The 72,089-nt window shown below is 41.4% G+C and overlaps 1 protein-coding gene across 15 annotated transcripts; it reads right to left on the minus strand.

Annotated features, from left to right (window-relative positions):
- Positions 1 to 2,376: 2,376 nt before the first annotated feature.
- LOC146492107 (muscleblind-like protein 2a) lies at positions 2,377 to 53,862 on the minus strand. Of its 15 annotated transcripts, none has more exons than XM_085150515.1 (10): positions 53,608 to 53,861; positions 50,188 to 50,382; positions 42,799 to 43,712; positions 17,587 to 17,751; positions 16,592 to 16,795; positions 13,959 to 14,219; positions 10,920 to 10,973; positions 10,337 to 10,487; positions 8,609 to 8,644; positions 2,377 to 2,576 (listed from the first exon to the last, which is right to left on the minus strand). In XM_085150515.1, exons 3-10 carry the CDS (start codon positions 42,970 to 42,972, stop codon positions 2,452 to 2,454), a joined length of 1,170 nt encoding a protein of 389 aa, XP_085006641.1. In that variant the 5' UTR covers positions 42,973 to 43,712; positions 50,188 to 50,382; positions 53,608 to 53,861; the 3' UTR covers positions 2,377 to 2,451. The 15 variants fall into 15 exon arrangements, with proteins under 15 accessions (XP_085006641.1, XP_085006642.1, XP_085006652.1 ...); XM_085150516.1 differs by lacking the exon at positions 53,608 to 53,861 and adding an exon at positions 45,090 to 45,239 and having other exon boundaries at positions 50,188 to 53,595; XM_085150526.1 differs by lacking the exon at positions 53,608 to 53,861 and adding an exon at positions 7,508 to 7,560 and having other exon boundaries at positions 50,188 to 50,860.
- Between the last annotated feature and the right edge of the window lie 18,227 nt (positions 53,863 to 72,089).

A 72,089-nucleotide genomic window follows, 5' to 3' on the forward strand; every position in this document is an offset into this window, starting at 1 on the left:
TTAGTAATTGCAACATCTGGTTGCCACTGCAACAAGTTATGTTATGAAATACTATTATACTAGAGTGAAAAGTACATCTTTTTTGAAATTTTCTTTGCTTTTTTTGGTAAAATGTCATCTATACAATAAACATTTTTTTTTCCCAACAACACAAGCAACTCTATAACTATGCTCATTACTGCAACACCGTGATCGTTTCTATGGATGAGAAGGCAAGAAAGGTCCAGTAGCTTTCCATCGAGGGGAGGGGTGAGGGCGGGTCGACGTTTAAACCCCTCCCACTCAAGACGTGCGCAACTTCTCATTCGCCGGCCCCCTACGGGTTAGACCTTGAAATGACCAACCGTGCAGAACGTAGCACAGCTCAATAAATTACATTCATTTCAAAATAGAATAGTTTACAACATTGTGTTTTCTTTTTCTGACTAAAATTTTGACCAAGAGTAACATAAGATAAATTACAACAAAATAGAACTTTTTTTTTTTTAAACCACCTTCCACAAATATTACACACAGATCAGAACGTGTGTGAGAACATTCAAAGTGAATGAAACTCAAAAAAAAAGCATGATTGTGGATTGTCGATGTTAATCAAGCACCATGAAATTACATCCGAATTTTGAAGAATGTCAAATAAAATTTAGTATAATGAGTTAAAACACACTGCTAGTCGTCAAAATACAAAAAAAGAAAAAGAAAAAATGTTGGTGTAAAATGACCAAAGAACATTTTATGCTCTAAAAAACAAAAACAAATGATTGTTCCAGGAGGTGGAGGGATTTTTTTTTTAGAGAGGGGGGGAGGTTCAAACATACTTTGATAGTAGACACAACACAAACTCTTAAATAACTTTGAATACATTTCTAGAACCATGAATATAAACTCTCAAATTAAGAGACACTTTACATACATTACACAGTTTACAATACATGTTTGTCTCACTCACGTTCCTCATGTAAACTACTCAGAACCATGGTAAGAAACAATGGTACACTGTGAAAGTCACCAAACATTCTACAAAGCTATTTTTGATTTGTCGTTTCTTACGTTTCTTTTTCAGTAAAGTCACTTGTGATGTTAATGAGCGCTTAGCTGGAAATCTCCTTCCAGGGACGCCAAAAAGTGTGATGTCTTTTCCCCAAAGAGTCCTTGTAGCTCTCGACAGCCCAGTGTGTTGTGTCTGTGACTTTTTAGTGATACACTCTGGATGCAAGTGTTGTTGATGAGTAATTTTTTTAGGCACTTCTACAGTTTTCTAAAATGGAACAGGATTATCGGTGATAGTAGGGTTGGACAGAACAACCGACGGTCACAGATAGCCCTCCAGTTGAAGTTCAAGTCATCTGTTTGCTTGACGAGTGTCGTCGAATGCACCGTTTTTTTTGTGTGTTTTTTTTTTTTTTTAATTGTTTAGTCTTAGCACTTAAATCCTTCACCCTCCTCCAGGTAAAAAGCTCTCCTACCAGGCTTGGTGTCACCATCACGTGCCAGATCCCACTTTAAGTCCCAGTCTGCCGGCAGACCATCAGTCTCTAACACACACGCACACATGCACACGCACGCACACACACACGCACAAGGCTTGGCATGTCTGGAACAAACCCTCACGCTTCGCTGAGCCCTTGGCACACACCCCAGCCTTCAGGCTTTTTCGGTAATGGCCACGACTATCTTCCGACTTCTCCTGTCACGACTGCATGCACAATCTATCAAAGATCTGAACCCAGCAACGCAACTAAAAAAGATGGCGAGTGGGTCCTATTTGCAGTGTGGGCAATGGCAAAAGAGAAAAAAAAAGTGACCTCTTCCAAGCCTCAACTTTGGCAAGATGTTTCCAGAGATGAAAAGTTGGCAGAGGGAAGGGAGGGACGAGCTTCATCATGGCATCTTAACAGCATCGGGTGGCAGATGAGGGTCGCGGAGGAGCCCTCGCAGGGACAATCACACGAAGAGCTCATGAGCCTGGCTGCCCCGAGGACATTCAACTTTTGCAGAGAGAAAAGCAACGACCGCAAGACGAAAAACCCTCGTGAAAGCATCGCGTGCGTAGGTGTGTTGTGCATGGGGTTTCTGTGACTCTTCCTTGTCTTCAACATTAAACACTATACTTTCATATAGTGCAAATCAAACATCTGTGTTTTTCTTGACTAACCAAAGGGATGAATATTGTGCAGGTTGGTTTTTAGAATAAATATGCAAGCAGAGGAGATCCACGGTATTCTGAGAGAACAGTTGTTAAAATGACCTCTATAGTGTGTCTGCTATGTATGTACTATACATAAGAATATTTTTTGATGTTTTATTGTTAATAGTTTTTTTTTTCTAGCAATACATACAGTATATATCTTTTTATTTTTTCCTGTGTGTGTGTGTGTGTGTGTGTGTGTGTGTATGTGTGTGTGTGTTACACCGGTACTGCAGTTCTTATGGTTAAATTGAAGTGTTACACTCTTAGCATGCAGGTTGCTGGACCTCTATGGGAGAGGTTAGGTAGTATTTACAGAGGGGATGTTTTGGGTTTCCTAGTGCAGCTTCTTGACACTCCGTTCCCTTCCTGACGCTTACTTCAGGATAATCTGCAAGACAGAGACAGAGAAAGCAACGACAAAGAAAAAAAGAGAGAGAGCATTTTAGTTTACCTATAAGACAGAAATACAACTTTATCTGCACACACTATTGTGTTTAAAAGTTTTGGAAATTCTTTATAAATCAAAAGACTAGCACTACAGCTAAAAAAAATGTGGCCATGTTTTTGGAAGAAAATCAACTTTGTTTATTTATTGTTTTTAGAAATATTGTAAAACACAATCTTCCTCCTCTCACCCCCAACCTGTCAGACAGCTGACCTGCTCTGAGCCTGTTTCTGCCCAAGGTTTCTTCCTGTTAAAATTGAGTTTTTCTTTCCCACTGTCGCCAAGTGTTTGCTTAAAGGGGTTGTTTGATTGTTAGGGTTTTCTCCCTATTACTGTATAAATACACAGAGCCCCATATCCAGCTACAAGCAACCCTGTATTCAAGTGGAGCATGTTGCTATCTAATGCAAAATGTGCCGAGTAAAGAAGCAATAAATCTGAGCACCACCCTCTGTGGCTTTCTAGCATTCCTAACAACAAACCTAATAAGACACTTAAATCCCCGTCACCTAGTCAAACATTTTAAAGAAGCTAACAAAGAAAAAGTGTTCGGAGTTTCGAGCTAGCCACAAGCCAGCAGCCTCGGTATGAGCAAAGGATCAAAACAGATAAGTGGAAAAATATGAAGATGAGTGAAAAACAGAAAAGTGTCGACGTCCTGTTACTGAGCAGCTTTTAACACACTGAAAAATGTAGTACCTGACCTTTATTTTCTTCGATAATTCTGCTGCACCTGCTTTTGTTTTTGTATAAGTATCGTATATCAGATAAATGTGCGCGTAAAACTCATTTTCAGCGTTTTCTCCCGTTTTCTCCACTTCATTTTCGTTAGTTTCACATAGAGAAGACTATTTCATTGTAAAGTCTAACAACTAATTTATTATGAAAATAATATTCTGCATTGAAGTGAAGTTGATTTTTGTTTGAATGTGTTGTCATTGACGTTGTTGGAATCATTAAAAAATAGCAATTGGTGCATCTCTAATCATTTTAATTTGGTTCTAATAAATGACAGCTGTTTGAGCTGAAGATTTCATACAGCACCTGCTGCCTGCGGGCTGTCTGTTGTGTGCTGTTACCACAACAGATAGAAAAGGTCCTCAACTGGCATCTTCGTTAAATGGTACCTGCTACATCCAGATTATTCAGCTTTCTCTTGCATTAGAATATTAAATTTGTTATTGGCATATCTTTATTGAGCTTCAGAAAAAAAGCCCATTTTTTAAAGGAGATTTTGAGACTATAGACAAAACCTGCAAAGTCTGAGCTGTGCTTGCATGATACAGTAGTATTTTAATATGATAAACGTGGATGATGTAACATTAAAATTCAGACCTAATAGAAAAATGATTCCATTACCCATTAAATGCATTTTATATTGTGACATTTCTGATCAATTTAATGTCAGATCAAATATAAATCTAGATCTGGATCAAATCTGCCTTTTGTCTGATTAAACAAAGTCCTTGTTAGTCTGACAGTTTCTAAAGCCTCCTTTACAATAATGCAATAACTATAACAATATATAGTTTTTTAATTTTAAAAAATAGCCAGGTGTGGAGGTGTTGAAGTAGGAACAACTCAAACTTATCTCAGGGTGTTATTTGCACTGTTTCAAATCATTAGCTGAGCTGGTTAGTGTTAAATTAGTACAGCTGCTTTACAGCTCCTCATATGTGCTCAAGAGGAGGCTGTGACGAACTATGAAACTTTTCCTTTTAGATTCAGTCCATGTGGCATATTGTGCATAATCATTTCTCTGAAGCAGACTGGCACCAAAGCAACAGGTAGGAGGTGTTTACCACAACAACAATGTGTGAGAAAGGTCAGATGAGCACAGATAAGTATTTGCCAGTGAATAATACATATCTGTCTTACTGATGAGCTGTGGCAACATCACCAGCTTGGTGTTTCATGCAGATAAGAACCAAGCTTCTAACTATTTGCAAATAGCATTTGACCCTCGTCTGGTAACCTCGGTTTGTATTCTCTCTTTAAGAGATTAAGCCTAAACCGCCACACAACAAAGAGAAAGCGAGACAGTGTGAGACTGTCTATACGGGGGGGCTGACAGGTAGGAGAGATGCTGGCTGCCATCATGTGGGCGCCACTGGCAGCAAGCCAACGCAGAACAAAGCCACATGACGCTTGTTAATAGACAATGGATGGCCAGCAAAGGACAGAAGCCGCTGGTCACACCACACATCACAGGAGGTCACCACAGTGGGAGAGAGCGTGTGATGTGCACAGGTCGAGAGAGAAGGCAGTGCAGTGTGGAAATTAGGGGAAAAAATTTGAGCTGCCAGATGGGTGGGATTTAACAGATAGGACGCTACAAACTAATGCCAAGAACTGTTTGCAGGTCCTGTTTGCCTTTGATTTGGTGCAGTGATACCAGCAGCGTGTTTCAGCCCAGAACGAGTCAGAGAGACAGCAGACGAAGATGACGTGCTGCAAAATCACAGCAGACATTTAAACTGCTGTACCTCCTTTTTTACGCCTTTATATCAGCTAATTATAAGAACTGCACGGTATCACAGTGACCTAGTTTGCAAATTTCATAAGATGAAATATTAATTAAGTGATAAGAATTAAAGCAGGTTCCCTCTACAGCAAGGTGAAGGATCCAACTCTTATGCTCCAGCTGAAGAGCTCCTCGACATAACAATGTGTAATTCTACTTGAGCTTAATCTTCCCATCAGTCCAGCAGCCAAAGTGATCCCCTCCAGGCTGCAAGTCTGAGTCGACTGCAGCACAGCGACAGCAGAGGGTGCTGCAACTTCACAATCTCCAGTAATATGTAGCACTTCACAACTGGAGACCCCAGCAGCATTAGGACATGCTTAATATGTGCAAGGACATGCAACGACGTGCGTCGCATGAATAGTTCAGAAGGTCATGAATCGACCAGACTCCTGAGGTCTTAACGAGTGTCAGCATCCTGGCGTCACAGGGTGTGTAATACCCTTTAGACACAGATTTCCTCGGCTGAACACGACGCCCAATTAATTATCGAGTTTGGCTCAAACTGTCTCGGCCCAGGATTTATGTTAAAGAACCAATATAATAATAGAAGCTAAAAAGCTGACGCCAGGCCGCTAGCATCGGGACAAATGCACCACTGTTCAGGACAGAGTGACGTCGGCAGCCTCGTGCCCTCAGAAAATGCCTGGGTGTGTATTCGGAAAAGCCATATGATTTTTATGACTGCACTGAATGCAGCACAGCTGGTGATTACAAGGGCTAACTGTGTCCGAGGCCCTGCTCATACCTGGCATTAGCTGGAGGGATCTTTATATGGGCTGGAGAGGAGGTGAGAGAAAGAGTCGGGTAGGGGGTGGAGTGTAAGTGGGGGGGGGGACAGACGGAGACAGAGAGCAAAGGCTGACGTCAGTGTTTCTCCGGCTCCTTGTCCCACATGCATCTTTAAAGAGCAGCTCTGCTTCCTGCTGCTACTGCTGCTGCATGCCAATTACAGGAAGAGTCGGTGACTCACAGGAAGTGCACACGCTGCTGGCCTATGAGGGGCAATAAAGCGCACAAGTGGTGGGACCAGACCCGTGGTTAATGATGGAAGGGGGATCTTGGAGAAAGGATTTATGTTCCTTTTTTTAATTTGAAATGTGAGCAGTCATTTCTTACGGTGAGAGCTCTGATCTTGATGTTAGATATCACTTTTATAGGCATCATGAAAATGTTTAATTTCAAGGAAATGTAAGGTTTTTTTCCACATTGAGGCAGTAAGCAAAAGTACAAAAAAAGAAAAATATGGAGGAGCAGAGTCTGAAAAAAGAGGTGGGGAAGGATTATACTGGTCCTTGGTATAGTAGTAGGCACTGCTATTATAATAATTGAGATAATTTTTTCGCATTTATTTGCGTCTTTCGTCGTGTTGTCATGTTGAATGTTTTCCTAAATTCAATTAAGACACACATGCCGTGTGGTGGAAATATTTTTCATGCGCTCGCCCGTGTGTCCTCAGCGTACCTCGATACAGAACTACCAGTAAATGATTGCCAGCTGCATGAGGCCGGTGTGCCAGCATTGTGCTGAAATTTCCAGGTTTAAAATGGGGCACACATGCGTCACTCTGGCATTCAAAAACCTGGCCTTGCTTCCCTGGCTCTTGCTTGACACGTGGCAACAGGAGAGCCGCCGATCAGGGGCCATTTTTAGACAGCTTCTGTGATCTTCTGTTTTTTTTCCTGCGTCTCTCACCCTGACAAGTGTAGCCTAGAACTGTTTCCTCACATGATTTATTCTCCCTTTTATCCTGCAACCAGGAAAAGGTAAAAAGGTGAAGCCGAGAGGAGTGGAAAACAGGAATAGATCCAACATAGCTGCTGTTACGAACCGGCTGTTAGGTGCTGCGGAAATCGTCTGTGTGTATTTGCTTGAACGTGTGTGTTTGCAGAGCACACAAGCAGTACAGATGAGGCCCCTACTGCAGACGGAGAAGCTTATTTGATGACAACAACAAGAAAAGTGGAAAATAAACTAATTTTAAAAAACAAACAAAAAACAAACAAACAAAAAACAAACAGAACATGCAAAAAAACAAAAACAAAAATCAGGAAGTAGTGCAACACAACACAACTACTACTTGCAAATGTGGGAGCTCTGAAGAAGTGCTTGTCGGGTTTGCCTAATGGGGGCTGTGATTTATAAGAGGTAGACTGCTCAGGTAGCTCTTTTTGCTTTAAATTGTCTAGAAAACACCCACTCACAGGCTTTCATGCCAGTGTGAGCGTGCTCTGTGCAGGTGCACCGATGGACAGATGGGGATGGGCTAGGTGTGGGTTAAGGTTATCGCAGCCCAGTACTTATTCAGAGCTCCGGGGACTGATGAAAGAAAGCTTTAAAAGGAGCAAACCTGATTGGCTGGTGCTGTTGCTGCGTAGGGGACACTTGTGGCAGGAGTTGTTGCTGCAGAGACAGTAGCAGGCGTAGCACTGTACATCATTGGGACTTTGTTTTGAGGGTAGGAAAGGGGAGAGGGGAGGAAGAGGAGGAATGGGGGGAAGAGGGAAGGAGGTGGTAGCAATGGACAGGTAGGTGGAGCATTATGGTAGTTGTGGTAACAGTTGTGGTGTGTGCGTGCATGGGTGCGTGCGTGCATGTTGACGGGGTTGTTGTTTATTTTTTGTTGTTGGTGTTGATGGTGGCGGATGTTACAGAGAGCCAGCAAGCCATCGTTAGGGTTACACCGGCAGATGGCATGCAACCATTCACAATGCAAAGCAAAGGAGGTCAGGAAGAAAGAAAGAAAGGAAAAGAGAGCATGGGAGAAAAAAAAAACAAGAGGAGAGAAGCTGATTACAATCACAAGTAAGGAAATTTATGTGGAAAATCAGTTTGCTGTTTTTCCCAGAGAAATTAAAGGGCACAAGATACCAATTATGATGAATCGATGGCATGGGGATGGGAACTTTTCAATTCGTGTGGGCTGACGAGTCAAACAGCAGAGATGAGAGATCTTAAAAACCCAAGTGGCTGTTAGGGCTCATTTCTAGTCATTAGTTTACCTTGTTGCTAATGTTGGACCCGCTGATGTTATCAGCTGAATTTTTGGTAATTCCCATCCCCTGTTGTGCAGCGACAAATGCTCCGGTTTGTGTGTAATTTCTCTGGGAAACTGATTTAAATTTCCTGATCAACACAGCACAGCAAACAGACAAAACTATCCTACAGCTTAAGAACAGATCAGTCTGCGGCGTCCACGCTAACACTTTAAACATTAGCCAGAGAGTCAGTCAGCGGCGAGACGAGCGCTGAAAAGTCACAGCTCTTCCAGGTGAAACAAAACGGACAGCTTGATAATAACTCACAAGTGTTCGAATCATGTCCTTTTGTCTCACCTGCAAGGGGGGCTGCAGATAGTGCCCACTCATACCCCCACCCCTCCATCCCCCAAAACTCCCACCTAAATCAGACAGTGTGTGTGAGAGAGAGCAAATAGAAGGTCGGAACCTACCAAGACTGCTAGCGGGAGTCATGCACAAGACTGACCCTGTTGTGTTCATGCAGAGAAAGATAGAGAGAGAAAGGGGGGAAACAGAGAGGGAGAGAGAGAGAGAGGGAGAGAGAGAGAAGGAAATAAATGGGTTAATCGAGAGGAAGGAGAACAACAAGGTTAGACAAGACACACAGAAAAAAAAACCCCAAAAGGCTTGAGGACTTCACTCAGCTCAGTTGCTATTGTTACAGGAGCAATGTCGGCTGATTATGAAAGCAAGCAGAGATGTATTAAGTTGTTGAGTTATTTATTAGTTAGAATACTGTTTATATGAAGCTGCAGCAAAGTTTAACATAAAGCAAACTTAGGTACGGAAAAATCTGGACAAGTTTAGCAAAGTGCAATGCAGCGCTAATGTAAATCTGTCTGTCCAGTTTCTCCATTTTTCAGGGAGTTTTTCCTGAGGTCAGAGGATATTCATTTTTGGTCACATATTGTATTAATTTGTCATTTCAGGCTGGACAATATTTAAAAAAGACTCGAGCCCTCTCGTATTGTATGTTAGGCTTTTTACAACAACATGCTGTTCTGCATGTTTCTTGTTTTGGAATTTCTTTGGCATCTGAATAGCTGCACATGATTAAATGATCATAATAAAAATAAACAGACAAAGAAATCGCACTTTTTGGTAAAAAAAAAAAAAAATTAGAGGCAAGAATAAAACTGAAGAGGTGTGCCAGACAGCAGCATCATGCAGTATCACTACAATGATGTGCACAGGCTTCTATCCAGATCAGATGGAGATACGTGGGGTTTTTACTGTACTCAGGTAAGCCTCCATCACATACATATTACAGGCAAACAACTCCTGAGACTTTTTTTTTTTTTATCTTAACTTTGACAAAACCCCACCTATCTGAAATGTAAAAGGTTAGTAAAAAAATGCAACTGTGAGCCAGGCTACGCCCCACACACAGATACACACAGAGGAAGGGATGGATAAAGCACCATTAGGAATCCCATACCAAGGGAAACAAAAAGAGCAGGCAGGTAGTGAGAAGAGCGAGGGATAGGAGTCTTATCCTCATGAGTCATGAGTGTGGCTACAGGCTACCATATTAGCTGCAGTTAACTCATTTAGCAAGCGACTCAAGGGCCCTTCAGGTACTGCTATATTCTGTGCGAGAAGCAGACAGAGTGTTTATTTGCGGGTAAAAAAACACTGAATAAATTTGGTAAAACTGGAATAAAATTATCGCCAAAATAACAATAATCACCATATTTTTAAAATTTTAGTATTGCACTTGTGCTGAAACAGTTGGGCTTGTTTTGCTCCTTTGTATGCTTGGGGATTAGACTGGCAGGTGTATCATATTGAGGTGGTAATATATGATAGCTTTCATTGCTCTGATCAAAGCGCGCACTGCCCTTCCACCTGGCAGCAATTATGTGTTTATATTTGCAGGCACTAGATCAAAGTTTTAGGGATGGCACAGTGAATAGTGAAAACACACCCTCACAGCGAAGGCCTTTATGAGCATCACTCAAATAAATCCATGCCAAAAGATGAAAATTAGGCTAAACAGATGTAAACGGTCATTTGAGGATCCCCTCTTTTATGCGTGTGAAGCTACAAAACAACAACACGTTTGGAGGATAGCTGTGCATCTGTGTGTGCGTGCGTGCTCCGCATACCTATGAGTGCTTTGCTTCTATCTGCATCTGCGTGCTGCGTGTGTGTCTTACCTGTGGGAAAGAAAGCGGGCTGCTGGAGCTGTGCGTTGGCCAGCGCCTGCTGGTAGTGCAAAACACTGGGGTTGAACAGGGAGCTCGCTCCGTTGCTCTTCTCAAGTGCTGGTCTCTTTGGTAGGGGCTGGAGGACGCCGTGGGGGAACGCCTAGCCACCGACAACACACACACACACACAACAGGAGCACAGCAGATTTGAACTGTATACTCACACAAGTCGACACTAACATTCCTAAATCTGGTATTTGTCTATGCACAGCACAAGAAGGCAAACATGGAAACTTGCTGTAACTATCACAAGGACAATGAGAAACTACACCGTAGCAGGGCAATCGTCAACAACACATTAAAGAAAGTGCGATAGCTGGAGTTATTTTAACATTACATTGTAGTTGTTCAGTTAACAAATGTACAGTACAATCTAGAGTTGCCACTGGTGATCATAAATGATACGTATTTATATCATTAAAGTCTTTTACAGGGTTTCACAAAAAACAAAAGAGCCAAATTAAATTTTGTGAGTGGCTACAGTACAATTAAAGAAGCTACATGCAAAGCAAAAGGTGAAAGGTCAAAGTACCAGGTCTACAGTTGCCTCGAGGGGTCGCTTCATTGCTTTGGCAGTCGACTGAGTCTTTAATTAGCAGGCAGCGAGCACATGATGGCAGTGGGCCAATGGGATTCAAGCGTATTAACATACAGGTAACAGCAAGCAGAGGTGCGTCATGGGGGACAGCATTGCATTGTGGATAGGTGAGAAGGAAAAAAACAAAAACAAAAATAATCTGAATGCAAGTATACCACATACAAAACAATAGGCATGCACATAAACAAAAATTTGTTTTGTTTCGTTTACTTTAAAGAAACATTGCTACTTTTTGAATTAGTACAAAAGCCAAAAAAAAAGCATCTACAATTAAACTTTGGTTAAAAAAATAAGCAAGATTCTACAATGTACTCCAAAGCTACCGGGAAAGCATTTAGTAACTACTTCTGAACAGCAAGAACAGAAAAGTAGTACGCTAAACACGACTGGCTCAGACTAGGAATATTGATCTGACACTTGATGTGAGATCTGCGCTGAAGTTCTCGGCAGTGTTCAAAGTAAGACACTACAGACCTACGCACATAACCATTAAGGCGCTCCTGGAGAAAGCTAACCTATTTGATGGCGTGAGGTGGTTCGAGGCTGACAAACGTTAAAATGTACACAGCAGACTCGGATGTGAGTGAGGTAAAAAAAGACAGCCCTCACAACCAGCAGCAAGAACTGGATACCTTTGTGAAGGCAAATTTAAAAAAACAAAACAAAAAACTACAAATTAGTACAGTTACTAGCAAAGGCTAACAAAAATAGTTTAACAATCACATCCTTCTCTGTAGCGTCAATTCAACTACAGACACATCCTCAAACTAAATCTGCGTTGTGAGGGTGTGTGGCGTTGTAAGGTGTGATCAATGAACTCGGGAAGGTGAGGCAACGTTACAGTTTAATAACATAATGTGGAGCTCTGTTTATTAAAATTCCTCTAATCTAACAAAGTATAAATAAGTCATTTTATATAAATTGTTTTTGTGCTAACTTATTAAAAAACATCCTGATATTTGATGTCACTGCTGAGAGGGGAAAAAAAAGAAAAAAGATGACACGGGTGTGATGAACACAGCACTTAAGGGTCCATGCACAAGCCTATGCTTCATGTATGTGGGTTTTTTAATAGTATGTATGTATTTCCAATTAAACAGCAACAATGCATTGCTGAAGCACCACAGAGTTAAACATTGCGGTTAGTTAAAATGAAAGATGCTCTATTAAAGTGACATGAAAAGCAAAGATGACTGCATTCGCCTTTGTAATGAGGAAGAAGATCACAGCATGGCAAGCAACACGTAATGTGGCACAGTAAAACAACATAATCTCAGTGAGAGGACCTTTTTACTGTAACTGCATCAGTTAATGTGTAACCTTATCTACTGTGCGCTTTATCCTATTTGCTTTAGATTTTAAAAAGTGAATTATGGATAATGGTATTACCTATTCACAGCAGTGCAGCAAAACAGGTTTTATGGCTCTCTTCAATAAAAGGACTAAAAGAAAATTGGATTAAAGGTGCTGACTAAACAACTCGTTGTCCTAAGGTTAGCCCTCCTCACCTCTAGTGCAGAATCTGACTGCACAAGGTAATTTGGGAATTGGGTCATAAAGTTGATAAACTGGGGAGGAAGACGGGAGGAGTATGAGCAAAGGATTGTGAAGAGGATGCACCGGCAATATAAACTCGTGGTACCTTTAAGAAAACAGCGCAGTCAGGTCAACATCAGGTTACAGCGCCTTCGGGTCTCAAGGCCTTTTTTCTTATTTATGGATGCTTCAATTTGTTGTTGCTTGAATGCAGCTGCTAATATGTGCACACGCTAGCCTGCCTTATCATCCACGCTGTGGATCACTCATGAAGGAAGAAGAAGGAGAGCAAGCAGCAATGGAGCCAGCCAATGAGAGGTGTGTGCGACGCACAAAGCATGCCCATGCCATGGAGAAAAAAAAGTCAGTGAGCACACTGGCGCAGTGCAAGGTGTGCGAGTGCAGTTAGCCACAGGATCATTCAAAAGAAGCCGCTCAGAGGCCGGGGAAAGGCGGGGCACAGCCAAGACATAATGCCAAACTCTTCTCACTGCCTCTCTGGCTGACTTGAATTCTGTCTGCTCCTCACATTGTTGGGGAAGTTTTATTTATTTATATTTGGTCAAAATAAAGGCAGAGGTAGGATGCTGCATCCTCATCCATCCCAAATTCAATTTGTACTGATCTGCAGAGAACCGCACTTATCATTGAGAGCAGTGGGGTTGGATGAGGGGGTGAGCCAGGATATTGTCTTTGTACGAAACAAGGGCATTGGAAAATAAAAGAGGACTGCAGAGAGATAATAACAGATTGTTCTTGCGGAGTTACACTGATTTGTTTAGGTCTCACTAAACCCTTTTTATTCTATACAAAGGCCACTCTTTGGGATGACTATTGTTGGTGAATTGTGCACTGGAGTCCACTAGAAAAAACCCGGCAGAGGTGGGTAGGTTTTGTGCAGTAATAAAGCAGTGCTCCACATTTTATGTTACTGTAGGTGACACGGTCAGCAACATGTGCTTAGGTTTCGTGTACGTCAAGATGATTTGGATTAATGTTTTGCCTTCAGAGGGCCTATGTGTTATGTAGTCTAACTAGTACAAACTTTACTCAGAAGGGTCTCTTGATCTGAAGGCAGGTAGCACCAGGCACAGCAGTTTTATTACAACCTCCCCTCTGCTATAATAAATTTGATTTCACTGTGATATACTGTATATATTATGTTGCGCTTCTTATGTCTATCCATAAAACTTCCAATCATCATTTATTTGATGCACAAATAATAGAAAAAAAGTATAAAAGTTTTCCACAGCCTCAACTCTTAGAAAATTCCAGGTATGCTGTAAATAAGAGCTATAAAACAGCCCATCTAAATGTTACAAGCTCTTCCACTATAAACACTAAACAAGCAGAAACCTTGTGAAACTAGTATGTTTGTGTCTTTCCTGCTCTACTGCTGTGAAGCCACGAGACACAGAAGGTGGGCTGTGCTCTCACCATGGCTGCAGCTGTGGCAGCAGCTTGCGCAGCCACAGCTGTCTGGTTGGCCTGGTGTTGGGCGGCCTTAATCTTGGCCTGCAGGTGGGCGGGAGGGTGGAAGTACTTGCACTTCTCGCGAGAGCAGCGACTCTTGATGTAGTCCATGCACACGGTGACCGTGTTGTCGCTGGTGTCGATCATGGGGCTGTCGCTCGGGTGGGCGAAACGGCAGTCTGTCTCGCCGCGAGCGCAGTTGCCCCGCTGGAACTCGCGGCAAACCTGGAAGCGGGACAGTCGCACACACACAAGGACACACACGCACACAGACAGACACACATGGACACGTGCACACAGAGGAAACATACACACGTAGAAGACAAAACAGTGAATGCTTTGGCTTTCAGTACATGTCAGGAAACAAAACAAGGCTGCTCTCATTGCATTAGCTAGCAGCGGCTCCTTTTATTTCTTGTCATCTTAAAGCAAGATGACTCAAGCAGACATCAAAATCTTGATAAGATTATTAGATTTGAAATTTTGACATCTGACTGTTTTAACTATGACAAGCCTGAAACATCAGGGATTTTCCAGTCGAGAAAAGCTTCTGACACACCCAAAAGATGTCAAAGCCAAATCACCATCATTTTTTAAATCAGTATATTAATGTTGGGCATCATTTACCCAAATATTACCTACATTTCTGTTGATCAGATGATCAAAAACAACAGAATGCATGCATTTCTGTTCAATAAGATATTGCTCTTTTGCTCTTTTTACATTGCTCTCACTGATAATGCTTACAAGCATAATCATCCTCCAAGTTTATTACTGCATAATAGAGCAAAAATACTTTTTTTCACACAACGCCTATATGATAACAACAATAACAATTACCAACACATAATGAATTATAGCTGCAGTGGTTCATGTGAGTGTAAGGAGTGTGAGAAGCAGACAGTGGGTTAATAAATAATATATCACATATATGGGAGAATATAAAAAAAACACTGTGAGATACTGTATAAACATTTGCCATATAGATTTATTCATCTCTCAGCGTCTCCCAAAATAAAACATATATGTGATAGCTGGGTGGCTGTAGCTCAGGTGGCAGAGCGGATCAGCCACTAACCGGAAGGTCGGTGGTTCAATCCCAGGTTGCTCCAGTCTGCATGCCAAATATCCTTGGGCAAGATACTAACCCCATGTTGCTCTCCGATGCATCCATCGGAGTGTGTATGAATGTTAGATGCTTAGAAGTGATTGGGTGAATGAATAAGCTGTATAAAGTGCTTTGAGTGCTCGGACAGAGTAGAAAAGCGCTATATAAGAACCAGTCCATTTGTGTTATTTGTTGTTGTTTTTTTAAATAAGGCTATTAATTAGTTTTGGACACAGTGTGAAAAGGGCTCAAGAAAACGTAACAAAACCTAAGTGTATGTGTTCAACTGTTCAGAGGCTTGGGCGTAATCACAGGAGGGATCTGCTTTTGACTTGCACCCTGGGACTGAAACACACACACATATGCAGGCACACACAGACATATACACACACACGTGTGCATGATGGCTTTGTGGGGGAGTATGTAAGTGTCTCAGAGGGATACTGTTTCATTAGAGGCTGCTTCATTCAGTTGCTAAGTGATAGCACTCTGCAGAAAAACACATACAGGCACACACCTACACATCACCTCTAGGTCTTAGGGAGATTATTGTTTATCTTTATAAATATAGCGGGGTAAAAAAAACAAAAAAAAAAACCAAACTCCACTGCCGCACAATCACAGAGCTATTCTCATTCAGCGTTGTTTGCCAGGGGGGCAGATGGAGATGGCTGAAGTTGCTGAAAGCGTCCCAGCCGAACTGCGTCTGTCTAGCAAGTAGCAGTTTATCTTGAAAAAATTCCAATTACAAAATCTTCAATAACACCATCTTATTTATTACTTCTATAAGGCATAACAAAATCATACCCCTTAAGTTGTGTTCAAGGACATAGCTGATATAAAGATCTATGAGGAGAGGAGCCTAATACTGATGTTTCCATGAAAAATGATCCCCCCCTGAAAGACAAAGCCTGGATACGTGCTGGTTATAAAACAGCTACCGCAGTTACAAATCTCACAGGCTCTTTTTTTTTCTTTTATAAAAGAAACGTGAATTTGAGATTTAATTGTTTTGCTCCCACTTAACTTTTTCAGAGCCTGAATTGTTTATTTGGGCTCATTCCAAGGCAACTTCAAAGTGTATTTATTCACGTCATTTATAACTCGCTTATAAAACAGAATGCTAAAAACTTGCTTACCCTTTCAGGTCATTATCTAAGGTAAATTATACTACAAGTAGCCGCAATTTAAAAAGCTAATTCAAAGTGGAGAGTTTATATATGGCTGTATTTTCATCACTGCAAACTCTTGTGGTAATTAAAGGAAGTAGTTTGCATTTTTTTTTACCAGTATAAAGAAAATCTTTGGAGAGAGCAGACATGTTTTTGGAACTACTGCATCACAGAGGGTCCTGTAAAAGCTCCTGAACTATAAAGGATACTCATTTATAATCACAGTAAGATGCTACACTAATTACACTTCACAGCCTCAAAGAGTACATTCACTATGATTAAGTGCCATGCAGGAGAATTCTGATTGGGTGGGTCACCTCCAGCTTGTCAGTACGCAGAAGTTTCTGGTTGGAGGAAGAGCCAGCGGTCACGGAGACGGGCGGGCTGCCGGGGACGATAACCGGAGTGCTGGGCAGGATGTCTGTTGGCACCAAACCCATGCTGTGGGACATGGGAGTCAGGTAGGGTGTGTAGCTTAAACCTGCGCTGGACCCCAGCCCCTGGCTGACTGGAAACGTCTGCTGCAGATGGAGAGAAACGACAAGTTTATGACTGCTCTTTCAGTAGCTATTTTTCACATCCTTAATTAAAATGGTAGAGATAGATAAAAAAAAAATGCTGAACTGAAAGATGATGGATGTAGGCAGGGACAGTGGGAAGTGGAGGGTGAAAGGCAGTAAGAGGGTATGGAGATGAGAAAGAAAGAGAGAAGTAAGGGGGAAAGAGACACCAAAGGCAAATGAACAGAGGGTGCAGCTGGGGAGAGAATGTGGCAGGTAGAGAGAGAGAGAGAGTGAGAGTGAGAGAGAGAGAGAGTGGGAAAGGGATCGGCTTGAGAAAAAAAAGAGAGAGAGGAGTGTGAGAGTAGAAACAAGAGGAGGTTCAGTTTTTTGTTTTTTTTTAACCGTTATGTATCCCAGGAAGATTTTGCTGAGCATGCACTTTTTTGGTTACACCTAGCACTAAACTGATGCAGTTAAACAAAGTCACACCTGGCAGCTACCCAGTGCAACCACAGTATAGGGCTGGCTGCTGAGCAACTGCCTGAGGACAGCTGGGGACTTTTTGTACGATGCACAAGGACATTACAAAAGTGAAGAAAAAATTTCTGATCTTCCAAGCCTGAGACATAATCTAAAAACAGTCAAATCTGAGAGTTTAGATAACAATAAAGTACCTTACCAAAGACTGGATAAAGTCAGTGAATCGCATTGCTTGACGCCAAACTTTTTAATGCTAATCACGACAATGGAATTCACTGCTATTTTCTCAGAGAGACAATCAATTCCCACAGTAGCGAGTTCACACTAACCACAGGTTGCATGGTGGTGCCGGGGATCATAAACTGCATTTGTTGAGCCAACATGGCGGCAGCTGTCTTCTGCTGGATCAGGTTATTTCGCCCGTTGATCTCCAGCTGGGTCTTCAGGTGAGCAGGTGGGTGGAGGTATTTGCAGTTCTCTCGTGTGCAGCGACCCTGAGCACAAGTAAACAAATGTGATGGGGGAGAGGAAGGCGAGAGGGCGAGGGAGACAAAACAAGTCGTTAATGGTCCGAAAACTTCAACTCTCTCATCAACAGCATGAACAGAAAAGCAGCCAGTTTTTTGTTGATAAAGCTGAGTGTGACTAGGCTGTGGGCCTGCCTGAGGATGTGGTAGATACGTGGGCACTGACTCCAAAACATCAGGTGCTTGAAGGCAGCATACATATTCATACAGAGTGTGAAACAGAAATTCATGGGGATGGTTTGTGCTTTTGAGTAGAAACAACGCTATGGAAGATGTTTACCATTTGATCTACTAGGTTTTTTTTAACTGGAAGGTTAAAAGGTCGTGCTTGCAACATGGACACACTGTCTACCAAGTATTCGTTGCAGATTGGGGGAGGGGGGGGGGGGGGGGTAGGCTTGCAGAGGCCATGGTGGATAAAGGCAATTACACTGTCAACCCAGAGGCTAACGGCAAACACAATAAGCCAATATGGATCCAGGCTGCTGTGCTTACTGCAACGAGAGTGGGTGGAAGAGAGAGGGGAGAGGAGAGGTCAGGGGGGAGCGACAAAGTGAATGGTAGCATGAAAAAGGACTCTGGAGCTATGTGGAAGATGGTACATAAAGGCGAGGAGAGAAGAAGAAAAGATGTGGGCAGAACAGACTGTTCGGAATTAGCAGAGAGGACAAAGGTCAAGGAGACAATAGGAGAGATGACACATCTGGCATGACACAGCAAGTCTTGGTGAATATGATCGAGAGAAGAGGTAACTGAGCTAAGCTTAGCGCAGTCTCGCACAGGCGGCTCTGCTGCTTTGTCCGAATGCCCCTTTAACTCCATGACACAGATGAGCGTCACCACAGTGGCCTGATTAGCATTATCATACTCATCACTCCTCTGATTTCCTCTTATATGAAAGTATGACAGGTCTGCCTAGCTTCCACGCAGTGATCGGTTATGACTGAGTTTAATTACACAAGCGCTGCTCTCAAACACTACATCCATGCCCAGACAGACAAAATGACAACAAACCACCAGGCAAAGCTACACACAGGATGTGTCTCATGTACTGTGGTGGTCTGGCGTGTGCAATGATGTGTACTATATCTGACAGGGTAGGGGGACTCCAGCTGAGTAGTGCAGTGAATTGTGAAAATGCCAATGACAAAAAAAGAAAACAGCCAGCTTCAAGTTAAGTGGGGAATGTATTAATATTATATCTCCTGATATTATTATCATTATATTGATAGTTGTGATTATTAGTACATGATCTATATATATTATATATGCGTGACTGAAACCCATGTGCAAATTGTCGCTGCTAAGCAACTTAGGAGGCCTATTATCTGTCTTATGTATACTGTTACAGTAGTAGAGTTGATGTCTGTGTATGTACAAGCAATTGATATAAAGTAGTAACTCAGTTTCAGACTTAAGTTTAATAAAGTTTTTTCTACTCTTGGATCTGTTTGATATCAAACTGAGTGGAGAACCTTTATAATGGTCATCTCAGGGAGACTATAACTGTGAGCATCGAAGGGTTTCACCCACCTGCTGCTTCAAATTTTACAAGGGGATGCCAGTCAGAAGAAAAGCGAGGGGGAAAGGAGCTAAAATACTTTGTTTCAGACCTGTTTTTTGTGTTGGAATATCTGAGGCTTAAATCACCAAATGTATCTGTATCGGTTTTAAAAATCCTATATGCATGGCAAAATATACATGAATGATTATTAACTATGATTCATGCAAAGCTGCTTAAGTTAAAGAAGTAAAAATATGGACCTTTTTAGCATCATGTGCTAATAATAATACATTACATACACAAAATAACACACTATTCTAAAACACATAACTGGAAAAGAGCCCATGGGGTGTAATGCAAATGCACAGATGCATGGTATGGATTCTTTCTAGCACTTCTGCTTTAAAGCTCAAACTGTCAGAGACTTGTTCGAGTTTATACAACTACAATGAGATGATCTTGTACGTTAGGTGGACAGGCAAACAGATGAACGTTTAATCAAACATGCCTCAAAGTATAAGCCTGGCTCTCAGAGCAAATAAATAAATAAATAGTCTCTTCAAGTCTCATCAAAGCAAAAACCAATATAACTATCCTGCTATTCTGTTCTTCGTGGCAGATATTAAAAGGCACTCCCAAACACACTGTTAGTGTTGTTCCAATTACAAGTGATTGGAAGCGCAAGAGAGCAAAGCCACAAAGGATATGAAGTCTGTAAACACTATAGGCTCCTTTGCAATCACTTTTTCACATGAGTAATAAGATACATACAAACAAAGTTGATCCCAGGTTCAAGACTTTCAGAGACCTGGGTACAGAACTATGAGTCAAAAGAGACTGACCTCTAAAACCTGGTGTCAGAGCTGCAGTGAGCCGGCTCTGGTGTCAGAGCTGGCTCACTGCAGCCACTACCTCCCTCCTCCTTCATGGCTCACACGCACAAAATCACACCTGCCCACACATACGCATACTAAATCTCTCAATCGCAACAAGCATCACCCACACACACACACATACACACACTGGCTTAGGGATGCAGGCTAATGGATATACACACTGTTGTACTCAGCTCCATTCAGGCCTGTCCAGATCAGAGGAATAATGTTAGTGCTGGACCAAAAACCTCAGAGGTGTCCAAACTAATTGAAGCCTTATGCACCGCCACCACAGTCAAAAGTGACAAAAGGTGTGTGTGTGTGTGTCGGTGCTCTATGTGTGTTTTGTGTCTCTGTGTCCACAAGAGAGGATGCGTAGGCAGGTGTAACTGTGCATGTGTGTGTCTGTGCGTGCAGGAGAAAATGTGTGGGCGGGTATAACTCTGTGTGTGTGAGAAAGGGAGCTGGTGCTGAAGCTGAGCTCTGGACAGCATCCCAAACCGAGTCTGCGGGGAAGCGCAGCATCAATATCGCGCCCCGCAGAGATCACAGACACAGACGGACACAAATAAAGAGACACGCAAAAACACACACACACCACAGACCCTCACCGCACACTATGTCGCTCAGTTCACTCCAGACTGCACTCTGGAGCCATTACCTCACTTTCTGCTCCATATTCGGTTCATCTACAGCCAGTGAATGACATATGCTTTCTGCAAATGCTCGTCATTAGTCCTGACTCAAAGCGATGAGGTAAATGGTGGCGAAGCTCCTTGTTTTGTGATTCTTACTAAATGCAGGCCTTGGAATTGTAGAACTTTCTCCTTTTATCTCGTCAAACTTTATTTAAGAGCATTTTCTTACTGATCTATTCACGATCTCTCACAGCATTGTGCTTGGTCTTTGCATAAATTTGTTTTTATTTATCCCAGTTTTCATCTAGTCTGTAGGTGGAAGAAGAAGCAATAAAAATAAGTAGTTTCAGGGCTGCCATGGCAATAGAAGACCCAGTACTATTAAACACAGTGAAAAGATTCAGTGCTCGAATTTATTATATAAACATCCATTATTTGCAGGAGATTGCGGGATACAGTTCGTGTAAGCTATATCGATCTCCGCCTATATTTACAGTGGTGTTTAAAGCAGAATAATCAATGTTCAGTCATTTCCCCAGCAAGAAATGTTTGTTTGTTAGCAGGATTACTCAAAAATTTATTGACAGATCTGCATGATATTTGTTTTTACCAGCGGTGGAGATCTTAAAAGCACCTTGCATAATTGATCCAGATCTGGATCTATACATTTTTGGAATTATTATTTACTATTTCCAGACAGGACCAAAAATAATTGATAAAAGACATTTGGTGCCACAGTTTTTAAAACAAATCATCCTGATATTCGCAGGAAAATATCACAAACTAATTTTTTTCAGATATTTTTCTGGACCCAGAGTTGCAGTTTATGCATATCAGACCTTTTTTCCTTCTTTTTGTTGTTAGTTACAGTGTCAAATCTCAAAAGACATTAAAAGTTAGTAGTGACACAAAAGTCATACAACTTATGTAGATCAGTGAGAGTGGGACTGAAGTAGTTAAAAACTCAAAGGTTAGCAGATGTTTCGGCATAAGTGTGTAAGGTAAGGGTGTGTTGGGAACTAAGGCCCGTAGGCAGTTAGCTGACTTTAATAGAAGTCAAAGTTTACTTAATAAATCCCGGTTGCTAATGTGAAATGTTATCCATGAAGACCAGTTTGAGTAATGGGGTCTCAAGACACCACATCAGACACTTATAATACTGTGCAGTGAGGATCCTTGGACTGTGAAGTTCGAGGCTGCAAGATACTAAAATACCAATTTGGCTGATATTGATAACAATATTTTTACAGTCTTTTAATTTTGTTTTTGTTCTTATTTATTCACCTTTTTTGTTTTACGGTAATAAATTAATCTTAAAATAATTTACTGACCTGTTTAAAAGTCTTCAAGCTCTACAGCACACAATGTTTCTACCACAGCTTGAATAAAACTGATTTGACAGCCAACAGGACCGATACTGGGTGATACCTACATGAAGCCAATATATTGATCCCAACTGCACATTGGCTTTTATTCCTATGAAACTTGTCTTGATTATTGTGTATGAGTACGCATGAAAGGCTGCAATCTTTTAGATTGATTACCAAAGCTGGTGTGAACACAGCCTTACCTTCAATGTGTCAATGTGTCAAAGTGTCAGAGTTTGTTTTTCTCTTATTGAGTGTCTTTTAAGAGCTTAACCTTCTCTTTGGATAATCATAAGCGGAATATGAATGGGCTATAAATACGTTTAACTGAGCCTCAAAACGGCTTGTAACATATTAGGTTTCAGACAGAAGAAGAAATGAGGTCATTTAAAAGAATTTTAGCTGTGTTCAGACTAGATGTATAAGGTCAGTGAATCTAAGACTATTACAGGCTAAATCTAGACATGAAGACATAATAGTTAATGCTGAAAAGTTCAAAGCAAAGAGAAGGTTAATAAAAACGTACACCCCAAGACATAGAATATTCATTATACTCATCCAGGTGGTAATTTCAGGATATTGGACACAGCAGCAAATAGGGATGAAGATCTAACATATGCTTAATCGCAGACATGATAATAATAATTCTTGCTTAAATAAAATATGGCAAAGCAAATTGCAGTTACGATCTAGTAATGGCTACACATATCAATTTGGGAGTGCGATAATGATGATCATGAATGAAGGGTCCAGGCTGCAGTTTGAAATGCCACACTTGATGATTCAAAGCACATAAGATGAGGTAAGCTTTGTGGAAAGGCGCCGCTGCATCGCACATAAAAACGAAGCGTGTTTATGGCTTATGGTTTAAGCAGTGAGCTGGTTCACCAACGCATCGATGACGGTGCTAAAAAGCGGTGGCTGATGACAGTGCTGTGCCATCATCTGGTTTTAAGCCTTCATCCTTTGAGAGGGTGGCAGACACATGCAAATACACAAACTCCCACACAGAAAGACACACACGCACACACACACGCACAGGCCAAGTGCACTACGCCTTCTGTCTAAGCCACCCACTCAGAGCGGAGCAGAAATCCATTCATCGTGGGCATTGCCTCTGAGCAGCTGTCTATGAAAAGGATCTTTGAAAGCACCACGGCACCTCTGTGATTCGTACGCCGGCCGCTGGTGTGTAGCCATAGCTACACTGCAAAATTATACCTTTCTCGAGGATCGCTCACATGGCAATTTCTTATTGCAGGCTGCAGGGTTGCCCTTGTATGGATGAATGCTGTGATCCATGCTTTGGGATACACTAATAACTGCTTTGATTCAGATTGGATAATTATTTGCATCGCAGTGAGAAACAAATGACAATGAAGGCGAGATCAAAGATAAATTAGTGGTTGCTTTCACCTGACATAAAGCCTCAGTTCGAGAGCTGATAAAACAACATATTACTCGCAGTGATGTCCCTCAAATCCCCACAGCCATTGCCAACAAAACAAAACAGCACTTACTGTTTGCCAAGTTTTCATATACGATTATTGCCCATACAAATGGGCTCCACGTTAGGGCTGTTCCGAGGGGGAAGGGGATAAAGAGACCTAATTTCATAAACAGATTAGGATTACACTCACTTCACCCACTGCGGCTCCTTCAGTTGTTCATGGAAATCAAACAACAATGTTAAAAGCTTTTTTTTCTTTGTATTATATTAACTGCTATTATGTCACATTCACCATATTCTCATTTTACTTAATGAGGATACGTCTGAAGATCTCAGACATTGTCTGCCGTTTGTCTCGAGTGACTAAACAATGTGTGCCTTACTTTAAACATATATCTACAGACTGATATATAATAAAAAAGTGTGTTATTTGCAGACCTAAACTGTTGTCTTGTTGTCATTCATGGCACTGAAAAAGAAGGGTAACTAATTTTTCCTCAGCAATCCGCTGATCACGCTCCCAATCTGTCACGGCCACACAGTTGACAAACCTTTAGCAAAAGGCAAAGTGGGAGAGAAAAACACACGGCAAACATTTACTGCAGCAAACACACTGGTATGAGAACACAAAACACACACATATACACACACACAACCTTTTTACACAGTGACAAAGTGCTGAGGAGGGTACAACAGTGCTTCTACACAAACATGACAGAGCTATCACACTGCAACACTCACAGATACACAGAGGCAGGGCTAAGCCTACAGAAAACATCCTCTGACCGTGTGATGCACATTTTAAACTGCCAGTGCTGAACTACTTTGTTGTGATTTTTGTCCTTTTGTATATTTTTTTTTCCACGGTCAACTTTGGATGTCTGGATGCAGTTCCACAGTGAAAAGACAAATGTTTAGGTACACCACAGCAAAGTCTAATTATCTTCTGAGTCAGCTGTGGCTGCTAAGCACCTGATTCAGAGCCACACTTAAATTAATTTGCTACTATTGTCACTTAAAGCAATAAAACAAATCGAACAAAAGGTAAATTAAAACTATTTTTTTTACTATTTTTTTTTACACAGGATAATTACTACTACAATTACAAAGCCATAATTACACTACAGCCACTTCTGGAGGTGGCACACATTAGTGAAGTGTAAAATAAATTCACAGGGAACACTGGCTCAAACGGCCCATGTATAACCCTGGCATCTTCATCAGTGGCAGAAACCCCTTCCACAACGCCACCCCGCCTCCTTCATCAGCCCCGGCTGAATGGTCAGAGTGATGACTGTTGTGTGTCTGTGGGTGGCACAGACACAGAGGGCCAGTCTTCCACCCCCTCCACAGAATAGCGCTTCACTTGTGGGCCCCTCCGTTCACCACTGTAACATTTGCATTTTGCCCTCAATGGGCGCTCTATGCTCAGCACTGCTGGAGACAGAGAGGAGCTGCCTATAGGCCGACAGAAGAGCTGAAAATGCCACTGCAAAGATGTCTGGCAACCCGCCTTTATGCTACACTCCTGTGGTTCCAATCAGCCTTAATGGGTAAACTAGGGCCCTGGTGCTTATCCTAGATTGATACGCTCGAAATGAAGCATTGCTTTTCTTTCGCACATCAACACCTCAAACCGAGAAAAAAAACAAAACAATATTGATCAATTAGGTAGTACTGAATCTTAAGGGTCCTGAGATGTGAGTGTGCATGCATTTCTCCATTAATCCTCCCCAGTTTTCGCCAGCAGCACAGAGAAGCTGGGTATATATCTAAGCCCTCGTGATGTCTTTCTGATGTGAGAGTAGCTCTCAGTGACATGATCAATGACAGTGTGATTGGCAATATTGGCAGACTGCAATCCTGAAGAAACAATGAGGGAGGAAAATCATGGGAAAAAGAGCTTAAACACATGCATGGTCAGCACAAACCAGGCACTGGCTACATGATGGCTGAAGACTTTACAAGTGAAAAGTCACAGAGATGGGACTCTAACTGATAATGTTTAAAGTCCAACATACCTAGCTGACTTTGGCGAACCACAAAAACGACACTAAAATGCTCACAAAGGCAGCTTCTGCAGACATTGCTTTAAAAAAAGCCTCTGCCTTTTTTCCGACAGGACGTCCATCAGAGGAGTTGTAACAATGTCTTCTTCCCCACATTTATCCGATTGTCCTTCTCAGCGTGAAAGCAGGAGGGCTGCTGTGAGAAACTGATTCAAATTATTCTGACGTGAAGCCTGTGATATGTGTAATCCTTTTACAGCATAGCCAAAGAACCTGTTGTAACCCAACTGACCAGCAAGAAGGGGGTGGAAAGGCACTCGCTCTGTCTTGTCTCTCAGCATTCCCACATATCTCCTTCTTTTCTCTCTCCTTCAGTGCCTTGTCTCAGCAGTGTGCCATTTATATCCAGCCTTTTAATGCTAAGCCATTTACATTGTTGAGAAATGACTTGTGGTCTTCCTTTCATTGGGTGTTTGGTTTACAGGTATTTGCACTTGTAGCTATAAATATCCAAATGAGAACATTTCATGGCTTGCAACACTTACAGTACTGAAAGCTTAGCTTAGTTTGAACCCTCAACACTCAACACATTTTGCTTTTTCTAGGGCATCCATGAAGAAAAAAAACAGTTGCACTTGTTCATAATGTCCTTCTTTCTCTCCTCTCTTAGTTTACTCCAATAGTGTCTTGTTCCAAGGACCCTAACAGCTGGTTATGGGTCAGCCTGTAACAGTTAGAGGAAAGTACTTTGGTGAAAGCCCCCAGCTATGAGACACCAACAGGACAGGCACTCTGGTGCTCAGAAGACTGGAAAAAAAAGCAGACCCAGTGATCCCAGCAGCCGGTAAAGTAGTGAGGCGCTAGATGCACATGGACAGGGCTTCCCTTTATCCTTGAACCCACAGAATGCTCCCTCTTAAGGATCTTGTTTTGTTTTTAGGCTCTAATGGATCTGTTTGGGCTAATGGGTCTGTTTGAAGCGGTGAGGCCCCGGGACAGCAGGAAACACTGAAAATCCATTATGAAATGATAGCCAGAGGCTTTTTGTTTACATTTAGCCTGGTAATGGAGAACAGGAATCAATGGTGAAAAGCGGGGGGGGAAACTAGTCATTTAAACTTAAAAACTGTGGCAACTCCAAACTTCCTTTCACGCCTGATTGTACTCTGCTCAGCTCTATTTAGCATAACATATACAGAAAAGAAACCACTGTAGAGCACAGAGACTTGGTATTTTAGAAGTCTGCTTTCTTCACCTTCGCCCAAGACACACATAAGACATTTGTTGCCTCAGCAGTAATTAAGTGCCTTTGTTTCATGAGCAATAATCCCTCAGATGAACAAGTGGTAGTGTTGCTGACACGCTTGAGATTACCCAAGAAGAGGGAGGGGAAGGACAGAGAGTGGGAGAGTGGGATTAAGGTGATATAAAGTGTGTTGTTTCTTCCTTTCTTGTTTGTCCTGGGATGCCTGGATATCATGAATCTTTCTCCCAAAGGCCGTAAATCTAAACACTCCCACCTCCATCTGAGGAGTGTAATAAAGCCTGTCCTTGCTGATCAAGTGTCTTCAGCAACTGGATGTGTTCATTTTTCTTGTTTGGACAAAACAAGAACAAAGAACACATCGAAATTTCCTCACACTGTGTCCTTATAAGTCTGTGTGGTAACATCTCTGAACAGTTGCAGCACGTTGTGCATCAGCTAAAAATCACATGCCCATGATCTCATGACACAGAAATGCCCTGGGAGTCTTCAGTTAGTTAAATCCATAAAACTCTATAAAAAGAAAGTGCCTTTAAAATGCATTATTTCTAATGACCAGCAGGTAACGAGGAAGATATGGCACAATTTGCTTTACCATGTGACTGAAAAGCTGCAAGCACACAAGTATGCAGTGTCCCAATGATCATTACGTCTGGTTTCCAAACAATGAGATGACAGCGGCCAAAATGCTCAGCCTTCAAAGAAATTCACTAATCAATGGAAGAAGGGTTATAGACAGTCTGACTCACACCGCAGATCAGGCAGTTCAAGAAAATGTTGAAGTTGTTTGTCTAAATTCCTACTTAGAATTACAAAAAAAACGCTACACTAAAGATGTTTCGGTAGTCAATATGTGCCTGACTTCATGAGAGAGAAATGAAAAACAAAATATTCTTAATCAATACACAGGGTCTTCATTAATTTTCTGCGCTACTGTGCCTAAATAGTCTGCAGGGTATAAACAATTTTCTATCAGGAGCTGTGATATATATACTTGTTGCAGGTTGTGAAAACAGCCTATAGTGTAACCATCTAGGGTATGGATCGAGGATCATAACAAAGGAGCTTTCGTGCAGTCGTGGAGCAGCAAAAAAAAAAAGAAGCCTATCAGCATTCAGCTGATGGCTATGTTGGATACGAGTGTGAGTATTGTAACCGTCTTTTGAGGAGGCAACGTTCAAAGTGCGGCTGCAGTGGCACCGTTGCGAGGCACCTGCAAAGCCCCGGTTACCGCTGCTAATCCAGCTGGAGGCTGAAGCCTTGCTTCAGTTAATCTGATCATCTGTGACCTGCTGAGACATGAAACCCACCCTGCAGAGCTCATTTACTCTGTACGCACAAAAACGTAAACAAGTATCAATGCAACACATAGAGGGAGATTGGCGAGGAAGCTGACATAAACACTTGGGCACAATCATACAGCGTGTTTGAAGTGAAGCAGCTGTCTCACTTTCCCATACACGTCTAAAACTATATACTATCCTAAAGAAAGGCTCAGCTATGACATTGCCACCTCTCAGTCTGTTGATAAGTGAGTCACAGCTAAAAGACGGAGGCATTAACCTGCTTTCAACAAGCTGTCATTTCCCTATGCTCATCCTGTCAGCTCTGCAATGATATGAGGGCAGTCCTACAGCTAACTTCAACTAGCCATATCGGTGAAAGACATCATAGAAATAGGTTATATGATGTTCATGGCCTAGTTTGAAAAGAACTGTGCCACATCCCCAAGAGGAAATAGCAGAAAGCCGGTAGGCTTAAATTTCCTAATTTTACATTTGTTGACAGATACAATTTCAATCATTCTCTAGCGATCAAAGGCAAAAACTACTCCACAGTGGTGCAAAAATAGCACAAATCAGCTACAACTGCTAATGAAATAAATAAAATAATGTGGGAACATGAAAAAAAAGGCTAGCCTACATCTTCTTTCTCTGCTGACACTATCGACCGCATGTCAGAACATGTTGAGGAGTTGTGTAAATCCATAAAACAGATAAAGGAGGATAATGAGATGGAGGGGAGAGAGGAGATCTATTCATCAAAGCCTCTTTCTAACACACTCAGCAGATAGGGGCAGAAACGCTGGATGGCTGCTTACTCTCCTGTTTGGAGATTAAAGCTTTGGTTGCTGACAAAAAAAGTTGCAAAGTGCAGGTTTATGATTCAACCTACAAAGAAACCAGACAGTTTCTTTTACTCAAGAATTAATTTTACAATCAAACTAATAATTCAGTTATTGAGTATAATCTTGTATCTTTGATCAAACTCTCCATATGTCGGAAAGTTATTTATGTTTAATAAATACATGGTAAGCAAGACAAACCACACTCTGTGTTTCGGACTAACCTAAACATTGCGCGATGATAAATCAAGAGATGATATTATAAAAGGGAGTTAGATAGAAACAGTATCTGTTCATGCAAGCATTTTAATACACTTTCTAGATCCATCTATATGTGTAAAAAAACACAACACAATATTGCTCATGTACATTGGGCGTGTATGTGCTCACGTAGAAGCCATTGCTTTTTTAAAATTCTTCAGAAGAAGAACCAGAAGGGCAAATAGTAAAACCAGAGTTTTCTTTGGCTAGGTCGATGATAAAACTGATGCTCTTAATGAAAGGAACACATGGTAAAGGGTGGCGATACCAGCAGAAAAGATAACAAAAAGGCCCGCATATTAGAGCGATACTGGAAGCATTATCTATTGCCAGAAGTCTCGCCTGCACCGCAGGCAAAAAGTACTCACTACGCACCACTGACTTTGTTTTAAATGAAAATACCTCCTTGTCAATTGTTTTTCAGACAGAATTCAGAAAGCTGTAGAGTTGTTTGCAAGTGCCTCAGCTAATACAGTACCTTGCTAAAACACCAAATTAGATCCTGGGCACTAGAGCACTCATTTAATGTAGTAAAGTCCAAGATTTTTAACCAGCTAAATGATTGTTTTTAGTCCTTTTTATGGCTCAGTAGCATATTGTTTTCCACTCCACTGGGCAAAGTTTCCAGTCTATGACATCTTGTACACTATTTCTGTTGCAGTGCAAAAGAAGTACCCACACAAGCATGTTGAAATAAATTGTGCGTAGCTATATCAGCAACTAACTTGGATATCTGTGTCACGCTTTCCAAAAGTCTGATTTTATATATTTACTACTGCGGAATCTAGATGTACATGTAGTGATAATTTAAGGTTTGAAAGTGTCTTCAAACGCAAGTTGTTTTTGTGTTTTTGTTCTATACACAACCAAAGGTGAATAAGAACAACATCACTAGGTTGTTTGTTGGCCTTGGTGATGAGGCCACTGAGGCCTCTTCTCTCTCCTGTGGGCTGTGGAGGCTCTAATCCCATATGGAGATGATACAAACAGTCCTCATAAGTTTGAGAACACTGAGGAAGACAGAGTAGAAGAAGTGCTCATACCTGGTTAAAGTAATAGCTGCCCTTTGGTCAAAGAAATAAGATCAATAAACCACGGTACAGTGACTCAGCCTTTGAGCGGCAGGGTGTGTTTTATCTTAAAATCGTCCGAACGAGGCAAACACATTGATCACGCTATTCACTTATGTCATCACCTTGCCCTTTTCCTGTTTTCTCCAAGGGAAGTCAAAGCTTCCCTTGGAGAAAACAGGTCCAAAAGGAAGTGAAAGCAAACTGAATTCAGTGGCACTATGGAAATGCAAACAGGACCACATTAGAGAGCGGCAACAATTTATTTATCAAATGCAAAATGTGCTTTTTTTGGTAAGATGGAAACGGGCATGAATCACAGGCGGTGTGCACCTGAGCCGTGCGGCTGTTAAACCTGACACTCTTCCTACCACGCGTGTTTCGACAATTTGCAGTGCCAATTTATGCTCACCACTGTCACCACTACTCTTTCACTCTCACCCTCCGCTGTCCCCACCTTCATTCCCTCACCCACCGTGGCTTGAGCCAACTCTGCGAGGGTGCGCTCTGCCAATTAGTGTCTCCCACCTGTCGCTGTGGGTCACTGGAGCAGGCATCTGCTGGGTGTGAAATTGGCCATCTCACTTTCGTCCATGAACTTTTCAAGCCTCCCCCCCACAACTCCTTGTTGGCCAAAACACACAACCACCCACCCACAGGAACAGAAATGCTGCTATGACCTAAAGTTGACCTTTATGGTAGGGCCACCCTCTGTGGTAGGGGAAAGGAGGCAAGAGAGTGATACAAATACAAATAATACCTCTAGCTTGGGTTTTAAATAGAACAGAAGGATGCATGCTGCCAAATATGTTTTAGTGCATCAAAGGAAACACAAAAGTTGCCATTCCTATTCTGCGTACTGATATTGCACCATTCCCACAGGTCAAACTTAACACTCTGTGTGTACTTTGTGCTTTGAGTGCCGTTAGGAATGATATCCAAAACTACATAAATAGGACACAGGTGGAAGTAAACACTAGGGGTGCAACAATACTCGTATCGATATTGAACCGTTCGATACAGTGCTTTCGGTTCGGTACGCATATGTATCGAACAATACAACATTTTTAATTTATTTTATCAACTTTCCTTCTGACGGTGCTGTCTGTGTTGAGCGCTCAGTGGATCTGCGCTCGACAGTGCAGCCTAGGCGGAGTAGTCGAACACAGATTCACTGAGCACAGGGCAAGCTAGCAGACAGAAGGTAAGCTCGTTGCAACATGGCAAATTGAACCTCCCCCACCCTCATTCAGATCTGGCGTCTGGAACTATTTTGGTCTTCATGTGACGTATGACCCTGAAGGTAAGCGCGTCATGGACTAAAGTAAAACAGTATGTCAGATGTGCCACGCAATGCTCAATTACATGAGTGGGAACTAGTGTGTTAGCGCAGTTAGCTCGTTAATGTGTTGACGCTGTCCAGCCCCACACACGGGGCAATCCGCGGTAGCTCGTTAACGGAGATTTGCCGTGTTGTGGCGTTAACCTCATTTCAGATTAAGGCTGACAGCACTAGTGGGAACACAACGAATATGACTGCACATTTACCCGATAGCATCCTAGTGCAAAGACAAGTGGAAGCAGACAAAAACAACAAGCACGCATACAAACTTTACCCGAGTCATTTAGACAGCCGTTAGCACATGATTCTCCTTATGGGGACCTGATATGTTTAATATGCTGCTGAGAATATAGCCCAGAAGAAGCGTATAGTATAGCTTTTATTTTGGAAAGAGACATTTCTCTGTAATAAACTCTCTTTTCCAAAGATGAGTGATTCCTCAATCAGATACAGGGCTCGCAAAATCGCTAGCCCGACGTCCCGGGGCTAGCGATTTTTCCAGTCGGGCTGCCCTGCTCTGCTCGTCGGCCTATCGTAGGAAGGAAAAATATATGTCAATGCTTTTGCATTCTTTCGGAAATGTAGCTGGGTAATTATGTCATTGGCATCGGTGAGCCACTGTCAATATGTGACATATTGAAATCGCGTTTGAATTTGAGCTTGTTTTTTGCTTTCACTTTGCAATCGCGCGAACTGTGTATAGAGAGCGACAGCACTGATTGGTGAGTGATGATAATTTGCGCACCAATTCGTCTGACATCGTCTTATCAATCGTTAGCTTACTATGCAAACATGACAAGTGAAATCTCCCGCAGCTTAAACACGTGAGAGGTTGATCGCGCAGAGAGTCGCTGAGCATTATGTGAGTGCGTGTGTAAAAGCAGCAGGATATATATTTTAGTTCTGCTGAGCCAAATAAGACAGGTCAGGGTGAAGAAGGGTGACAGCCAAAGAAAAGCTTACCACAAAACGGAAAAGTTATGACAAATCAGACTATAAGGCAAAAAGAAAGTGCAGCTTTATGGTTTCATGGACAAAAGAATTTCTGTGGCTGCAATATGACGAGCTAAATAACCAGGTCTACACATAAGTGGTCCGCAGGTGCGCATTTGCTGTCAAAATAAAAAACGCGCACAAGATAAGAAGTTGCAACTCGTGTTTGCATACATAAGATTTTCAGGAGGAGGACAGACATTTGTTTAGAACTCTTAAAGATGTCGAAGAAGCTCCTTTAAGCAATTACTTTGGTGTTCCTCCACCTCCAAAGAAATGTCAGGAGTCCGAACCACAAAAGAAGCGCGTATTCTCGGAAAAGTGGTTGCAGGAGGTGAGCTGGCTTCAAACAAATGAACGCACAGAGATGTGGTGCAGAATGTGCTGTGAAAATGTAATAAATGACAAATTAATAAAAAGGCATGAACATTTTTTTGTGTATCAAAAAAATATCGAACCGTGACACCAAAGTATCGAACCGAACCGAACCGTGAATTTTGTGTATCGTTGCACCCCTAGTAAACACGGCTCATCCTTTATTAACAAACATCAGTTTATTGTTGCTGTGGGAGTTCGTAGCCAAGGCAAGAAAAGAAGCGTCGACAAAGCATCATTTGAGAACCAGTACTGGATCTGAATAACCTGAGTATGACTATGTTTTCTTAGCTTTCCTTCTAATTACAAAGCTATAAAGGGGGTTTACTGTGCTTTTCCTATTATTCTGCCATATTTTACAATGATGGAGATTCAGAAAATGACTTTGCATATGTAAAGGTAACACCTGTGAGCCAAAAGCTCAGGCTTCAGACAGGATCTGTGTGTGAGGGGCAGCCAATCAGAAGATAGCTGGCTTAAAGGGAGGTTGTTTAGACAGTGACTGAACTAAGAAGCTGGTAAAAGATATATAAGGACGATTATGAACCGTGAACCATGCAAAGCTACTGTAGTAGAGCCCAGCAATTAAAAACGTGGAGCGTAACAGGCTCAGTTTAAGCCTTTCATTCACTAATACAGGAGCCATTTACACTGACGCCAAGACTTTCATCTAGACAGGCTCTATCAAATTACTCCATCATAGAGCTGCTTTAGCCTGGCCTATTAAGCTTGATGCTCGAGAAAAAAACTAGACTGGCCTTGAATTAATAGTCTGCTCAACCTTGTGCCACTGACTGCAACAGCATACTGGTTTGGGCGATCGGCCATTTCAGACAAAGGCACAACCCCGCATGATCTCATCAGCCTAATTCAGTCCATATGCTAACTCAAAATAAGACAAGTGACTGTCTCTTTATTATGTGTGCCAGTACAGAGCACCAACTTTTTAAGTGCCATTTCTCAAAATGGGGGGTCTCCATTTAGCTCATCAGCATCTGCAGCGCAGCAGCGCGCATTGGAAGGCTTCGACAAGTAATTATGGCAGATTCCACTTTTACTGCGCAGTCCGTCACTGCCACTCAATGAGCCTGAATAGGAGATGAGTCAGAACACTTCTTAAATGGAGTTCACACAGGGCACACTCCATTGTCACTTCTCTTTTTCATATGCAAGCCCAGTGTCAATCACTGTCAGTGTAGCTTTTGGTGCTTACTTTATTAGCAAAAAGACTTTTTTACAGTGACATACCGACATGTAGGCTTTTGAAGTTCGCAGCAATGACAAGTCTCCACAAGGGATTGGGATGTCATGGTAGGACTGGTTTACAACTGCCTCTGACACAGCCCAACAGTCATTTAAACCAAAAAAAAAAAAAAGAAGAGGTCCCCTAAAGATTGCCTTTATGTTGCCTCATTAGATGGAGCCAATTAAGGAGATCTTTGTCTCATTATAAAGACTGGCCCCTAGGAGACAGCTGGGCCTGTCTGTCTAACTGTTTGCAGCTCCCAAGGTGCGTCTGCCTACAAACTGAGGGCAGTTGGGTGGAAGCATCTTGAACTCTGTGCCTCTGTAAGCTTGTCCATTTCCTTATCACCAGAGAATTAAAGAACCCCGAGGAAGCAGTCAACACATTCCCAGTGAAACGATTAATTTCAGTGTTTAAAATGGGCTACAGCCAACGCCATATGCTTCAGTACACTGGCAATACAGTGATCATACTGCGGCTACCACTATGCATCACTTGCCCTTCCAAAGGGAGGAAAAAAACACAGAAGGCTGAAGATAATGATTTTTTTTTCAAGCATGATATACAGTGCATTTTTAATCTAAGGTTAGGTTTCAGTGAATAAAGCAGGTAAATATGTCCTACCCTCAGAAAACCTGAGTCTGTCTCTCAGTGATGATGAAACTACGTATCAATAATTAATGGGGCTGATACTAAAGGTCAACCGCACAGCATGCCTCCTGCCTCACTCTGGCATAGATCTGCCTTCTGCTTTACTGCAGAGTTGCTCACAACAGCAACAACTACTGCAGCAGTAAGGGAGTTTGAGTCCAGCTGGCTTTGAAATCATCAAATGTGAGGATGGCATTGACTCTGCAGCACTGATTTAAGTTACCATTTTTTTTCCACAGGCAGAAAAAAAAATAATGCAGAAAATGGAGTACTTTATCAGCACTGTGGGCAGCTGAGAGAGATGGAAAAAGAGGATGACTCAGAGGTAGTGGGTGGACTGAGACCAGGTGAGACACTGGTACAGCAGATGGGCAGATTTTCAGTGCTCAGTCTTTCCATCATGTTGCAGGCAGCTCATTGGATGAAGAACACCTACTATTCAATGTGACATTAAACAACAGTAATGCCATACATCTTTTTTTGCTTTTTTTTAAAAGAGAAGACATAATAGAGTTCAAGATCAAAACTACAACCCCATTAGGTGATATAACAAAGGCTGCACATTAGCAGAATGGGAAGCAGAGAGTGCTGAATACTGGACATGTTTATCAGGCCTCATTATAGCACTGATTGGAGCGATGTAAAGCAGAACCGCCTTGGTGTATTTTTGATAAAATAACACAGTTTTTCCTGACATTTACTTTAACAAAAGTAAATACTGCTTAGTCTCATCTGTCTGACGTCTGAAAACCCATAATTTCCACACAAAATTGCATGAAATATTGTCCGATGGTTTTCATTTGGCTCCTTGTTTTATTTTTAGGTTGGCTGCCCACATGGAAAGGAAACATTTTCACCAAAAAATCCTGTTGCTAGAGCACAAGATTTGGAACCAACAGCACCAACGGTATCCCAGCAATTGAGCTCTGATTTCTCAGAGCAGCAAACGAGAAATGTGGAGCTGATATTGTGGAGTTTTTCAGCTACAAATGGCAGACTCACACAAACAACAACGTTGAAGCACACTGACCAACACAAATGTGGGTCAAAGCGGTGGCCCAGTTAAAATATCGGCGTGTACTCGTATGTGTTGACTTTGCTGATCAACAGCAGTAGTGTGAAATTTTAACCTGAAATTTTATTTCAGCTAAAAAAACATGAAACATGTCAGAATAACAGGAAATTTAAAAGACATGGAAGCATTTTGGCTGCTCCAGATGTTTTTATTGCTATGCCATGCTCCTTCATAATACTAATTATAAAAGCGTCTTGATCAGACTATCTTAGTCAGCACAAACCTTTTGTAACACAACAAGTAGAGATGTCAGTACATGTCATGTTGTTATGCCGATATCAGGTAACAACGCCGATAACAACTAATACTGACTGTTGAACATCAATAGATCCCCATGTAATATAACAATATAACGAAGACAACATTTGAACTTCTACAGGATGTAAACTATCAACCAAATTATAACACACAGTCTCACATATGACCTATAAATGTGACCAGATGTAAAACACAATTTTCTACACTGCTCAAGGACTCCTTACAAATCCCACTATAATAGTGATCTATCACTGGGGTTTAATGGTGGGTAATATGCTTTCACATGCATAAACAAATGTTTTTCTGGTTCTTCTTTTAAACATTTCCAGTACACAGAGTGACCAGACTGACTAACTAGACCTGAGTAGGAAACAGAGATCTGATCAGACTGACTCTTATCTTTATACCTTTGTAGATGTTTTCAGATAGACTGGGGCTGTGGAGGGGGTGAAATCACATGGATCAAATGAAATTTGGCATGGTTTGCACTGGCAAGACACTGTGTGTGCATGCATTTGTCTGCCTACGAGGAGGCCTGTTTAAGGAACGGTAGCAGTGTGGGGTCTCCTAGGGGCTCATCAAAAGCATGCCGCATCCACTGCAGGCCCACATTAGGCTCAAGTCAGTGCCTCATTGTGTCTGGGTGAATGACCCTGGGGGGACACCAACTCCTGCTGCGCGGCGTACATTCCCCTCCACATGTTTGCTCTGCCCAGGGTGTGATCCAGTTCGGGAGGATTACACTGAGGAATGTAGCCGAGCCCATCTTTTAAAACAAGAGAGGAGAAGCAAACTGAGGCCACGGGCAGAAAGTTCATGTTCACTGAAGCTTCCCACAAAAATTCAAATGTACTGAGCTCAGAGGGGGGAAGCTATGGTTAAGTTACAGATCCATTAAACTTAAAAAGAGGTCTTTGGGCTGCATTAGTGTTTATGTTTCAATGTCTGCTTTCTGTCTTGAAAGGTTTATCTGGAGTAAGAAATTAAATCAAGGTAGTAGGCACACTTCTCTTGAATCCTAATAAGAGTTTTTGATAAGTGGCTTAAGTTTTTGCTCTACTTCCCTACCTGGTGAGATCTGTCGTTTACAGACAGGAAACAACCTTATAGTCCCACCTTCACAGTTTTACTCTTGTATTTTTATTCTCTTAACCGTTCAAATATGAACACCTTCCGTTCTTCCCATGTTCCCTCGCTTCTTTATTTACTGGTTTCAGCCGTCTCACGCCCTCCGATAACACACTTACAGTGGAGCATGCTCTTTTAAAGCACAGTCCGGATTAAGGTGTTCTTACTAAGTGAGGGAAACCAGGGCGCTTCATCCCCATGGGGACTGTGGCGAGCTTGTGATACAAATGAGAAAACACTGCACACCTGAAAGTAGTAGCTCCTATTGTTTGTCCTGCTTCACTGCTTTCTTTTTGACGACTGCAACTTGACGAAACATGATCGCGCTCAGATGCAGCAGGCTACCCCCCCACCCCCAGCCCCAGCCCCAACTCTCAGACTACGGAAGCTCATTCAGGCGTGGTGGTCACCTGGTAAAATGCTACTGATGCAAAAAAGTGTGGGGGAGGAAATCTAAACAGACCGTGCTGTCAGGCATTCAATCTGTTTTGTAAAGGCTTCAAGGTCTGCAAAGGCACCAGTGAAACTCTAAAATGGCTGTTAATTTTCTGCAGCATTGGAAACATAGCTGATTATTATACATATGTGTCTTATGCTTTAACTTAGAATGAAAAAAAACCCATCCAGGCATGTCAAATATAGTCAAACCTAACCACTGACGAAAGGCTGATGTTTAATGGTTGCACAGTCAATGTGACATCATCACATGACCGGCATGATTGCATTTACTCCATTAAGGTAGGAATTCTCACTCATTTACTACCCAAGCCCTCTCTTCCACTCATCTCTACCACCACCACCACCACCACAATGATGGTTTCCATGGTCACGGTGCAACAATTATCAAAGAGCTTAAAGGAAATGGCTTCAACCACAACACATCTCTAAAACTACTGGAGACACAGAGCTGCCGCTCTCGGTTTTCTATCATGTTTAGCTCAAATGATGTCAAAGTTGCAACGGAAGAAATTATGTAAACCGATTAAGACAAATCAAGGTTCAGATGACAGCACAGACTTAACGTTCTTGTTTTGACTTACTGATAGAACTATATCTCCGTATTTATTTAATTTAAAATAAGCTAGCTGTATGGAGGTAATTTGCTGCTGACATACAACAATTTGTATTCATATATGACATTTAAATGTCATGTTCTGTCTGGCAGCCACCAAACCTGTCTGAACTTGTTTCATTTGAATGTCATTTTCCTAATTCAGAAGATAAAACATAGACAAGATTGTTAACGCCACATATATATAAAAGGCTATTCTAACATATAGAATAGCCTTTTATTCTCATTCTACATGTACAACGAAATTGTGACTATTGCAAAGCAAGAGAACAAACATACTAAAACTATTTGGACAGTTATGGGAGCAGAGCTGGGCTATAATGGGCTCCATAGCGATGTTGGAAATCTGATATGTGGTTGAAAAAACAGTTGACATATCTGAAAAGTTCCCACTGCGAGGTCACCACTCCCAAACGTTCCTGTCAGGTCTCAATTGAAACGAATGATACTTTATAACCCCTCTCATGCACACCGACTAAATGTTAGTTCGGCTTTAGCTGGACAGGGATGAAGAAGCTTCTCCTATTTTGAGAGATGATAAATGTAGCATAGAAGGACTGTTTCTAAAACCCACAGAGTAAAGCAGGGGACAAAAATAATCCCCTAGAAATTCCACCATAGAAATGCTGAGAGCAGCACCGTGTGAGGGTGCTGCAAGCGTTATGATTGAGAAAGCAGGAAGTAAACGAGAAAGGAGTGATCCCTCACCATTATTTAACCCATGCAAAACTCTCTAACAGAAAATGCAAAACCAGATATTTCAGATAAAAGAAACATGCACGAGCGACTGTTTGACCACACTACGAAAATCCCCCTCTAACGTAGACGTGCATTTGCCGTAAAACCCATGATCTGGTGGCTTCACTGCTTGCTGGAGTTTCTTATTATTGGAAATCTAAAAAGCCACGCTGTTCTTCGGGTCTCTTGGGTAAAGACGGATCCCCACACAACAGCAATAAGTGAATTATGCTTTCAAATGCAATTTATATCCAGCAGAACTACAACGCCCTTTTTTTTTTTGTCCGCCAATTCTGCGAGGTATAACTTTCCACCTTCTTTAAGCAGTCCTGCTGCATCATGTTTTAATTGAATTGCACTTTTTAGAAGCTGCATTATGAAAAAAAAAAAGTCAAGTCAGAGATACCTGCAATTTACATATCACCATGCCCCAAGTCATTAGATTTTTTTTTAAAAATGCTGTGCAGTCCAAAGTAAAATATCAGTAAGAAAATTAGGGCATAAGCGTTCATCCAAAATAAAATAAAAAGCAAATGCTTTTATTTTGGCAGAGAGCTGACAAGTTTAAGATAAAACTATGATGGTGCAGAGCCGCTGTGGTCACAGAAGTGTTTTTAGAAACTCAAAACAACGACCATTCTTTGGAATGTTTGCCTACTGCTGCTTGACAAGCGCAGCAGCAGTGCTACACCTCCTTCTCTGCTCCTTTCTCAAGCACTACCATTTACGTGTTTATGAGAAAGACCGTTCTGATCGTTGGCCAAGTCATGCCTGGCAGCACCCAACCCTGGCATGATAACCCTATCGGATGAGAAGACCCAGGAAGATGATACGGGCATAATGGGGGTGAAAATCAGCCTGCAATGGACTGAAACACACTTCCTAATGCATAATAAAGCATTCATTCTCTTGTCACGAGGAAAGTCTTTGCGAGAGTGGGGGGTGAGTTGGAGTTAAAAAGTACAGAGAATACTGTATTCTCCTTCTGTCAGTGGGCTGGATGGGGAAATTAGGGTTAGAAGGGGTGAAATTTTGTGTCTTTGTCTATACATTTACCTTTTTGGTTGCATTAGGAGTTAAGCTGGGTTAAGGAGGCAGTCTTCAATGACAGCAGAAGATCGTAGATTAACAGGCTGCCAGACAAGTCCGGGCGGTGAATGTAAGAAATGCTACTGTTTTGCTAGAATACTGCAGTATAATGCAAGACAATTATGGAAGGGAAAAAAGCCCATGTAGGGGAGAGATACCAGCAAAAAACTCTTATCCTGTGTCATGACCCTTAGATTTTAATTTTTTTTTAAAAATTTGTGTTTTGTATACAACACACAAATTTGCATGGCACGAGGTAGAGCTGAGCCAGTAATGATGCCACAATGAAGTTGTATGCTTGCGTAATAAAGTATACCATGCAGAAAAAAGAAAAATTTCACCTTATCTGGGGCAAATTTACCAAACTTTTCAAGTTTTTGTTTACATGATTTTATGCACGCAATCCTTAGGACCCATTCACTACTGATGTAAAAGTAATGGATATCTCCCCATATATTTAGGCAGCTTCAGAAACTGTCTCAGTAACTGTCAGGAGGTTTTGCTGTTAAGGAAAAAAAGGCTTACTTGTAGATGGCCTTTGGTCAGACCACAAAAAAAAGAAAGAAAGAAAGAAGAGGAAGTCAGGTCGCCGTGGTCAGAAATCCCTTAAGGAAACAAATGGGAATCAATCGAGGATGCTTGTAGTCCATACCTGAAAATGTTCTGGGTAGAAACTACCATCAAGACTGTGTGTTATGACAGAAGTGATAACATAAAGGCATTTTTAAAGTATGTCAATAATGATAACTGAGAACAGGGTTTACAGCATAACTTGAGGCTTTGACATCCAGAAATCCTGAGTGTACATTGTACACATAGACTTTTCTTTTATTCTACAGCTTAAGCCACAGCTGAAGAATGAATTGCCAGATGACTGCCTCAAAGACAGTGTTTACACAAAAAAATGTCACAGAGCACAGTCTAAACTAAACATAGTATGAGGTTGACTACTCAGGTCATTTTAGTTCCCCTTCAGCCAAGAATGCCAACTTGGAGTTATTAAGGAAATCATAGCAATTGCAGGGATTCCATATCAGGCTTAACCTTACTTGGTGCAACAACAAATCAGTTCTGATTAGAGTCAGCTGTTTGCTCATTAAACAATCACGGCATAAGAGCTCAGAAGATCTGGCAGCTGGGAAAGAATGTCACTCAGTGGCTGACTGTTAGCAATAACTTAGCCAAGGAAGGAGCTTGTAGCAACATGAAAGCAGCTTGTTTCTTTACAGTGTCAAATAAATAAAGACCATGAGCAACTTTGGAATGAAACTGACTTTTTACACATTTTGCAATGTGTTTCATGAAGGTTGCGATCAAGATTCAAAAATGTCCTCTACCATTATTTCACATTTTTAACATTCAGAGAAACGTACCAATCTAGTAGAACCGCTTTTGGCATGGGCCTCATATAAAGCCTTAGAAAATGTGAAAGGCACTCACCACACATTGCGCTGTTCTAAATGTGAAATGCAGCTACAGTTTATACCTAAAACAAAGACAAACTCCTTACAGTTCTAGTGTTCTGCTCTAGTTTCTTTGGCTATTTATCATTGTCACATCTGTTTTTCAGTTCTTTTTTTCCCTGCACAGCCTGAAAATAATAAGGGTGCTCTCGGATCTTATTTGCAGCATGAGGGGGGCATGTGTGAATCGACCTTGTTACGACTGGGTTGGCTTTAAAGTGTCTGGTGTTGAGCTAATTTAAGTGATGTTTTACTACTATGAAACTGTGCAGTAAAATCTGTTTCAAACGTACAAATTAAAACAATTTAACTTTTGATAAGGGGGAGGGAGCAAACAAATAAACTACAAGCCTTATTAAAGGGATAAACACTTCAACGTGGCTTTGAAGCTTCTAGTGGATTTTCCCTGAACAAAACGTGGTACAATGTAATGCCGCACATATTCAATCCATGTATTCAGGCTGACAAAAGCAGATTATCCGCATTTTGATGTAAGTAATGCCTCTTCTTGGATCTGAGTGAACCAATATGACAAAACAAGCACTGACTGGTGTTTGTTGGTTGCATGTGACAGCTGACATGCATCCAGGAATAGAAGCCCTGGAGTGACTCAAGGCGATCAGATGCTCACCCACAAGTACTCATGATGGACAAGGCACAGTAATATTAGAAGAACTTCCCATGAAAAAAAAAGAAAACGAATTGCACACACATGACAAAACCTCTGTGGCCTTTTCACTTCACAGGTCAGACTGGTCGGCTAACAGCAGCACAGCGTGGGGACATGACATGACGTGCTGAGCGCACATCCTACAACACGCTGACCGTTGACAAAGCTGTAACATTTTGTGTCAGGTATTATACTGCTTCTGCAGAGATGTAATCCAAGTACACAAATGTGTTTTATATCACACTGCAGATATAAACTAACAGTAATCACTTCTGTACGCCTGGGATTGAGAGACAACAAATCAAGCAGCTCAAATTCTAGACGTCATGAACAGAAAACTGCGGTTCTTACCTTTAACGAGTCAAAGCAGGCGATCACTCTCCCATTCTCCACCTGGCAGCTTTTGGGTGGGTGGGCAAATTTGCATTCTTCATCGCTGCGTGAACAAGTCCCGCGTTGAAACTGCCGGCACACTTCCAGGGTCAGCCATTTTGTGTCCCGTATGGAGGCAATGTTTAGAGCCATGTCAACAGCGCTGGCTGTAGAGCCGGGTTGCAGCAGAGCCACTAGGTTTAATGTGGAGGTTATCCTCTGAAGAGGAGCACTCCAGTTAAAAAAAAAGAAACAAAAACAAAAATATCCCCAAAAAACAAAAGAACTAAGAAGCGGCAGAACGTGTAGCTATAAACGATCTGCTTCAGGTCAGTGGATCAGGCTTGTCCTTGCAGACAGGAACGTGGAGGTAATGGACTGGCAAAGTCTCTGTGACCTGAACATGGGACTACACTATTGCGCTATTGTGGAGTTTCTCAGTCAAACAGCTAGTTGTTTATCAATCAGTAAGTCTCAGGTGCGAACGTCTGGAAAGGCAGAGGGGGCATGCTCAGAGAAAAGCTTTAGTCGATGTACCCGTGTCCCCAAAATGTCCTCTGCGTGAGTGATGATATCTTTGCAAGGGGTGGATATCAGGGTTATTTTGAGGTACAATGGCACAGTTCAGGATAATACAATGTTTGTGGCTTTTTATTGTTACCCTCTCTCTGAGCTTTGGCACGTTGGCCAGCTATGCAGCAGCTCCAGCAGCTCTTTACTTTTCCTTCACACAGATCACAGGTGAGGACAAATCAAGGGTCAGCGATCCTCACAGCCGAGCCGTGTGGCGTCACGATCGCAGAGGGCAAAAAAAAAAAATCTGGAGTTCTTCAAAAACGCTCAGCGATCTTCAAGTAGGGATGCTGTCTCACAAGGCACTTTCTGTCAGTGATCTAAAAGGGAGAAGTGAAAGAGAGAAAAGTAGAGACAAGAGACAAACAGAGTGAGGCTATTTTCACAGTGAGAAAATGGCTCGCTAATTATGACGGGAAACAATTTATCTAACAGGCTTCAGCAGGCGTTAACCGTGTTTGTTTTATGCGTGTCAATCTGAATTTGTGTGTGTACTGCCCCAGAGGAGTGCTAGCTCCAAAGGGGACAAGCCTGATAAACCAGAAAAAAAGGCAGTTAAAAGGTTATTCAGAAGCCATTTGAGTCCCACAGTCGCTGCTGTCCGCCTTTGTACGGGGTGACTGCAAGCCCAGTGGCTTTCCAACATATTGCATACAAAGTGGGGAATGGCAAAAGCCTCTGTGCTATGAGACAGTGGACAAGAACGCAGAGTCAGAGCAGAGATAGAAAAAAGCCCCGGGGTCCAACCCGCCCTGTAGAGCCATGCACGGAGGGACGAGTTCAGCCAATAGAAAACCGCGCAGAGCAGCACTATTCCGGGCAGTCGTCCAGCAGTCGGAGAGGGACCGAGACAGATGCATATGCCAGTGCCAGACACGATTATGACGCTGACCAGTGTCCGGCAATATTCACTGGTCTCTCACCATCCAAATTAGGTACTGGCTCATTGACGGCAGCCTGTCAATTTACATTCATTGGGGGAGACGTGCGTCTGTGCATCTGTGCTGCCTGTGCATCTGTGCTGCCTGTCTCATCCTGCAAAGACGCTGGTCCCTGTGTTTGGCTGTTGTCTAGGGACTGAGGAGGGACAATTGGTAGAGCAACAATATGAGGAAGTGACCTTTAGTTTGAGCATATGAAATCCATTACGGAGCTACTGCGCAAGGAGCTCTTTTGTTGGCACATCTGGAAATATTTTTTGGCTAAATGCAGGCGGGAAAGGGGCTGAGGACACAGACTGAGGGAGAAGAAAGAGAAGGACTGTAAAAATATATAGAGTTCTGGTTAACAGATTACCCCACTGGAAAACATCTTGACCAATCTCACATGGCATATGAAAGGCTACACTTGTTAATGAAGGTTTGTGGGGAACTGTACACCCGTGTTCGCAGGGTTTACTGAACGAGAAATCCTTAAAAAGTGTCCCTGACAGGGAAGCAGCTGTCATACAGGTGTATGCTACTGGCAGATTCAGCACAGTATTTTTTTTAATCTCTTGTCCACAAGACAGAGGTCTGAAGTAAGATGCACTTATCCTTTCTTCCTGGAATCTACTAAATTCTTCAGTTTGACATCCAAAATAAAAATTAAATCTAAAAGTCCAAATGGAGAAGCCCATTTTTCTATAAGATAATTGATTTTTTGTTGTTTATTTCAGGGCAGATTTTTTTATGCTTCCCTTGAAATTACCCACCAACCTTTGTCTAGCTAATCTAATTGTCCCACTTCAGAGCTGATCATGTGAAATGAGATCAGCAGCTTCCTCGCCTGATCGTACTGACGCCCAGGCTTCACTCTCCAAGGTTGGATTTAATTTCACATCATCACCCCAGGGAAAGAGCCAATCACTGCAAAAGAGACAGTCAGGTAAGAATCATGTCAGATTTGACCTTTAACAATTAATCCCTTCTTATTTTTAGGAGCCATAAGAAGTGTGTGATCAAGCTAACCTACTTTGTCAGAGAGTGTAAAGGGATGATAGTGCCATTTCTCTGAGAAATGACTTACTTTGAAAGGTGCAGCAAGTTGTGCTGAAATAGTAGGGGAACACAACCACTTCTATTTAAAGCATGGGTTTACAGCAATCAAAGTTTGGATGAAAAGAAACAGCCTGACAGAGTGGATAATGCTTGGTCAGGGTCATCTGAACACTCTGAGGTGTCTCAACAGGCAACATTCAAACAATGTTTGCCAAGAAAGATATTCAAAAAGAATGGTGAGGACTAGAGATCAAAAGGAGACTTATGTGGGTGGTAATAAGACTAAAACGAAGGAAAAACAGAACATGAAGAAAAACAAAGAAAAATCTGTTCTGATATTGTATAGAACTGTATGTTTATGTAGTATTACTGCTGTCAAAAAAAACAAAACAAAAAACAGAATAGAAAAAGTAAAGTAAATATCTTAATAATATATGGTGACACGATGCTCAACATCCTGACTAAGAAGCATTTGGTAATAACAAAGACATGCAGGTTCCACCCTGCTTCCAAAGAGCCAATGAACAGCCAAACCTCAAAAGATATTGTGTTGTTGCATTGATATATGCACAGATTAGACTGTTTACGATAGTTTTAACTATGTTGTGGCAGATATATCGACGTGCTATATTGGTAAAAATTTAGGTAAGAGTATTTGGCTCATCTACAAATAGAAATTTAATCGGGTTTTCCATCAAGATTAAGCTCGTAACAAGAGCACTCAGAGAACTCCCCCTCAACAGTGTGACCTTGACCTTGACCCGATTTTTAAACTAAATTAAATCAGCTCAAGCTGTTATTGGTATATACCATCACACAAAATTAACACATGATATCTTGAACACTGTGGACACTGAACTGATTACATATTCCCTCCCTCTGTGTGTGTGTGTGTGTGGGGGGGGGGGGGGGGGGGGGATTAGAGTCCGTGGGGCCAATATATCTGTTGATATCAGCTATTTAACAGTATTATAACGGTTATAACGGTATCTGCATTTATAACGGACAATAACTTAAAATTTGAAAAGTAAGGAAGAGATAGCAGAAACACCCTTCAACCATGTTTCAAATTATTGCTTTGCATAATTTGTCCACAAGAGGGCAGTCTGCTACATCCCTGATGGCAGCACACATAATTACCTACACATAACAAATGTTAGGGAAAAACAGTTTATGTTTCTTGTTTCTGAAAGAAAAAAACACAAGAAATAAACCATTTAGATTGGATTTTAACATCACCAAATATTAGTATTGCTCTTAAAAATCCTATATTGGTCAGGCTCTAGACAGAAACAGCAAAATAACTGCCCTTTTATCTGGAGGGGTTGCTAAGATGGCAGCAAATTGCTGAGTTGCACTTACAGAGGTTTAGTCATTCATTTATATGCCAAATGTTTAGTAGACACATAAAAATGAATAATATATAACTTAATAAAGGAAATAATCAATAAAAGTAGCCCTAGTAGTATTTTTAAACAGACGCTACATGTGCTTCGTTAATGCAACCTTTTAAGAGATGGGATATCTAACTGTAAAGTGATGTAGCCATAAATGCTAGCTAGACACTCTTTAGCGGTGTCAACTGAGAACACTCTTATATCCCTAAAACATACCAAAGCCCCTGCTAGGAAGTAAACTGTTACCATGGGGGGTGAATCTCTTATCTGTGTCATATAATTAAACCCGATCCTAAGAGCATGAGAAACTCAAGCACAGCAGAAATAAATTGCTTTGGAATAACTACTATTGAAAACTGTAGCTGAAGTCAGAGGCGGTGCACACAGTGTAAATTTAGGCTACTTTGACAATCCTTAACAATGTGACTCTGACGTATTTAAAACTGCCTTAGCTTCTGCTCATGCATTACATCAACATGCAGCATGACTTAGTTTACACTGAGCTCAGTAGTCACGCTTTGAGGACAATGCCAATGATATGAAAGGACGGAAGGGCAGATGGTCAGCAGGTAGGAAGAGCCACACAGCATGTTCTGACTACTGCTTTTCTGCATAGGATCACTACTAAACACTAAATCCTTTTAATACCATTTCAAGGTAAAATTTGAATTAGAAATGAGCCATTCTGCAGATCCTCATGGCTGAACCAGGCATTGCTTCTGCAGATCTGTGGCCTTTCTGGGGCAGAAAATTGCACCGCGGCTTTTGTTCTGCAGAAATGAAGCCTCTCTGTGAAGGACTAGTATAATAACGTGGCTCCAACAACACAGAAATATATTCTATTTCAATGTTACTGTAATGAAATCGATTAGCCATTATTTTTATAGCTGATGCTTGGTGGCTAAAGTCCACTGTCCTGTTCCAGAAAGGCAGCATTTTAAATGACACTCAAACTAATAAACTCATACACATGCACATTAGTGTATATTTTAGGAATTGTTTTGTTCTGTAATTTTTTTGCGATGTTGAAAGAAGACTTTGTCTCCTCTTTGTCCTGTACAAACAGTGGTCAGACAGGGTGACCTGATAAAGCAGGATAGAGATGTAAAGAAAAGCACCACAGTACTAGACTTTATGGATTACTGATGCTTACCAAGGCCAGCTGGCTGAAGCATTATCTTGGTCAGTCTAGTTAATTGAACGAGAGTCAGAGGGACTGGGGTGTCTCGAGTGAAAGTCATGGGCTTGACCTCTGATTATCACGTATGTAACCCATTATTCTGGTATCTGTGCACACCGGCTGTGCTGGGCAATTTATCTTTAACCGCATGTATTTGTTTAGGGGAAATGATAAGCTACCTGGTTTCTACTGGTCACAAGCTTTGTGGAAACGTTTTCCATGGCATCAGCAAGGTGTTGCTACCAAAATAAAGTCGAAATACAAATGGCTGTGACAGATGAGCGTATGAGCAGGGAGCCTGAGTAGCTGAATTTCCATTTATTACCATTTTGTGCTGGAAAACTGCAATTGTATGACCATTTGCATGGCCAAGAGGAACAAGTGGTCAATGTTTTTCAAGGTTGTGTAGAGAGGGCCTCATTGTAGAGGGGAAATAGGAAAATGTTCAGTTTCCAGTGAGTAATGGAAAACGAGTGAGGCTTTTAGTTAAGGCTTTATCAAAATGTTCTCTATTCCTAAAAAACCAAACCGAGACATCAAGTATGACATCACCGTAACGTTCCTTTTTGCAAAATCTTCCTTTGCATCTTCCAGTGGGGATCAAGAGCAGGGCTAGACCCTGTAGCCTAATTCGTATTTAATACCCTGGAGGCTCTGATGCTTATGAAATTGTCTTTGGCATAAGCTATGGATCCTTCAGTTCAATATCATCAAATACCATTAGCAATAAGGATGGGCTCAGCAGAGGCTATACCCGGACTAAGCTACTGTTCGGAGGCAACACAAGAAGCATTTCACAGAGTCAGCAGATAGGTGTGTCCCATATCATAATAGCCTTAGCTAAACCAGAATGACCTGAATAGCCCTGCTCGTGGTATGGGACAGGCTACTTGTTATCCGTGATCCCTTTCATAACTGGATGTATTTTCTATGTTTTTATAACCACTTAATTGAAAACAGACAGGATAAAGTTTCAGTAGATTTGATCGATCTTGACCCCTGCACTCAGTAAATGGATTTGTTTTCGTGTTGAAGTGAACCTGTCCTCTACCTAGTTAGCTACAAGGACTCAGGCAAGTCAACTAATTATAGTGCAGCTGGCAGCTGGAGATGAACACTGCTGTTGAGATAAATATGATGATTAACAGGACGTCCAGTCCCACTCCATTTAGTGAAACCAACACAAAGTGCACCTACTGCAAATGGAGCCAAGTTAAAATCTTACTTGAGCACTTGAAAACATAAGAGCTCAATGATTCAGCAAACTTGCCCTTGTATCACAGATCAGTTGAAAAAGCTCTGTTATGCAGAGGATGTCTGTAAAATCTACCAAGCACTAAATCCTTTTAATATTAGCTCGAGGTAGAATTTACATTAGTGTCAGAGAACGGGGATTTCTAGCTGACAAAGTCTTGCAGTAAGGACATGTCTGAGATTAAGACCCCATTATTTTCTCATCAGGAAGGGCTGGACTGATGTTCCATTTTAGAAAACACCCACTTCCCCTTGATCTACAGCCAGACGCATGACACCACTCTAGCCTTTTCCATGCAGGCAGTAATGTCCACTGCTTGGCTGCCACCGGCCGAGTGTCTATTGCAAGGCTAAATGTAGACAGACAGCGGTAAGCTGAAGACACGTCAACCGTGCCCCATCTCACTCAGAGGTTAATTATGATCTGTGCCTTATTAGAACTGCGAACTTCCAGCTCATTTGAGCCATCAGCTATTTGTGTCACAACACCGGTCCGTGCTCTTAACAAACAACCTTTGCCTTGGGAAATTTGCGCAAGAGTCACGAGGAAAAACTTACACAAAGTGAACAGCGACAGGACAGATGCCACACAACAGGAAAGTTTTTCTCGAGGCAGTGAAAAATATACAGCCCATGTGGCAAAAAAGGAGCTCTTGACATTTGTACTGAGGAAGGGGCAAGTCAACCGCTGTGATAATGCCTCTCCCGCAGGAGCTGAAAAAGAGAGAGTCCATTAACGGGGCTGGAAACTGCAATGAGGACAGTTGCTGCGTGGCTGCAAGCTCCCAGTGCTCCTACGCATTTATCCCACTCTGTCTGCATTTTCTTCCCTTTTCCTTGTTTTTAAGCATTACACTCTTTTCTCTCACACAGATAAAACATTCCCTCTGGTCCCTCCCCACCCAGACTGGTATGCAGCGCACTGCAGCAAAACTCCTGAAAAGAAAAAGGAAAAAAGCCAGCCAATCTGTCGGCTCTTTCCCACCTCCTTTCACCGGGGGTCCCGTAGCTCTGTGTCTGTCTGTCTGTCTGCTGTCCCAAACGCAGGACACTCCCGGTGCTTCTGTGACGCGGAGCTACAGCGCAGCTCTCCCCTCAGCCTCAGCGACAGGAGTTAATGACCATGTGTTCTGCTGTCATTCCTCGCGAGCTCTTGAATGCTTCTGCCGGAGGTCCATGCCTAGACAGGGATTTTTCTATCAGTATCTCTCTCTCTCTCTCTTTCCCAAGCTGCCGAGCAAGCGAGCGAGGCAGGCAGGCAGGCAGGCGGGCAAGCAGGCAGGCAGGAAGCAAAGAGTGTCTACTCCAACTATCTGGCTGAAACACTTCCAGCCAACCCCTCCAACACCCCTAAAGCCAGCCCCTTCCTGCCCACCAGCCTGTGGCAAAGACCTGCCCCTTACCATGTTCAGCCAATGAAACAGCAGCTACTGCAAATCTGTGTCTCTCCATTGGAAGAGCACAGACTAAGTGATGGGGTGAAAACTGCTTTACAGTATAACAACCCCTGAATGCTGATCTGAAAAGGTATTTCCCCAATTTCACACCCTGCTTAACCAACTATCACAATATTTATTTCTTGTCTATTCTGGTGATAATATTCAAAATCAAATCATCATTAACTGAACTGCATTTAATAGAATATAGATAAATATACATGTTTGATGTATTTGAAATACAAAACAGGAGTAATTAAAGTGTAACTGCAGATCCATGCTGAATATCACGTCCATCGCCATCATCACCCCAGGTAACACGATCACTACATTTCTTCCCTCTCCCCCTCTCTCCTCTACCTCCCATCAGCATCTGTCCTCTGAACTCACATCAACCAGACAGTCAGACAACTCTCTCCTCTGCTCTTAATCACCTAATTCTATCCCCCGCCCCACCTTCTCTCTTTATCCCTACCTGCATGTTTTTCTACATTTCTATAAGCTATCTTTCAAGCTCTATTTCAATCCAATTCCTGAGTTCGCTGGACTGGAAAATTACACAGTAGTGAACATTTCTGTTATTGTTATTGCATCAGAATTAGCTTCGAGAAAAGGGAAAGGGGAAAAATAACATGACGGCGGCTGGTATTGGAAGGTCCCTTCCACCCAGCTGATGACATGCTGGCTGGCATCATATGAGCTGTGAAACTGGAGCGTCACAGAACTGATGAGTCAGAGATCCAGCTTCATGACTTTTCGATCCAGATTCAATAGAACAGCTGTACTGTCTGTCTCTCTCTCTCTCTTTCGCTTGCCGTCCATCCGTCTCTCCCTCTCTCTCTCCCTCTCTCTCTCCCTCACATACAAAGGTTGTGGATGACGCGGCAGCCTGGGTGTTTCGTTGACATCAATGAGGATAAAAATGCTTTACAGTTCCACAAGAAACAAACCTATCAGCTGTGTGATTAGGCTTTGACAGTTGATGCTCCACAAGCGAAACATTTGTCAAAATGTTGTGAGAAGATAGAGGCTCGGGGTGATTAATCCCATTCGGCATGAAAAAGTGTCTACTTCAGCAAATGATGCCGAACGCTGACGTCATCTTAGGGATCAGGGCACCTGTAGGTAAATGACACAGACAAGTGCTCTGCCGCTGCATGAGGCACGGGCTGGGAGGCGGGGCTATGTCATCCTTTGTTGAAAGAAAAAGTGGCACCTTACACCATCAGTGAAAGTAGTCTCACTACTACCGTGTACACAATACCAAGCAATCATTTTAATGATCCTAGACGGTGAACATTAGCCATGACCTGAATATTGAATGTAAAAAGCAAAAAGCAACTTTCACGGATGAATGAAGCTTATCAATCTCTAATTTACCTGCAGCCAACTTCTCAATAACCCTCACTGAATAACTGTCAATAACTGCATAACAAGCCATGCTCACTGCTAATTTCCACTGGCAGACCTCAGATAGCCTACCTCCTAAATAGATTTGTCCGACAGGAAAACAAACAAAAGCCTGGCAGCCAAACAAGCCGAGCTACTTCCTTCCCGCATGGTATCCCCTCCCCTCTTATTATCCCTGTCCTGTTTGACCCCAAACAGCTTGGCTCACTCACACACAACCAGATTTAGGATTCTGCGGCCCAAAGCAGCTTCATATTCAAATATAATAGGGGAATAATCTGAAACAATGGCTAATAGCAGAAAATGAAAACAGTAATGGGTTAAGACTGTGTTTGAAATACTCTCCCTCAGCACAGAACACTGTCTGTGTTTTTTCTGTTAGTTACATGCGACAGAAAGAGAGAGAAAAAAAGGGCTCAGAAATAGGGCAGTGAAGACAGATCAATGAAAAGGCAGCTGTCCTTTTCTATTATTAGCTGTAATCAAATATCAAGCAGGAAAGAGTTGTGCTTCCTTCCATTTGAAGCCCATTCTGATAAGTCTGTCAAATGCAGAGTCTGCATTAAAATATAGAAGAGCTTAATGGATGCAAGGCTCAACCAGGGCTTTTTAAAAAATAAAATACACACCAACAAAGCCATTCAAGTATATTTCATTCTCACTGAACTTATACTTTCTGGAAACTAATCTAACATTTGTTTTATCCTTTTCAACATTATTGAGCAAATGTTACATTCCTTATTATACAAAGCTCATTTTCCACCAATTACACTGTGCTGTTGAATGTCATGTCTTACTTGAGCTTTAATAACCACGACATATTCCATCCAAATGGCAAACCAAGGTCTGGTTTCCATATGAAAATAAAGACACTGGTCTAATGCTCTTCTGTGCTGCTGCTTTGCATGTTCACAGGGATTAATCATTGTAAATAACCTAACAGCTAGCCTGATCAGAAGGTATTAACCTTAAATGTGTAAAGGCTCTAATTTGAAAAAGCTGCAATGGCTAAAAGTTTGTCTCCACTCATGCCTCATCAGAGGTCCTTTACTTTTCCTTTAAATCGAACAATCCATTAATCCAAGTAGCAGCTAATTTATCTCAAAATGCAAAGTTAATTGAATACTGAAAAAAACGCACCGTTAATAATAGCTCAACAAACTCACCTGCAGAATTAATAATAAATGAGTTGTTATTAAATCTATTCCCAGTAGGCTTCGTTAGGTCATTTCCCACTTTATAATGCAACATAAAGCACTGGACTGAACACTTTTCGGATACACAGGGAGCACGAAGGTGCAGCATCTGTGGATTCGAGTTATGTTATATTATATTTTACTTACGAGCTTCCAGCTGTTTTTATTAGCTATTTGGTCACAGATTGGCGGCTAGCCCTACAAAACAGCCTTCCGTGAATTACTTTTATGATGGTGGAGTAACATTAGCCACCTCTGCTGTTCCAAGAAGTCACTAATTTACCATAACGCCACACCGTGTGAAGTAGCATCAGAGTCGAGGTGTGCTAACACTACCTGCTAAGCTAACTACCTGATGCTTACCTGATGACGAACCTGTCACATCCAGCTGCACTTCAGCCGCTACCAACGGTTTCCCGAGAGCGCGGTTTCGGTTGGTATGGGACTCACGGTTCGGCACAGGACGGCAGAAACGTTCTTCGACTAACACTTGCCTCTATTTGCGTTCCGCAACAAACTTTTTCGCTTTCGAAACAGATGTCAGTGAAAGTAAGCTATCAGTCGCTACACGCTAGCTCGCTAACTACTTTTAAGGCTAGGGCAGGAAGCAACAAGCGATTTTGACAGTTCGAGGAAATGTTGAGTGTGCTTCCCTCAGGGGGGTTACTACTATGGTGTAAACGTTAATAGAGCATTTATTATCAAATGTTTGAGCCACTGTAGATGCTACTGAAAGAAAAACACTTTTCGGTTAGAGTGAAATGTTACATGTAGTCCGTTTTACCATTGAATTCTACTTCTATTCGATAGAGAAGATAGCCCCGTCACCCTAACAGTAAATATGGTACAGTCCAGAGTGAGCAAGGGAAGGGGTGGGGGTGGCTGTTACCTAGGAAACAACAGTGAATCTCCCTCGGGTAAAAAATGTGGCCACTGATTTATGAACCAGTGCCTGTCTGTCTGTCAAAGTAGCCTCCAATCGACAGGATAAAAACATTGAAGGCATTTGATAAAGCATATTACACTTTATCCTTCAAGATGCTCTGGTTAATCCAGATAAGTTCTAACACTTTTTGACTCCAATAACCAATAATTTCTCAGTTAAATATCATTTTTATTAATCGTATTTTAGGGGGTATTTGTGCAAGAGTGATTTCAGAAACATTAACCTTTCCTAAAGTAATATTTGGATTATAGATATATATATACTGCATGGTGGTGTATGAATTTATTATAGGCTAATGTTGTTGATGTTTCAGATCAGCTGAGAGAAATTATCCTGCTAAAATGATCATAAATCAGCCCATCGTCACTGCTTCATGTGCAGCAGAGCCTGCGCATTTTGCAGCGTAATTGCATACAGCTGGCTGGATTTAGCACTTTGTGACACACAGGGACCCGTTGTCAGCAAGGAGCGCAACGAGTCAACAAGGAGCAAGTCACAAATATCCCCGGAATGAGCAGAGAGGCACAAATTTAGCCCCACTGACTGCTGCCCACGCCATGTGCTGCCTATTGAGCACATGAACAATGAACATAGCCAGATCGCAGACTGCCATGTCAGGGCCGCGGCCTGCTTCAGTGGAATGCTACTTTGGATAAAGGCATCACAGTTTGTCAGGAGGCAGCAGCGTGATTAGATGAAGATTTTGTTGGTGGGCTGTGGTTTGATGTAATATAATATGATGTACTGTAATAGTCAGAAACTCAAACAGTTGAGTGTTGAGTGTGTATAATTATGGGATCAAGTTAATATTTGTTATAATAATCTGACCAGGGTCAGGCTGGTAACTGCACATACTTTTGGATTGGATTACCTCGTGTCAGATATTGGTCACAACACAGTTCAGCATGTGACATTTAATACCCATCACACTGCTGACATCTTCATATTTACAAAACATGATCTCAGAAGGGCAGCAGTAAAGGTCTTAAACAACACCAGGAGATTTCTCTTCTCCCTGCTCCTGTTCTTGTCAGCATTTTATCAAGAAAAAAAAAAAATCACCATGATCTTGCATGCTCATCTAACATGTTATAACAAGCAGAAAAGTAAACTACATCAAATCACAGCACCACAATGGTGAGAATCTAATGAATATGAAAAACCGCTCACATAGGTCAAGCTCAACCCCATCACCCCCCTGAAGACCTAACATATCGATCCCAATGCAGAGGAGGCATTTGTAAAAAGAATTGAAAAAATCCTGCTGCTGGCATCCTTTTCTAAAAGTCCCTGAACGCCCACACTCTTCAAACACACTCATTGGGGCTCGCACTCATAAAAACGCACGAGTAAAAACAGAACAGGCTTCAAAAATATCAGTTTAACAAGACGCTTTCTTTATTTGACATGTTTGAAATGAAGTTGGAGGTTGAAAATGATGGAGGCGTAGCACTGATGCGCTTCAGTCATTTTCTCCTCCTGCGTTATCCAAGACAGAGTCATTTAAAGTCTGCACACTTGTATGAGCGTGAACAGCATTTTGGGTATAATTTGTGGAAAAAAAGAAAAAAGAAGAAGAATCTGCTCGGGAAACAGGTGGCTCCTTGTCGCCGGAGACACGGATTCATCAGAATTCTAAATAAATTATTTTCCTATGAGTCATAAATAAAGAGATGAATGCGCTCATATGTATGCATTCAAGAACATAATGTATTTGAAATATACACGTATACACACACACGCACGCGAGCAAAATAAAAAACAAAAAAACAAAACAAAAATGACCCAAAGCAGATGCCTGTGTGTGTGTGTGTGCGTGCGTGCGTGCGTGCGTGCGTGCGTGCGTGCGTGCGTGCGTGCGTGTGTGTGTGTGTGTGTGTGTGTGTGTGTGTGTGTGCTGGGCTCATTAATGTGTTTTGACTCTACATTTGTTGCAGTAGCAGTCTGTAGAGTGGACCTTGGGATCAACTGAGGAGGCGTCAGGCAGAAAAACAACCGCAGTATCTACAGGACGCCACTGATAGTTTCTCTCACACAGAGAATAAAGAGAACGCTGTAGAAAACAGTTTGCACCCGCAGACAGAAATCAGTAAACAGACACTCATACGGGGAGAATACATGCAACATGCATGCACATCACCGCCAAAGCTCTTAACTCTGAGGCACACATACACCTACACGCAGTGGGCAAAGCTCCACGTCAAGGACAGTATTGATCTTTTTAAATGAGAACACACCTGATTATGAAAGCTTTTAACCCAAATGCCTAATGCAGCACAGGTTTAATGGAAAGAGCTTAAAGCGGATACAATACTCAGGAGAGAGGGCGCGTGCATGTGCGCATGGGTGCATGGTGAGCGTCCACGTGCACTCTCCACTGAGGTGCAGTCAATTTGATTGATTGTTGAGAGATCACCTAGGCATTTTACTCCCGCCATGACGAGGATTTTACTGATCAAAGAGGCTTAAGTAATGATGGATTGAAGATGGTCCCGCTGTCATTAAAAAAAAACAACAACACCAACAAAATAAAAAAAAACCTGATCCCAAAAGTAGTGCACAGCACACCAGGCAAGACTATTCAAAATGCTGAGAGGGAACCATTTGGAGGCAGGCTCATTTGTTCACTGAGAAATGACCACTTATGCATCATCATAAATCATCTGCTGCAGCTGTTTGTTCATATTGCTTCATCCATTCCTCCAGGATCCCTTTCAGCATAAAGGCAGATGCTGCATAATCCATAATGAATCAGATTTTATGAAATTCACAAGGAAGTGAAATGTTTGACTCATCAGTTTATTATGCACCAGATATTTACGTCAGATTATGAAATGTATTTCCAGTATACAGTGAAAGCTAACAAATGCAATGTTTGTTGAGGTTTTGTTGAACTTGAAAGTCAATATTTGGTATGACCACCTTTATTCTTCATCCTAGTTTGAACTCTTTCTTGTCATTTTTTTATTAAGTAGTCGGGAATAGTTCTCCAGGCTTCTTAAAGGACATTCAAAGCTCTTCTTTGGATGTTTCTGCTTTTTCTACTGTTCGCTGTCAAGACGTTCCCACACTGCTTCAATAATGTTGATGTCCAGGCTCTGGGGAGGCTAATCCGTCGATTGCGTGTTTTTCTATCCAGGTATGCTTTTACTGCATTGCCACTGCGTATGGACTCATAGTCATACTGAAAAATGAAGCAGTTGCTGACCAGATGCTTTCCCAAGGGGACTGCATGGTGGATCAAAATACTTGGTGGATCTTACCATACTTTTCTGATTTCATAATTCCTTGAATTTTGACAAGATCCTCAGCTACACTGGCTGAAATGCAGCCAGTACAGCTAACAGCAGGGAGGAAAGCTAACAAATGCATTGTTTGTTGAGGTTTTGTTGAACTTGAAAGCCAATATTTGCTCCCAGTGATGCTTCCAAACAGGAAGTCCAAGGTTTAGCAGTGCCCCAACCATGACAGAGACTCCACCAAGTTTTACACATGGCTGTAGACGCTCACTGTTATGCATCATGGCGTCCTCCACTCATTTTTTTAATCCAGTTCTTGTGTCATTTTTAATGCCTCAGCCTTTTCTCCTGTTTCCCTTCCTTAAGAATGTCTTCTTCACAGGCATCCTTGGACTGAGACCATTTCTGATGAGGCTTCAGTTGATCAGCAGTAGATGATCAACTAAAGGGCCAGATGCATCTCCCAGCTCCCGTGTCAGGTTTGCTGACATTTTTCCTATTTATTAAGGACATACATTTTGGATACTAGGGGAGACCGGGGATAGTTGTAACGTGGGTCAGTTGTAACACTTCCAATTTCTCCAATCAGGGCTAAGTTTCAAATGATGTGACTCATCCTGTGCATGCCCAATTCAGTTCTGCTATCACATGTGAAAAATCAGCACATTTTGTCAAACACAGACAATTTAACACGAAAAAAAGTAATTTGTATGCCAAAAAGTAAGTTTTTCTACTTTATTTCAATTTCTAATAGCATTATCTGCTTTGCAGTTAAACTCATCAAACTTAAATTATGTTATTTGTATGTCTATGGGGATATATTCTGTGTAGGTCTTTAGTGCTAATGTTTTAGCCGTTGGCTGCAATGTTAGCTAGTTCATGGCTATAGGAGTCTGGGTCAGTTGTAACAGCAACAGTCTGGGTCAGTTGTAACAATAATGCAGATGTTACAAGTTACCACACTATTACTTTAACTTATATTAAACAAGTTGGGGCAACGACATCAGCAGAGAGAGGTTCACTGGTCGCTTTTGTATATGCGGTTAATGCCATTGGCAACACAATTCCTCCACTGTTTGTGTTCCCACACATACATTATGCAGACCACTGTGTCAGAGATGGACCAGTAGGAAGTACTGGTAGTGGAAATAAATCAGGATGGGTGCAAGAAACAGATTTCCTCCTCTATCTGAAGCACTTTGCAAACCACACCAAGGTAAGCCATGATAAAAAGTAATGGAATTGCGATGCTGGTGAACAACTACATTTTTTCAGCTTCATTGTTATGTTTAAAATTGGTGCAAGCGTTGTAGGTTATAATGCCCACTGAGCCAATGAGGCCAAACTCAAGGAAGACCAACCAAAATTAATGAAATATTCAGTTGCAGAAAATTCCATAATTTGTCTTTTTTGGGGGGTTGGAATATGTTCAAAACCTAGACTTCTGCATTCTGTCACACACACACACACATAGTTACATAAATGGCTCTAAGTGCATTCATGTGTTGAATAAACAAAGATTACATGTTAATGTTTTGTTAGTACCCTTATTTCATTGTGTTACATTTCACCCCAGGATATGTTACAACTAACCCAGACTATGGGGTTAATTGTAACATTTCACTCTTTGTGTTTGCGACCATACCATGCAATGGGTAATTGTGCTGCAGAGAAAATAGCTGCACTATTTAATAGCCGAGACATGTAAATACTTTGCATTACATTTTGAATCCACTACCTTAAAAGAGCTCTAATTTACAGACAGAAATGTCAAAAATGTTACAACTATCCCCGGTCTCCCCTACTATAGATAGTTTTTTAGTCCACTTGTCCAGTTTCCTCAGATTTTTTAAAGGACACACTGCACACCATGCAGACATGTTTTCGACTGATAGCTCTTTGGGAATCACCTTGTTGGTGCAAAAATACTTTTTTGATCCTGACAAACTGTTATCTTTGCAATTGTTTGTAGAATCAATTCTATAGAAATGGGACAAATTGTGTTCCTCTGACAGGCCAAAAGATACAATTTAAAACCTATTCTTTGCTGTCTGCAATCTGCAGACACAACACTGTTTCATCATTTGAGTTGGTACCTTTTTATGTTTGAATAGGGCAGTATTAACCCCCCCCCCCCCCAAAAAAAAAACAACAACAACAAAAAAACAAAACAAAACAAACAAACTATGAAAATGGTCAGGACTGATGGACTGGACTGATGAGTGAAATGCAGGCAGTTTATGGAGAAAAACTGTGAAAGCAGTTAGAATGCTGCAGGACTGTTGCTCGATAAAGCCTGGCTCCTTGGAAGTAAAGTATAAAGAAATAAAGGGTGGCCCAAGAAATAGACAGAGAGGGTTTGGAAGCGTTAATGTAGCACAGAAGGCGCCATTCTTACCAAAACAAACCCAAAACTTTAAATGCTAAATGCTTCCAAACAGAAAGTCCAAAAACTGATGGAGGATGTCATGGTGGCTACTTCCATCTTTTATATACAGACCATTGTTGTTGGTGTTTTTCTGCTGTTCATTTTATCTTAGCATAGTGGGGAAAGCACAGCCGATATCTTGGTTCCACTAAGTGTGCCACTAAGCAGTGTCATATTTTCACAGACCTGTCTTAAATTAAGTTTAGCCATCATTAACACACCCGAGCTTTCCTGTTGTCACAAATCTGCAGACTGTTGATTGAAAGAGTGGCTCATATTTAAAACAGACGATTAGTGATCTGTTTGAATACATTGAATGAATTTTCGAATTTTTAAAAGAGACACCTCACAGCCACAGAATCACACGAATAATGGGAGAAATTTAAGGTTGTATCCAACGGCTTCATCATTATTGAACCCAAAAGCATCACAATTTACAGTAACTTTCCACCATAGATAGCTGCCTTATATTTGAGGTGTTTTACAGTTGTAGGATCTCATCTCACGAGAGAGTAAATCCAATAACGAAGGGTGGCCTTTCAGAAAAGAAAACATACTGGCAGAGTAATTGTGAGAGATGAAAATCTTGGAAATGTCAGGAGAAATGGCATATTACCATGACAACCCAGCTATTGTCTCATCAAGGTTGCAGTGCGTGGAGTGTGGCAACAAAACGAGCCCGTGACTGTTGTTCACCATCAGGAGTGATTGCAATAAATCGGCTGTTTTCTACGAGCCATTGTTCAACACTAAAATTGAATTGACTCATTCCCTGAAATTGCTGAGCCGAAAATCAATCTGGTATCATCAGCTTCCCCCCACTAGAGTCCAAAGTGCTTCCAAATACAGTAAAGGAATTTATATTATTCATGAGCTCAAGGTTCACACAAGGCCACCAGCGAGGCCCAGACTCCTTAATGGCTTAAACGCCCTTCATCACAGCCAAGCTGGCCCTGTCATCCTGATTTGGCAGTCACTTAGCCCAAAGGACTAAGGCTCCTCTGAAAAACACTGTTGAAAAAAACCAACTAATTTTTCACATAAAACGTAAAAATACGGTTGTAAAACTACTAAGTGTTTGTAATTGCAACCCACAATTTACTCCCACAATCAGTGTAATGGGGTTTTATGTGTAACGTGCATGTTTAGTAGATCTTTATTGTTAAAAAAGCTTTAGCACAATAAATTTTAACTGATTTAAAAAAAGGTCCAGAAAATGTCATTGATAATACCACAACTGTCATATGTGTTGAACATTTGTTGTTCCAACTTCTTATATTTCTGAATACTATTATTTTCTGTAATTTTTCTAATTTCAGTCAATAAATTTAAAAGATACATAACTACTCTAAAATTACAGTCTGTGAAATTACAGTAATTGTAGCAGTTTTTAATTACAATACTTTGTAGATTTATTTAATATAATTAAAAAAAACAATTAACAAAAAAACAAACAATTAATTAACAATTAACAAACAATTAAAAGTACAGAAAATGTACTTGTTTTCACTCATTTCATCAACTTTTTAGGCATGTATTTACAGTATTACAGTAGATCTTCACATTTTTTAGGCTTCAAAAAATTGCTCATTTTTTTAAAAAAAAAGATTAAATGTTATGTTTATTCTTGGTTAAAGTTTTCTTAAAATGTTATTTTACACTATAAATGTTAATTTGCAGTCTGTTTTTTGTAAATTTATTGACATTTCATGTATTTAAAAATAACAGGGAAATTCTGTAAAAAAAAGATTCTCTTAAATCCCAGTATTTTTTACAGTGTATTTAAGAATAAATTAAAGATCACAGACAGAAGTCAGCTAATTATGTTCACACTGTGTTTCTCCCTTACGCAAGCACTCATAAACACCAAGGCAAATTGTGGAGGTACTAATTAAGTATTTTGCTCTCTGATAAGCTGTAATGATGTAGGAATTTTTGTGAATGAAAAATGAATGGGTGCGTGGGGATGACCTGTTATTCTGTCTTCCAGTGTCTGTGTCAAGATCGGCTGATGTGACAGCAGGAAAAAATGTTTGCGTATATGTGTTCCCCTCAGTGTAAGAGACAATAATAATCTCAAGGCGACCCATCAAGGTGAAATATTGATGCGTCTGCTGCAAAGCTGCTGCAGGAGGTTACAGGGCCACCTCCATTGCCTCACTCCTACAGAAATGCTGACCTCCAAGATTGTGTAACAAACAGTAGATATCCCTACATGGCTTATGCTGGTTCTATTACTCGGACTGTGTAATAGGAATTTTCTATTTTTCCACTGCAATTTTTATCAGTTTAAATATTACACTATGATTTTCCGAATTCTAGCATGTTCGGGTGTTCTTCATTTATACTGTAAACAACATACAACTATCACTTCATAATGCTGATGCTCTAGAGTTCAACCTCCTTGACATAAGAAAAAAATTGCATTGAACTGTTTAGCCGTCAGCAACTGATCGCAAGTAATCACAGCAACCAACTGGGTACTTAAAGGCTGAGCGGGCAACACCCTTAACCTCTGGCCAACCACTTTTGATCATAAGACAATAGTACAGGTCGCTGCACACAATGGGAAGCAACTTGTCTTCAAATAATCCTGGTTTGACTTGTACTGACTGCAATCACACAGATTAGCAAATACAGGTTAAATTTTAAACATGTGAGTCTGCACTGATGAGCTCAACTCGGTTGAGTTGCCAGCTGGTTTTATTCTGGTTATATTCCTGCATAAAGCAGGGTTGCTGGGTGCCTATTTCGTGGAAGAACTAAATTTAGGTTGGACTCTGAATGTAAATAGTTTTTGTAAATGTCTGTTTTAATGGGAATTTATGTGCATGTAGATTGCAACTGATTTGAAACACACATCAACTGATTTTGATTTATATTAATATAAAAGTGTTAATCACAAACAGATTGACTCCATTTAATCACAAACTATTAGCAGACTGACTCATCCCATCTTGATGTATCAAGGACCTGGTCCCCATGTTGTTAACAGCTATGTCAAAGGCAACCACACTTTGCACATGGTCACAACAATGCTGGTTGTGCTGTCATGTCCAACCACTGTAGCATAAGTGAGAGGTCTCTGAAGAAGAAGGTTAGCTTGAGCAAAGCCAACTAGAAAGACTGGGAAAACGTATGTACAGGGTGGGCCATTTATATGGATACACCGTAATAACATGGGAATGGTTGGTGATATTAAAGTCCTGTTTGTGGCACATTAGTATATGTGAGGGGGCAAACTCCTCAAGATGGGTGGTGACCATGGTGGCCATTTAGAAGTCGGCCATCTTGGATACAACTTTTGTTTTTTCAATAGGAAGAGGGCCATGTGACACATCAAACTTATTGGTAATGTCACAAGAAAAACAATGGTGTGCTTGGTTTCAATGTAACTTTATTCTTTCATGAGTTATTTACAAGTTTCTGACCAGTTATAAAAAGTGCTCAATGTGCTGCCCATTGTGTTGGATTGTCAATGCAACCCTCTTCTCCCACTCTTCACACACTGATAGCAACACCGCAGGAGAAATGCCAGCACAGGCATCTAGTATCCATAGTTTCAGGTGCTGCGCATCTCATATCTTCACACCATAGACAATTGCCTTCAGATGACCCAAAGATAAAAGTCTAAGGGGGTCAAATCGGGAGACCTTGGGGGCCATTCAACTGGCCCACGACGACCAATCCACTTTCCAGGAAACTGTTCATCTAGGAATGCTCGGACCTGGCACCCATAATGTGGTGGTGCACCATCTTGCTGGAAAAACTCAGGGAACGTGCCAGCTTCAGTGCATAAAGAGGGAAACACATCATCATGTAGCAATTTCAAGTATCCAGTGGCCTTGAGGTTTCCATTGATGAAGAATGGACCCACTATCGTTGTACCCCATATACCACACCAAACCAAAACTTCACCATTCACATAAAAGTTTGCCTCATCACTGAACAAAATCTTCTGCGTGAACTGAGGGTCCTGTTCCAATTTTTGTTTTGCCCATTCTGCAAATTCTGTGCGCCGATCTGGGTCATCCTCGTTGAGATGCTGCAATAGCTCGAGTTTGTAAGGGTGCCATTTGTGAGAAGCTAATATCTGCCGAAGGGATGTTCGACTAATGCCACTCTCCAGTGACATGCGGCGAGTGCTACGCTGTGGGCTCTTGCTGAATGAAGCTAGGACAGCCACTGATGTTTCTTCATTAGTGACAGTTCCACATTTTGGCAAATCCAACACTGAACCAGTTTCACGAAACTTAGCAAGCAGTTTGCTAACTGTAGCATGGGAGATGGGTGGTCTCGTAGGGTGTCTTGCTTTGAAATCTGCTGCAATGACCCGGTTACTGCATTCACCAGATATCAACACAATTTCGATCTGCTCCTCACGTGTTAACCTCTTCAACATGTCAATGGCTGTGAACAAAGAGAAACTTGTAAATAACTCATGAAAGAATAAAGTTACGTTGAAACCAAGCACACCATTGTGTTTCTTGTGACATTACCAATAAGTTTGATGTGTCACATGGCCCTCTTCCTATTGAAAAAACAAAAGTTGTATCCAAGATGGCCAACTTCTAAATGGCCACCATGGTCACCACCCATCTTGAGGAGTTTGCCCCCTCACATATACTAATGTGTCACAAACAGGACCCTAATATCACCAACCATTCCCATGTTATTACGGTGTATCCATATAAATGGCCCACCCTGTATATAACTAGACTGGACAACAGTTTGTTTGTTTTTTGCTAAATCAATCAAGTCTGAGGGAAAACCCTTTACCAGGATGGAAACAGCATTGATTACGCTTTGTTTGTGTGTTTATCATACTGTGACGAAAACCTCTGGCCTATATTCCAATCCCACATTTCCAGAAAGGAAAAACTAGATATGTTAAATGTAAGGATGATGTTGTTGGTAACACATTTAAACCACACATAAAATTCACAGATCTTTTCGACTGTTTTTTACTGCTATTTCTTCTCATTTTTTTTATTCACCCCCTATTTTTAAGCACTGTTTCTCAGGAGCACCTCTATAGGTGGCGTTTGCTCCTGAGGGCACCTGACCTGCAAAAGGCTTGCAGTGTCCTCTAGGCCTGTGGGCAGCCTAAGGCAAGAGAGTGGAGGAAAGAAGGCATAAAAGGAAAATTAAGGGCTAAATATGCTGTATAACCTTCGCCTTCCTTTTCCCCGGGGCCCTGTCTCATTTTTCCTCTCCTCTCTCTCCCTCCCTGTTACCTTTTTCCTCATTTCAATCAGGCGCCCCACATCCCAACACACAATTCCCAAACCACCCACACAGACAGTTACACAGATAAAGCCATGCAAATCCACAACACGTCCTTTTACTGTAACAAGCGATAAAGTCTATGAAACAGAGCTTCATCTGAGTGACATAAAAGTCCAGTGTGACTGCTCATGCAGAGCTCGCATTACAAGTGAATGAATGAATAAACAAACAAACCTGATTTAGGGCTCCGTATGGCACGGACAAAAACAGATGAGTCATATATAAGATAAAGAAAAATCAACTTGGGTCACTCTGAATGTCAGCTTCTTTCTGCTGTCCCTAACTAACTTAAAAGCTCTGCAGGTTCAGGTTAACCTTTCTCGTGTCCTTAACATTGGACAGGCAAAAGTTAAAAAGAAATCATTGTAAGATGATTATATAACAAAAGATGTGACAATCAGGATCTCACTGCTCTATATGTGATTCTGTTAAATGGTCATAATGCTGGTGTGGCTTTAATCCACCTACCATTTACATTTATAGCATGCTTTTGTAATGTGCACAAAACCTAAATTACCACAAACTAATCACCACGTTAATGGTAAACTCAGGGCCTTAAAGCCTGCCCGAAGGCTTGAATTACCCGGCTATTAGTCCAGATATGGAAAGATTTTCACACTGAACCCAAATAAGATCCTGAACTGAAGAATTCAGAAATATTCACTGATATGATATTAAATTTTAGTCAAGCTTTTGGCCTGGTCTGTCCTAAAAAGTCATGATACACATACACAGACACAGAGCAAACAGAAATGTCCACTGTCCAGTGGTCACAATGTATCCTTAATCTTCTCACTCTGTTTTCTGCACCACATCCTGCTTAGTGGATCAAACAGACATTCAAACATCCACTTTGCCGCTAAATGAATCCAGCACTGCAAAAATTTCACTGTAATTATCGATTTCTAAGTGGCCTTACAAGCAGCATCAGTCAAAGTCTCCTTCAAACACAACAATTATTATATTACAGTAACCATGGTGATTTATTTGCTGTATGATTTGCAGTGGAAATGTATTTATGGATGGGAGTAGGCGGAGGATCAGCAAGTGTGTATGTGTGAGTGTGTTTGTGCCAAGGGCTAAATCAATTAAATACCTTGCCAACATGCACTCTCGGTCTCTCTCTCTCTCACACGCACACACACACATACACATACACACACACACAACCCCTTTGACCTCTGAGCTATGAACACAGATTTATATGAGAACAAGATGCTTAAAAAGTCTTCCGCATTTATTAGTAATAATAATAATAATATTGTTGCTATTTGCAGACATTTAATTGGAAATAAAGGTTAAGTTGGTTTGCTGCTAATAAAACAACAAAACATTCATATAGATGAGTAGGCAGATATTAAAAATGCTCTGACTTAATTATTCTTCAAGCATGTCTGTTTATTTTGAAACATTTTTCATCAGTGGTACAAAAGCTGTTAACCACTGAAATTCTTCAACCGCACCAATGGGTGTATTGCTCCATCTAGTGGACATAGATGGCATAAAAACATCGAAAGCTGTTCTATAATGCACGGGCTTATAGATCCAGCGCATTCAGATTGAATATACTGAGTGGACTGGTGCTTTTAGACTGAAAGGTACACTTACTGCCATGATTTGCCTCTGTGTCCCCATCCAAAAAATAAATAAATAAATAAAATAAAATAAAAATCTTTTCAACTGATAACCACATTTCACTTGTTTAATCTTATACAGAGTCATTTTTTCTTGTCTTGTATATACTATACACTATATTTATTTTATATATTTATTCAATTTCGTTGTTCTTAAAAGCACAAAGACAATAAAAAATCCTGATTCTGATCTGAAAAAGTGTTGGTTAAGAAAACCTCCCATCAGTGTTATATCTATCCATTCTCACAGCGGGTTATATTTACATTATAAATATTAGCTTATTATTGGAACACCTTATGCAATAAAGAATCACATAAACATGCCAAAGCAAAAACAACAACTGACTAGAAGCCCAATAATCAACAACATTCTTATGACAGGACTAACAGCTGCTTTGGTATACCTTTCCCCAGTCACCCCTTACCTAACATGTGGATTATAAACAACCCTGTAAGCTAAAGAAAAATGACACTGGTTAGACCCAGATACACAAATCCGCAAAATACTACAACTCTACTACAAAATAGTTTAACGACGTTTAAGCTGCTGGGTGACTTTCTCTCTATATATACTTAACTAGTAATTAAACCTGGAGTACAAAGTTCTGAGTAAAAACACTCAGAGGTTCTTTCAGATTGTTCTTTGCCAAAGTAATGTATCCTTAAATGTTAATATTCCTCTGTGGTCCAGCACTGAAGGCATTTCAGGGAGTTTTTTTTAAACAACCTGATAATAATAAAATACAAAAGTCCAGCCTAGAAGTAATAAATGCATGAACTAGTTTTTCACCATCACTCTGAGACAGCCTGTAATAGTAATTTCTTAAGTCTGCGCCCCCCCCAGCAGCTCTTTATCCCAGTGGGTCATATATCAAGGTGGAGGTAGCCATCATGATGTTTACTTTGTGAATTCTGGATTTAGAAGCGCCATCATTGTGTGATGGAGCAGCCGTGCTCCTGCACGAAACGATCGATGCTGACCTGACCGTGATTCACAAGCCAGAAGTCACAGGTCGCGATTCTGTAAAACATTTTGCAGAGGCAAGTCATTTATTGACTCTATGCGCTTAAAGTCCAAAAGCCTGCCATGCTGTTCATCTCTGTAAATGGACCAGGAGGTGGATCCAGGATGTGGGTAAAAAGAGGGCCAGTTTCTGGCACTTCTGCACTGGCTTTAATTTTCAGCTCCGGAGGTTGATTCACCGAGTTTTGGCAAGATCTATTCTAGTTAAATATTGCTACAACACCTAGCTGCATTTATCTTCATTGTAACCTGTAACCATGTTTCAGTTCAGTTAGCCAGTGGGTGACCCTTGGCTTACTACATCCACGCCAGCACGGCTCTGTCCTACATGAGTGCAAATATCAGCTGGAAAACAGGCAGCCAACATTTAACCAGGATCTGCTGACATTTTTTGAGTTAATGCGCATCTAATGATATTTGCCTCGACAACCTTATGCTTATGAGTTTTTCAGCTGTGAATACTCGGCATTACAAAGTGTTATAGTAGATCTACAACCAGATCCACTATAATATTTCAGATGTTTCAAAGGCAAATCAAACATACGTGACAGATGTAATATTTCCAGCCCTCACTAACATGTTTCACCAACTACCAAAGGCTTCATTTTTATTCTACCCAATAATTCCAGTCATTTTCCCTGAACACGATCTGTGCTGAATACTATTCTGTTGGGAAAAAAACCAAAGGAACTGCTTCAGCTTACATTGTATTGTGCAAATTATAGATTTTTAGGGATAATAGCCTGAATTTGCTGTAATTTTGTTCAGTAGTGCCAACTACCCTGAGCCTAGTTCTGCCAAAGCTTTATTCATGTTTGGTCTTTACCTTACAAAGTAAAGTGCCTTGATATAGCTGTTGTTGTGAACTGACCACTGAACTGGTCATTCAAAGGCCGACCTCTATACAAAACGGCACAAATCGTGCACTTCTCCCGGGGTGTCTGAGGTCCCGAATAACTGAATTGTTCTGACTTTGTCAACACTGCCAACATGAACACACATTTATGTCAATATTTAAAGGATTTAAAATGAAACTACCATAAAAAGAATCTGCACAATGGCAGCACTGGTTATCCCATAATGTGCCACTACCCTGGTCTGCCACTGGAGGGCAGCATAGCAAAATAAATGTCACAGAAAAAGCAGCAAATAGGTTTAACTATATGTTAGATATTGAAGTATTTATTTGGATGGTCTTAGAAGATAATCCTTGAGCACAAATAGCACAGTTTTGAAAACGGCAAAGTAACTGGCAAGTGAAAATGTTCAACTAGGGGCACTGACAGTCACTGTGTGACCTGTAAAACTGCAGAACTGGCATTAAATATGACCATCTAACAGAGCATTCATGTATTTTAAATCTGCTCTAGGCAAGTAACATTAAAAAAAAAATCTAATATCTGTATCTGTGTCTGATTGATCATGTCTGATGTTGAGGCAGGCTGGTTGCTTCAGCTGCAGGTGGCAATGTTGCTCTGTGATAGAGGGCTCCATCTTTTTGAGCTCCTCTGCCTTTTTTGTTATTGTTCTGATGAATGGGTAAAAAATGCTGGTGTGGAATAGAGACTTCACTGAGGCACACATCATTAAAGGTAGAACAGATTATTCTTGACAAATTGGATTCGGCCTGCGTAGACGACAAATCATAGCGGCGGAAGAGCGGCAAGCTGAGATGTAGGAATTTCTTATTTTGCATTATTTTAAAGTGATGCATCCAGAGTTATGGTAATCAACGAAACGTTGATTTTAAAGGCTCTGGAAGAACATGAAAAACAAAAAAAACAATATAGATCAACCAGGTTTTTGAGTCTGGACTGCAGATTAATCTGTGGTCCCCTATCCTCAGCAGCCACAGGTGTCAAAACAGGAAAAAACTGTACATGGGTGTGATATAGGAAGCTAGTGGTGGAGAAGCAAGTAATGGCTAATATATCTTACAAACAGGTTTAAAGGCTGACAATGTGGAAAATCCTGTTTTCTTTGCTCCCAATCTGGAAATTGTGCTGCCGATTTATCAGCCGTTGAAAGATATAGGCCCAGTGCAGGAGATAAGCAGGAAAGAGGGATCATGTATGGATGGTGTGGCGGGATACATACGTCTCACGCACACGGAGGGAAATGACTCTCCGGGGAATGAAAACCAGGAGGATGGGTCGGAGAGAAAAACAGGATTCTGCCTCTGTATGAGGCAAAACCAAAACAGAGGTGCTGACGGCTTCCTCCATCCAGACCCAGTGGGAGCGCTTATCCAGTTTTGCGTTGTGAGATAAGAAGGGGATTTATTTATTCAGGTTGATAGCCCTGGCACACTTTGAATGATAAAGGGTGTGTGCGCGTATGTGTGTGTTTGGGTGCTGTGTGTTCATCCACTTTCAGCATGCCAGTCAGGATTAAAGGTCATGGTCTATAGGACAAATGTGTGTATATTAGAATCCATAAATGAGGGGTGTGAGTTTCTTCATTTTCTTATCCCTTTGTCTGGAGACTTGTTCCTGTTTCGTGCACCTGAGAGCAGCGATCAAACATAGTTCAGCACATTTCCATTTAAGCACATGAAAAACATGAGAACAGGGGGAGTGGGTGGGTGGGTGGGGGAGCTCAGATCAAACGCGAAGGCCAGAATATTTTCATCCATTGTCTTCCAAAGAAAACCACATCTAAAGTGGGAATAAACGGAAAGGGAGCCCTTTGTTGTGGTTATCCTCCTGGTGGTTAAAAGGAAGGTGTTGGGTTCACTGTGCAATGGATCTGATGTTATTTCAGTCAGAAAAGACATCTGTTCGACTGTAAGTCACGTCCGTGCTAACTTCCCTGGTGCAGATGCTTCCCTGCGCGGTGATTTATTTGTCTCACATGGCGAGTGTTTTGGGCCGGCGAGGTTCTGAGCGGTTCTGTTGGCGCAGCTGACGCGGAGCCATGGGGAGAGCTGGCCTTCGGGAAATACTTTCTTTTGGTTTTAGGAGATGTTGCGTTTGGCTCGTGCACCACATCTACATACGGTTAAGACGAGAGCTGCTTTTGAACCACAGAACTGCAAGGCTGAGAAAAGTTTTCAGTGAATTAATTCTTCCTCTGCGCTCCCTCTTTCGCAATCTTTAGTTCTGAATTGGCTGTCCAGATGTGGAGCTTTACTCAACACTGACATCCCAAAATATGCAGTTGGCTGAGATTTGTTCCACTACCGCGTGCAGACACAGGCTGCCCTATTTTTATTCTGAACATTACTTCACATGGTCGTCCCCCCCCCCCCCCCCCCCCCCCAAGATATTTGACTTCCCTGAAAATTTTAAAAGCAACCAAATGAACGTTTAAGTAATACTTGTGAGTCAGGATACTATTTGTGAGACTGATCGCGAATTGGGCAACATCATAGGAAACACAGGATGCAGAAAGACAAGCGAAGTCTAAACAAGGGGCTTTATTTTTAATCTAACAGTGGTAGATGCTGGGTTCAAATCTCTGTGGAGGTTTCATGTTCTCTCTGTGCCTGCGTGCTCTCCCGGTACTCCGGCTTCCTCCCACAGTCCAAACACATGCAATGTTGGGTTAACTGGTAATGCTAAATTGGCTGTAGGCATCAATGTGAGTGTGACTGATGTCTCTCTCTCTTTGTAAGCTTCGCAAAAGACTGGTAACCTTTCCAGGGTGTACCCAGCCTCTTGTACTATAACAGCTGAGAAGGGCTCCTTAACTGGGTAAGCAGAAAATGATGGATGGATGGATTTGCAAGAATAATTTGAATTCTTGCAAATCCATAATTTGAATTTTTCTAAATTAATTCAATGAGAAATGTAATTCATTTAATTCATTTGGCCCAACAACAACATCCAGGACTAAACATCAAGCCATTTAAGAAGTTGCTGCAGTTCCTCAAATGGCCACTTGAGGCTGGCTCCAAAAGTTAGTCAAATAATGAACGCTCCAGTGTTTTCTCCCTTTATGACAAATGCAATTGGTGGGTCAGTGTTTATATAAATTACCTGCTTAGGTCTAAAAGCCTTTGCAAGAAAAAAAAAGACATGTAATCGAATAAAATGAAAACATTTGCAAAACTTTTTAGGCATCCGGTGAGGTATAATTTTTGGCTGTTTTAAGTGACAGCCCAGCAAACATGGTTGAGACCCAGACATTATATCTCTGGTCAAACTGTTTGAAAAATTGAACCGATCTGGACAGATGAAAACGTTTGTACGTAGACTAGATGTTTGGTAGGATCGTCTCTTGCCAAGTGACAAGTTACTGCAAAGGATTTAAATGCATCTGTCATTGATTTCTTGTAACAATG

This window comes from Neolamprologus multifasciatus, chromosome 23 (genome assembly GCF_963576455.1).
Source record: "Neolamprologus multifasciatus chromosome 23, fNeoMul1.2, whole genome shotgun sequence".
Lineage (NCBI taxonomy): Eukaryota > Metazoa > Chordata > Actinopteri > Cichliformes > Cichlidae > Neolamprologus > Neolamprologus multifasciatus.

Excerpts from the sequence above, each read along its gene's own strand:
- LOC146492107 (XM_085150517.1), bottom strand. The coding sequence starts at position 42,972 with ATGGCTCTAAACATTGCCTCCATACGGGACACAAAATGGCTGACCCTG. Across the intron at positions 14,220-16,591 it reads TGCGTACTGACAAGCTGGAG|GTTTGCCGCGAGTTCCAGCG; the intron begins GTGACCCACCCA and ends TCCCGCTTCCAG. Across the intron at positions 10,488-10,919 it reads TCGAGGCAACTGTAGACCTG|GCGTTCCCCCACGGCGTCCT; the intron begins GTACTTTGACCT and ends GTCGGTGGCTAG.